At 37.0% G+C, this 72,089-nt stretch overlaps 1 protein-coding gene and 1 pseudogene across 1 annotated transcript; one reads left to right on the top strand and one right to left on the bottom strand.

The window, feature by feature from the left end:
* The first annotated feature begins 26,892 nt into the window (after positions 1 to 26,892).
* LOC149552119 (uncharacterized) lies at positions 26,893 to 48,094 on the top strand. Its single transcript, XM_089787604.1, has 8 exons — positions 26,893 to 27,859; positions 27,983 to 28,085; positions 45,897 to 46,238; positions 46,351 to 46,602; positions 46,715 to 46,876; positions 46,992 to 47,210; positions 47,337 to 47,546; positions 47,672 to 48,094. The coding sequence occupies exons 1-8, from the start codon at positions 27,234 to 27,236 to the stop codon at positions 47,717 to 47,719; spliced, it is 1,962 nt and encodes a 653-aa protein (XP_089643730.1). The 5' UTR covers positions 26,893 to 27,233; the 3' UTR covers positions 47,720 to 48,094.
* A 561-nt stretch (positions 48,095 to 48,655) lies between these two features.
* On the bottom strand, positions 48,656 to 50,782 carry LOC149552118 (zinc finger protein WIP5 pseudogene; annotated as a pseudogene).
* Between the last annotated feature and the right edge of the window lie 21,307 nt (positions 50,783 to 72,089).

Below are 72,089 nucleotides of genomic sequence, written 5' to 3'. Positions count from 1 at the left end.
GGGGGAGATTGTTGGAAGATTGGGGAGATTGTTAGAAGATTGGTTGCAAGCATGAATGCTAATGATATTCCTATGGAGGAGTATTACAAATATGTTACTATATTGATATGTTACATTCATGACCGAGTTTGTCATTGATGTCAACATAGCAGTTTTCTATGGTATCTGATAGAAGAACAACAGAAAGATCAAGTTGGTATGGACATCTAGTTGAGTATTCTAATTATCCAAAGTTATGGGAGATACTTCTAAGTATCTAGTTAATGCAATTAACATTTAAAGAAGAAAGGATAAGTCTAGAAGAAGTTATGCAAGTTTTGGTGATGTTTTTTCTAAGATAGAGTTTACAGAGGCATGTTCTGGTAAACTTGTTATAGCTCTTAGTAGAGTTGTTATTTTGAGAATTGAGGTTGAGGACATGAAGAAGACATGTTGGTGATGATTTGGCTAAGCTTGCTTGTCATAATATTGTATGTACAAAAAGTTATTCAAGTTGCAAGGTAGAAGATTTATGTTATCGCTAAGTGTAATGTGTTCTTAATGTGGTCCTATAATAATTAATTGAGAAGGTCTAACAACCAAATCAAAGAATTATTTTATGGACTTGGTATAAAGGAAGGACATTTTCCTTTATCATGAGAAGTATGGAATTTATGTGGATGATATTTGTAAGCAGTAGAGAGTGCAGAATACGAAGTTGAGTATAGCAGTGTGAAAGTGAAGGAAACTTCATTGCTGAGGTTTTTCTAAGTGATCTAAGGTTTGTGACCTAGTCTACAAGGTCTGACAGTGATTGGTCTGGTTGATAGGATAAAGGAAAGGGGAAGATAATAGTAAATTACTTGTTTGAGTAGTGAGCTATTCTTGTGGTTGAAATTGCATGTTTGGGCGGTGGGCTCATCTTGCATACATTATACTACAACTCCTAATAGGGTTGGCACAACTCCTAATAGGGTCAGAATTTCCTAATAGGGATTCAAAGTCTCCTAATAGGGACTCATTGTTAAATTTTTTAATAGACTCCTAATAGGGTCCATCCTCTAACAAGGAATATTTATATTAGTACATCATCTCATGGGTATCATTCCCATCGGGGTTTTCCCTCTAATTAAGGGTTTCCTAGTCAACATATCTCGTGTAATTGTCTATGTGCATTTTATTATGGTTTTTGTTTACTTTGGTTGAATGGTTAAGTTTGGTTAAAGAAGATAAATGTTTTAATTGTTGGATAATTGATTCACCCCCCCACCCCTCTCGGTTATCTTGGTGGACTATTGTTTCTAACATACAATGAATTGGAGAATATGGTGAATGATTTGAAGAATCCTAAGGCTAAAATAATAGAAATTGAGCAAAGAATAAGCACAATTTATGACATGTTAAGGTCTATTAAGCTAAATAGAGATAGAATCTTGAAGAGATTCTCACTATTTAGAGAGCACCTAACTTTGAAGATTGACATTGTTCAAAGGAAATTGGATACATGTGTAGAGGCAAAAGAATCATATGCAAAATTTTCCTACTTTGACATCAATGCAACATAAGTTGCAACTTATGGGTTATGTACCTCAACCAATGTGGCAGATGTAGTAAATGAATCTAGGGACAAAGAGTTTGGTAGCCTAAAGGAATAATTTGGTGATGCAAGACACTTATTGTCACCCATCTAGCTTGATGAAACAAGGTGGAACCACAATTTTGATTTGTATATACATTTTTTAGACTTTGTCATTGATGTCAAAGGGGGAGAGTAATACTATGAAAATTTGTAAATTATATATTGCAAAGGGAGATATTAGATAGGGGAAGTACAATATATATGTATGAAAAAGACTACATTTACAAGATGGTAAAACAAAAATAAATAGAGATTATCCAAAAAATTTGAATTTTGATGGCCATGTGAAATACTTCCCAAATTTTGAAGTTTTATAATTTTAAATACTTAGGCAAATTTTCCCATATGTTTCCATCAATGCAAAAGGGGGAGATTTTTGGAAATTTGGCTAAGGAAATATGTTAGGGTTTCTATTTATGGAAACATATAACTTACTCTAAGAAGGAAAATAAAAGGATAGGTCTAAAGGCATGATAATTCATAAAATTGTCGAAGGATATATTAGCAAAACCATGTATGATTATCTTATTTTGTTTAGCATAGTTCATTAGAGGCACTTGGATTTATGCACACTTATTAGAAGGAAGAACGCAATATATATGACACATGGTTAATAACATGTAGAGTTTGTTTGTGTATAGGTGAAGTTACTATAATTTTACAAGTTGTAGTTTACTAGGACAAAATAGAGTTAAAGGTAGAATAAAGGCATTTTGGTTAAGGAATTATTTTGGTTTGGTTAAGGAACTATTTTGGTTTACCAAAATAATTTACTTGATAGTGTTGGTTCGACATCCTAGATGTTAACCCACATGTTGAAAAGATTTAGCAAAGTATCAAGCAAATATGATGAAAGATTTCAGTATAAAGGAAGAACATTTTGGTTTAGCAATGTGTGTCATTGTATTATAATGATATAATGCTTGAATGCATACTTTTTGTGATCAATATAGATGCAAATTTGATGCTATTGTAGAGAAGAAACTTTGTATGATCAATTGTGAAGAAGGAACCAAAAGGACATATTAGATATTGAAGATATCATCACTATGTAAATTTTTTTGTATCTATCTCAATTGATAGCATTATAAAGTTGTATTTTCATGTTTGTGTAGTGGACTCATCTTGCACACTTTTGTATTGTAATATCAACTCCTAATAGGGTTGAGGATTCTAATAATTTCTAGTCCTCTAACAAGGACATATATACTAAACAAATGTAATAGAATCCTAACATGGTCAATATCTTTGACAACATACTTTTGATTAGTGGATCATTTTGTGGGTACCATCTCCATTGGGGTTTTACCTTGGCCAAGGTTTCCCTAGTTAACAAATAATGGTGTTATCTATTACACTATGTTATGGTTCTGTATACTTTTTATATTGATTATTTATTTCAAGTTTACATATTGTTAATAATATCCATAGTTGGGAAAAAGTTTGTGGAACACTAATTCACTCCACCCTCTTAGTATTCCCTATTTCTAATAGAATATATCCTTCTTGGGTCACCAAAAGTTTGTAGTAGACCCTCTGCAAAGGTCTTGCAAAAAGGTGACCTAATCAAATCCACAAGATATCCCAAACCTATCTCAACCATGGATAACAATCTTGTTTGTGAGGGACATGAACCCATCAATAAATCTTATGATCTCAAAGATAATCTCACAACTTTGAGTGTGTGATCATCCCTTCTATCCCACCCCTACTCCTCCTTTTCGAATAGATGTCCCCCCTCCCAGAAGTCTTACCTCTACCATTAGAGTCATATATCTAAAGGAGAGGTGAGATATAAATTTAGAGATTTATTGTGGGGAGGATGAGAGAACCCTAAGCCCTTGTGACAAAGATAATGAAGGTAATTTCTTTATTTTTAATGCATAAAAGAAAACCAAAAACCAAAATGTATAATTGAGAAAGTTAAAGATGGTCCCATACATATGAGGTTGCTAGAGAGGATGATGTACAATCCCACAATAGAAAATGTGGAAAAACCCTTAATTATGTTATCTCCATTAATCCACCCAAGGTTCCTAAAGGGAAGTTTCCCAAATGCTTCAAAAATTTCATAGATCTAATGGAAATTAGACCCTAAACACTTCTTATGATGATGGCTAAATATGCATCTTGGAATTTTAGAGGCTTGGAGACATCGAACAAGAAATATATAATTAAGAGATTCCTTAGAAACAATAGATACATTGACTTTTTGTTGCTCCAAGAAATCAAGTAAACTGGATTACAACTAGATGTGGCTCATAAATGCATTTGGAAAGATGTCAAAATTTTATTCACAAACCACACTTGAGGAAAAGGAGTAAAAAATATCCTCATTAGCCCTAAATGGAAGAATTCCATAGTTATATGGGGAACATCGCTCTCTAACGAAGTGGTATGGATTACCCTGAATGTTAATAGCAAGGAAGTTGGATTTTTTTTTCAATTTATGCTCCCAATGATTATAGTAGGATGATCTCTCTATAGAATTGGATGTTTCAATTGAAGGACATCCCTTTGATTATTGTAAAATACTTTAATATGATAGAGAAACAACATGATAAAATTGGAGGATCAAGATTTGAGTAAAAGGGAGAAGATATGATCTACTAGTCCAAACTTACCAACAAGTTCAAAATCTATAATCCATTAGTAGGAGATAAGAGTGATCATAGGGGAATTCAGTACAAATGGACTAATTTCTAGAAAAGATCCAAAATAATCTATAGTAGTTTGTGTTAGAAAGGAAAGTCCACCAATATAACTAAGACGGGGGGTGAATCTTTTATCTAGCTATTATAACATTTATCAAACATATTAATCCTTAACCATGTGAGCAATATAACCAATACCTAATAACACTAGATATGTTAACTAGGGAAACCCTTGATCAGAGGGAAAACCCTAGCAAGGATGGTGCCCACAAAATGATGTACTAATAAAAATGTTCCTTGTAAGAGGATGGACTTTATTAGGAGCCAATATACATTCAGTACATATTAGTCCCTATTAGGGGAATTTAAATCCCTATTAAGAGATTCCAACCCTATTATGAGCTGTAGAAGGTAGATGGGCCTACTGTCCAAACAACTTCAGGAGCAAAACAACTGAACTCATTGTCCAATTGATCTTTGTATTATTACTTGTAGAATAATAGAAATATATAGCTCCTTCTCTATCCTCTGACAAAAATTCTCCTCTTCTGATCTCGATACCAGATCACCAACTTCACATCCAATAATTTCTTTGATCTCTTACTTGCATTTACCAAACACTTCACATATCACACTTGAATTACACACTAATTGCATACCTCACAATAATGAAAATAACCTTCCTTTAAACCATATCCTCAAAATAATTCCTTGATTCATCCTTGAGGTTTTCCCAATTAATTATAATAGGACCTCATTAGGATAATTAATTATTTTACAATTACACAACACTATTGGCTCACAATCTTTACAACTTCTCACACGTGTGACCTTTGACCTTAAGCACTTGCTAACATCATCATCGGGCTGCCTATTGCCACTGTCCAACTTCGCACATCGATCTCTATTAGGAGATACAATCTAAACATCAAAAAATACTTCTCAGATACTATGTTTGTATATTGTCCTTTGTAAAGTGAGAATATCTCCTTCATGTCTTTGACTCTTTGTATGTGCTCTTGTCCACTTCATCAAAACATAGTTGTAGACGCTTCAAATTGTCCCAAACACTATATTAATTTATTTAAGATTTCTTTGGACATTATAGTTATTTATTAATTAATTAATTATATTTTTTCATATTCTTCTACTTATTTAATTAAATTTATTAAATTAAATAGGTTCATTTTCCTAATCTATTTAAATTTAACTTAAATGCATCCCCTCTAATGTATTAAATTTACTTAATATATAGTGCTCCACAAATCCTCTTTTAAATAAATTGTAATTTATTTAATTTCCTCGATTCCATTAAATTCGTTAATCCTATGATTAAGTTAAATCTTATTTAATTTAATCACAATCTCATCCTAAAACCTAATCTTCACCCATCACTCTCATCTTTCTAAGCCTACCCACTACATAATCCCACTTTATTATCCTAAACACCTTTCTAATCACCTTTTAGCTCCTAAGTGTTTGCTCACATATGTGTGAGAAGCTCATGATCCAATAAAGCTACTATTTCATTTACACCTCTTACCCTTCTCCCAAGGTTGCTCACACATGTGTGAGAAAACCTTGAGCCTCTCCATCATAAAGGCTAGTTTTGACTTTTGCATGGCCTTTTCCTTTAACCCATATGTCTCCCTTGTGGCACCTATGTGCATGCCACATAGATGCCACCTCCCCAAGGCCTCTCTCAAATCTATAAATAGAGCCCTTGTCTCAAGCATTTCTCCATCTCCCTCATTTTCATTGTTATCATGCTAGTTTAGCTTTTGAGTTTTCTTGAGATTTTATGGATAGAGCTAAACTTTGGTAGTTGTTTGCATTGTTTGAATTTCTAAACTTTGCATTAGTTTCATGGTAGTATGATATTGCTAGGTTTCTTTCTTCATTGCATTCTAGTCACATTCACATCTTAGAATCCTTTGAGGATTGGCTCACTCATAGCCATTTCTTGAAGGTATTCTCCATTCATTTAGTCTAGATCCACTCATTTCATTTTGCACATCATTTATCAATCAAGGGATTCGATAGTTGTGTTTGGGGAGAGCACATCCACATTCCTCCAATTTAAAGCACACCACCAAGGCCTCGCATGGATGCCCCTTGTTGAGCTACTTTAAGGTTGCATGAGGACTCTAACATTTCAGTTGCATAATTTTAAAAACTCAAGTATAATTAGTAGTTTTCCAATCTTATTTGAATCTTTGATATGCACATGCTACTAATGTTTGCTTTTTAATTTTTGTGTATACATTTTGGCATGCCTAGTGGGACCCACGTCCCTTTTTCATATTCAAAATGGGTCAAAAATTTGGATTTTTCTGTAGAAACTATGCATTGTCGTCTTCATTTGGACATAGTGTCATCTACGAAGATGCTTCATCATCTACATAGATCAATGTCTCTATGTTTTAGCATCTCTGCCTATCACTTTTAAAAAAACCATTTCATTCTGTAGACCACAATTATTTTGTTGTCTCCACTCCATTCTGTCAGCTCTATAGTTTATACTATTTTTTGTAGTATTTTGCTTGATTTTTTATCTACGTTGTGGGTAGCCAAAAACTAGTGATTTTTTTAAATTGTTGTCTCTACTGTTTTCCTAGTTCGTAGTCTCTGTTGCAAGCAACTAAAAATCTATAATTTTTTTGGCTGTTGTCTCCAAAACTTGGTGTTCATTCATCTATGTAGTTTGGTGTCTACGACCCTATTATGTCATCTATGACTATCAACTATTAGTAAAAAGAAACTGTACATCTTTGAATTCTATCGTCTACGTGTTTTGGCATCTGTGTAGTTCTATTGTTTATGCATTTTGGCATTTATGTAGTTTTGACATCTGCGCCTGGTGTCTATCATCTCCATATTTTGACAAATTGACTTAAATTTTTAATGCTTAACTCATTGATTGATTGATCTACAAGGATTTCTTATTGGGTTTTTATTGCAGGAGACAAACTTTTGGAAATTTGTAGTGATTTTAATCACTTAAAGACTTTATGGTGATTTTAATCACTTAAAGACTTTATAGTGCTTTTAATCACTTGGGGAATTTGTAGTGATTTATATCACTTGTTGGAATTAAATGGAAAATGAACTTGTATGAATTAATCACTTTCCTTGGAATGCATGTTGCAATTAATATCTAAAGGTCAAACACACTCTTGAATGCATTAAGGTAAAACATTACACACTCCTAAATGATCTAAGGAAATTTACACACACTTCATTGGAATGAATGATGCTAAAAAAAACTCTTGAATGCCTTAATGAATGAACAAGTTTTCATTGGAACGCATGTGTAGATTAATCAAACTCAATTTTGAGTATCTTAAGGAAATTGGCATGCTTTCAGTGGAATGAATGGTTAAATAGTAAACACACTCTTGAATGCCTAAGGTCAAAGAAGAATGCGATGAAACATTTTGATTTTGGGTTTAAAAAACTCTCACGCAATCTTGAATGACTAAGGGTCAAAGAAGCTTGCTATGAAATATTTGGATTTGGTGCTTAAAATGAATTCACTCAATCTTCAATGAATTAAGTGAATTGGTTTATTTTCAACATTTTTCTTATGTTGAAGACGATCGATTTACTTTATGTTGACGAATGCTCACTTTTTATTATGTTGACAACATTGTCAAGTTGGAAAGAACAATGCATGTTTAAACACGAGTGTCTTCAAGAGTAGATCACAAAACCTAAACCTCCATTGGGCAAGAACAAGAGTCTTTTAAACCCTAAGGCCACTTATGTATTCTCTCCTCTCGCACCTTCGGTTGATCTTGAGTGCAAAAGAAATAAGTGGTCTTGTTTATATTTTTGTAGGAGGCCTGCTTATGGATTTCATCACCCCTTGGGATGACCTCACCTCCAGTGCTCTAGAAGAGTATAAGAATTGGGGGTGAATTGAAAGACACCTCTCTTGGAAGCAACATTTTGTCACTCTTGGCTAAGCCCCAAAGAACTTTATACCTTTGGGAAGTGAAGGCAAAGATTTGGGTTACCGTCTCCCCCCGGTTGTGTGGCACTATTTTTTCTTTCATCTACAAATTTGGGCATCACATACCTTGCATATATTGAGGACGCCCTCTAGATAATCTTGTACATCCTAGTGGTAGCCTTATTAGGATTGTTGATGTGTTCAACGTGCTTGATTGTTTAAACATCCAAAACCAATACTAAACATCAAACAAGTTCAAAAATGAGTGAAATGGTTGTAAGTGGGTTCTCTTGACCTATGGTCAATTTCATACTTCATGTACCATTTGAAACTCATTGGGTCTTTTAGTCACAAGCTTATTTGTAAAACTTTCTTGCTTGGTTTTGTAACTAGGTTGGTTTTGTTCCTACCATGACCAAAAAAGTCAAACCTAAGAAGTTGAAATTATCCAAGCCATTTTCTTACAAGGAAAGGAAAAACCTAGCACACAGTGATAAACAATTCTGATACACTATCAAAGACGTCAAGAAAGAGGAAGTTGAAGAAGATCATTATGATAGATTTTATACAATGGTAAACTTTGAAATTTGTCTTCTTTCCCTAGAGTCAACCTAAGGATTTTGTTCCTAGTGAGAGAAGATCGAGTTATCCACATAGTGACCATATCGTCCTCATTTTCCACATCAACCCATTTCCAAAATTTCTAGTCTTCCATTCGCAAAATTTCCTCCAGAGAGCGTGATCATTTGAACCTTAATCTTTTGGGCATAAGAACATCTTAGTTACAAAAATTCTAAGATCACAACAATAGACCTTTATCCATAATAAAATACTTATCATAGTTACACTCACTCATTTGGGATCGCAAGTCCATCTTCAAATAGTGGGTAATCAATTCAGTGTCCTATCTTGCCTAAAGATCACTTATCCATCTCTGGTAGGAGAAAGATACTTTTATCCTATATCACACTTGGTTTTCCAAATCAACAAGGTCTTTTGTCTACATTTAGGTTGTTGGCCCTTTTATCATATAAGGTTCAGTTGCTCTCTTACATTTTCTTCCCTTTCTTCCACAATCTTCCACCCGTTTGTTCGGTCACAATTGTATGGTACAAACACAATCCAACAGATTCACATTTGACCCTATGTCTCATTTGTTGGAATTAATAAGACAACAAGAGATGGAGAATCCTTTTCCTCCAAAATTAACCTCATTGGGGAATACATTTCCTCCTAGTACGAACTTTGGTATGCTTAGCTCAACACCCACACAAGAACTAGAGAATCCTTTTCGCAATACAACTCTAGGAAGTAATTCACATGATGAAAAAGAAGTATACCAAGATGAAGATCCAATTGAAAACAACAATATCCCTAGTTATTTTCAAACATTTCTTGCAGATCCATACAACTTAGAAATGTTGGAAAAATCCATTAGGGAAGACAAGACGGACATCTTCCTAAACCTGGTTAAAGATGGTGTTAATGTCCCTACGAGTTTTGATGAGAGCACTTTATTTAGACAAATTACCAAGTGCTCCCGTGTTGACAACTTCACACATAGCCCAAACATCTGACAAGGGCAAAGAACCTATGGTGAGAACTAGTTCCATACCTACATCAAGTGTTTTGACATAACCTACATTCTGATTAAGTGCATAACATATTCAACAAATCATTAGCTCTATGCCCAAAACTACTACACATGCTAACATTCCATAGTAAACCTTGACAGGTCCAACTGTAGGATGCTTAAACATTGGGCAAGTATCTACACAATAGATGGTGATTCCAACACAACCAATATATTCCTCTTATTTACAAATGCCAAAAAATATTATGAAAACATCTATGCGAATTCCAATGACTGCATATCAATACATTGGCCAAAGTGGAGCACTTCCACCACCTCATAATACGTTTGGGACTCTATACAACTTGGGAGGTGGGTTTATCAATTCCTGACAATAAAAAATGTAACCAAACCAAGATCTAGCCCAACGGTTGCATGAACTTCGAAGTTTGGTCCATACCATGAGCAACAAAAGGGTGAAGGATTTCTCTTTTGAGGAAATTTTCCCCTTTCCATTTGACAAATCCATTAACATGATATCATTTCCACCAAATGTTGAGATTCCTAAATTTGACAAATACACAGGAGAAACATGTCCTATCATACATCTCAAGGAATTTTTTGTCTTATGTCAAGAAGTAGCCTATAGTGAGGATTATATTAAGAGGCTCTTCACATGAAGTCTTGGAGGCCCCGCACTTGAGTGGATAATGAACTTATCCAAGGGTTCCATTACTTCCTTCAATGATTTAATGGGAAAATTTGTAGCACAATACTCTTACAACACTGAATATCATGCCTCATTGAGTGATTTGTGCAACATGAAACAATAAAATGTTGAAACATTTGCCAACTTTCTACAATGGTGGAGGCATCTTGCTAATTGCATGCCATAAAAAATTGAGGATTCCCACCTTGTGGATATATTTATCAAAAATTTGATACCAGAGATATCTTTCCACATGAAGATGGCTAGTCCTGAAGACTTTTCCACCTTAGTCAAGAAAGGCAAGAACATTGAAAATGAACTCCTAGATAAGGGTTCCATTAAAGATTACAACTCTTCATCCTTGAAAAATGATACGAACAACAACAAAAAACCCAAATTTTGGTCCCAAAATAAAGGTGTTACCCATGATGGTGTCATTGATGTTAAAAGTGTACAAAACCTCCAAGGTGGAAACAACAACAACAACTATCGTAATCGAAACAACAACAATTCAAACCATGATAATCAGAATAAAAAATCAATCAAAACAACCATCAAACACAATTTTTTCCTCACAACAACAATTACAACCATGAATATGATCGAAATAGGAAGTTCACTAACTTTCATGAACCCTTGGATGCCATATTCCAAAAACTAGTGGATCACAATTTGATGGTGTTTCCCAACACATTATCCTTTGATGAAAATCAACCCAAATCAAAATGGTATAGGGAAAATGAATATTACAAATACCATCACATCAAAGGACATGACAAAAACAAGTGTATGAGACTCAAGGTCTTCATTCAAAATCTTGTTGATGATGGAGAAATTGAGGTAGAAGAGGGACCAACCTCTAAAAATGCTAAACTAAAGATATTTCAAAAGTCATTTCTTGACCACAATAATGATAATAACAACAATGGAAACAACAATACAAACAATGTAAATCAAGCTTCCACATCCAATGTGTTATACTATGACTATTCTACTAACCACATATTAGGATTGACTCCTTGTGTGGTAAAATAGAAACAAACGATATATGTGGTTTTGATTCCATGTGTGGTCGAATTAAAGAGGTAGAAACTCATGCGAATACCGTTGTCCTACAAGCAGCTAATTATGATGTAAGCACTCAATGGGGAAGAATTACTTTGTAAGCTACCACTCCCAACCCCACTAATCCATCAATTACATATGCGCTTGCAATGTTATCTGCTTCATAAAGACCCACCTCTTGCTATGATGTATTATCCTAGTTAGGGAAGACCCTTGCACATATATCCATTCTAGAGCTTCTTACCACCTCACCTATCCACAAAGAGATTTTGGAGACTACTCTTTTAGAGTCTCATGTGCCTGAAAACATTAATGCGTCCCAATTCACCACCATGATTGGAAATCTTTTCGCACAACAACACCTCATCTTCACAAACAAAGATTTCCAAGGTCCTAATCAGTACCACAATTGTCGCTCCACATTGAATTCCTTATACAGCGACATAAAATAAAATGAGTCCTTATAGATAATGGATCCAGTTTGAATCTGTGTACATTAAAGATGATCCGTTTCTTGGCACTTCTAGAAGACCTCCTAGATATCAATAAAAGGATCACAATCAAAGCATATGATGAAAGTGAAAGAGAATCAAAAGGGGTTATCATGCTATCGCTAAAGGTTGGGTTAGTTGTAATAAATATTGAGCGTCATGTCCTAGATTTGGACTTAGCATATAGCATCTTGCTTGGTCAACCCTGGATACATACACTAAAAGCAGTCCCATCTACATATCATTAGTGCTTGAAATTTCCTCACCAAGGAAGAGAGGTCATGATTCCAAGTGATCCTTTGCCTTTTTCTTTTTGCAAGATATTAGAAAGTGACCCAACAAACTTTTGTCCAATCAGTGAGTTTGCCAAGTTATACCTAGATCTCTCACCATAATAGAATCACCTTCTACAATAATGTTAGAGTTATCTAATATTGATTCCAGTTCCCATAAAGGGGAAGAGAAGGTTGAAGATATTAAGGTCAATACTATAGTGAAGAAGGTTACTTTTGCTGACTAAGGAATGGGAGAGTATAGGTTTGAAGATGGCTTGTGTGTTGGACAACTACCACTCTCCCCCTAATCCTTTGGAAAACCTTCCCAAATACCACCTTCTACAAATAAGGATACTATGCATGTTAATAAAACAACCTTTGAACATTAGGGTTCACTTAGTGATGAGCACATGGAATCTAATATATTAGATTGGCTATATTTTGATGGAAAAGATGAACCTATGCAATTCCCTAAAGATAAGTATGTTAAGGCTCCTCCCATCATTAAAAACATGGGATATCATGGTATCGGCCTTAGACCTAAAGAAGATGGAATCCAAAAACCCCTTGAGGCTAATAGCTATCCTAAAGGATGTGGTTTGCGCTCCATTAAACCCAAGGTGTCCTTTGTTAACAACTATTATATGGTTGAACCTAATTTTGAGACTAAAGAGGAGGAATTCTTTGAAGTACCCTTCCAATACATTGAGGATGACCTAGATAACCATGTCCATGCCATTGCCATAGCTAACCTTTCATCCACCCACCTACCTCTCACCAACCCTGACATGATAGATTGGGACATCCAAGACACACCACCATCTCTTGATACTTGTAACTCTGATGAAGCAGTGATGACACTCTGTGGCCTTAAGAATCTCCAAAATTACAAACATGAGATCCAATACAATGAGGAAGCCTACTTTGGTAGCCAAGTCAACTCTCTTAGTTGCAAAAGTGAAAAATAAAATAAAAATAGAAAAATAGAAGGAACATCCTCTAGTGAAAACTCTTTTGGAGCACTTCTAGATGAAGAAAAAGACAAAATAAAGGACACATCTTCTAGTGAAAACCTTTTAGAGGTGGCAAAAGAGGGAGAGGATTTTCCATTCAGATCTTTACCACCAAAAAAGTCATCTATATTGAATGAGGACACAATTCCAGTTAATTTGGGCATAATAGATAATCCACAAATCACCTACATGGCTGCCACCTTAAGTCCCGAGGAACAAAAAGTGATGACTGAGTTCCTACAAAAAGGCAAAATCAGTTTTGCATGGACATACAAAGGCATGCCTAGTTTAGACACAGATTTGGTTGTGCATCACTTAGCAGTAGATCTAAAGATTAAACCTGTGAAATAAAAGTTGCACAAGATGCATCCTAAGGTAGCACTTTTAGTCAAAGCAGAACTGTAAAAAATGCTAGAGGAAAAATTCATCTGCCCTATTGATTATCTTGAGTGGCTTTCCAAAATTGTTCCTATAGGGAAAGCACCTGGGGGCATCCACATCTGTTTAGATTTTCAAGATTTAAATCTCACATGTCCTAAGGATTATTTTCCACTTCCTAACATAGACATCATAGTGGATTTGACCACTGGACATGAAATGTTGTCTTTAATGGATGGTTTCTCTGGTTACAATCAAATCAAAATTGTAGAAGAAGATCAACATAAAATGACATTTACTACCCCATGGGGGATCTTTTGCTACCAAGTCATGCCTTTTGGCTTAAAGAATGTCAGTGCCACCTATCACTACATAATGACTACAATCTTCCATGATCTTCTACATGTCATAATGGAGGACTATGTTGATGACATTCTAAGAAAGTCTAAGACATGTGATTCCCACATTGATGTGCTCACCACCATTTTTAAAAGGTTGGAGAAATATAAATTGTGCCTTAATCCAAAGAAGTGTGTTTTTGGGGTCAAATCAGGCAAATTGTTAGGCTACATAGTGTCAAAAAGAGGCATTGAGGTAGATCCTACCAAAGCGAAAGCCATCATGGAAATGCCTCCACCTACCAGATGGAAACAACTCCATAGTTTTTAGGGAAGGTTATAGTTCATTAGACGGTTTGTGTCCCAGTTAGCAAATAAGGTCCATCCACTTCAACATTTTCTTCGAAAAGACACTAAGTTTTAATGGGATTGCCTATGTCAGAAAGAATTTGAACAAGTTAAGGTATACTTGGCTAATCCACCAACTCTAGTCCTTTTAATTGCAAGACAACCATTGATTCTATACATTTCTTCCACTTCAGTTGTCTTAGGTGCTCTTTTGTCACAACTAGATGACAAAGGCAATGAGCAAGCGATATACTATCTTAGTTGAACATTAGTTGGCTATGAGTTGAACTACACTGCTATTAAGTGAGCTTGTTTAGCAGTAGTTTTTTGCATGCAAAAACTACACCATTATATGCTTAATCACATTACACATCTCATTGCCAAGATAGATCCACTCAAATACTTACTATCAAAATCCTCCCTCACTATTTGAGCTGCAAAATGGATCTTGATTTTAAATGAATTCGACATTGTCTATAAGGATCTCAAGGCAATTAAGGTACAAGCAATTGTAGACCAGCTTGTTGAAGCTCCTCTTCAAGGAGACCATCCTATTATAGCAGATTTTCCATATGACACAATTATGATGGTTACCCCTAGTATACAATGGAAGCTATTTTTTGATGGTTCCTTCACACAAAAGGGATCAAGGATAGGAATTTTTTTTTTACACCACAAGGAGACCTCATTCCTAAGTCTTATAAAACTTCATTCCCTTGCACAAACAACATAGTTGAGTATGAAGGATTAGTCAAAGGGCTCCGTCAAGCTATTAGATGGAATATCCAAAGCCTTCTAGTATTTGGAGACTCTCAATTGGTCATTAAACAAGTCATAGATGAATACCAAACAAAGGATGAAAATTTGTTGCCATATCACCGGATAGTTGAAGATCTTAAACAACACTTTACTTAGATAGTTTTTTAGCAGTTACCAAGGACTAATAACAAAGCAACAGATGCTATGGCCACCATTGCCTCCATGATCACCATGCCTAAGTATAGTCCTAAGTGTGAGTTTCTTGTTGAGAATCTTTTTCTTCCTACTTATGAGCAACCCAATTTAGAGCTAGTGTGTAAGATTGTCAGTCCTGAGTCTCCATGGTATGCTAACATTTTTTCTTATCTTCATCACAAAATGATCCCCATAGCTCTCTCCTCAAATCAAAGCAAAACCTTCATTTGTTGCACTACCCAATATACTATCCTAGGTGATACACTTTTCTAAAAACACTTCAATGGAACCCTCCTCCAATGTCTCAATTTAGATGAAGCTAGAATGGCATTAGAAGAGGTCCACCAAGGAATTTGTGGTGCCCATTCTAGTGGTCTTACTCTAGCGAAAAAGCTCCTCAATTTGGGTTACTATTAGCCTAATATGGAGGTGGATGCCTATCATTTTGTGAAAAGATGTGTTCCTTGTCAATATCATGGTGATTTGATACATGCCCCCACCCAAGACCTTCAACCCACCATCACACCATGGCCCTTTTCTTGCTAGGGAATTGATGTTGTTGGTCAAATATATCCAAACTCTGCAAATGGTCACAAGTATATTATTACCGCTACTAAGTACTTCACAAAGTGGGTCAAGGCTATCCCATTGACCTACACCACCAACAAATAGGTTTCAAAGTTCATCTTGAACTACATTATCTGTCATTTCGATATACCTCAAGACATCATGACTGATAATGGAACTCCTTTCAAAAACCAAGAAGTTGCCACATTGTGTAGGAAATTCAGAATCACCCAACATTTTTCCACCAAATACTTCCCCCAAGATAATGGCCAAGCTGAAGCTACTAATAAAACAATTTTGAAAATCCTAAAGAAAATAGTTGATGTAGTTGGCCATGACTGGCACCTCCAAATTACTCTTGCCCTTTGGGCCTACCACACCTCCATCCGTACTCCCGATAGGAGCCATGCCATTTTCCCTTGTTTATGGTTCTAAAGTTGTCTTACCCATTAAAATTGAGCTCCCTTCCCTCATAATCTCTCTCAAGAATCTAATGTCCAAAGAAGAATACTGAGTTGCTCCCTTGAAAGAGCTACAACTCCTCAATGAGAGATGTCTCAATTCCCTAAGCCACCTCTGCATGTATCAAAATCACCTTCAACTTTAGTTTCACAAAAAGGTTAGGCCTTGGGAATTTGAGGCGGGTGACTTAGTTTTGCAGCATAACATAAGGAACCTCCAAAACCATGAAAAGAAAGGAAAACTTGTACCTAATTGGCTTGGTCTATTTATCATTATAGCCAAATATGGTTATGGGGCATATCAGATTGCCACTTTAGAGGGAGATCCACTCCCTAAACCTATAAATATCTAACACCTCAAATAGTTATATGCTTGAGTCTTGCAATTCCTATACAGTGTTGTTATAGTTCCACAAAAATGTAAATTCAAAAAAAAAAACTCCAAAAACATTTGTAAAATGTTCCTAAAAAAAAGACTAAAAAGCAAAAAAAGTTCCTAAAAAATTATTTTGGTTCATTATCTATAGGGCTCATCTCACTTCACTCCATTCCCCCATTTCATCCCATCCTTATGCAGAAGTCTCATCTGACTCATGCTTTTCACGCATCTAATAAAAGACCTTGTTTGTGAGGCATCACTTCGCTTCCATCTTTTCAAAGACCTCTAGTCTACGAGGCATTTTTCCTGTCAAGTGTTTGTCCTAATCCCATTACACTAAGCTTTTTTCCCACAAGCAATGACTACAATAGAACCTAAACAACATCACCATTGAAACTTAAATGATTTGAGAAAATTATTCTTTTCACATCCCTTGCCAACAAACATCAAACAAACACATAGGATGAATTCTTCCTACACGTGGTACAACAACCTTCACTTTTCAGACCTAACATTCTTAGCAGGAACTATGGACTGAATGACTACTTGGTCATGCAGTCTCTTTTGGTTGATTTCATTTTGTGTGTTAGTAGTAGCCTTTTACAATGTGCCTTGATCTTCCATTTTTTTTATCACCTAAATGGCTCCAACTTACTACATGTGTCATTTGCAGTATGATATGTTTTTGATACTTTAATACATGTATCTCAGTTTTGAGTTATGGTTATGCATTGTTCACTGGGGGCAATGGGTTAGCACATGTTTCACCAAAGATCCCTAAAAAGACTTTGGGTGTGCCTAGACCTCTCCAAGGTGTATATGACATTTTTTCCATCATGACTATGCAAACTACATCCATCATCCTAAAGTATCTATTTTGTGGAGAGTCTAGTCCACGCAAAGGAACTTTGTCATCTATGCTTCTATAGAATATGGTGCATAACTCCTTTTGCAAAATCAAACTAGGGTGTGCTATCCCATATAAATACAACTGAATCCCTCAGTATTATGTAGCTAGGATTTCATTATGCCCTACTTGAGACAATTGTTATGTTTATTCCCCTCCTCCTATGCTAAGCTCCTTGAAACCTACATGTGACAAGTTTGACACATGCCCATTCATTAGTTTCATTGATATTACATTTGCATATCTCATATTTCCACTTTAAATTAGCACCATTTCACTTTACATTCATAATAAGGGTCAGTTTCTTTTACTGACATTTTTCATTTATGTTACATTCATTTTCATATTAAGTACATTCATTGCATTAGACATTTCATTCATTATTTTAATCTATCTATTTTTCCCATCACATGTTGTAACATATACATCATGACACATTTCATAAAGCATATAGTAAATCCATACATCTACAAAAAACAAAATGCATACATCTCATATATCGCCCTAGAACCTACACATTAGTCATCATATAGGCATCATAGAAATCATAACATCACACACATCCTGCATCACAATGTCAGTACCAACATCATAGAAATCACATGCATAAGCAATAATCATCCATATCCATGTCAACTCATAAAATCATGTCATATATATTTATCAAAGAATAAGTGTTTGTGTATAGTCTGTATACAATAGAATCATGTAGTATATCGTGCATAATGCATCATCAAAAAATCAATACATCTACATCACTGTGTCAAAACTACTCATTGTAGAGAATCATGGAGCTGGCTATGAGGGCCCAACCCCTCCTGTACCCTCTCCTCGTGGAGATCTACCCCATCCAACTGACTACTTTGACCTCTCGTGGCCCCCTATGGTCCATGAACTAGATGCCTCTCAAAAATTTGGTTGTCGATGCTCTATCGGCATGACATCATGATATAAAGACCTATAGTAGACTGCCTCTCACATGGCTCATGCCTCATGTCAATGAGTAATCATAGCCTCCTACATCACATCCATTGCCACCCCAGGCTATACCATCTATTGGGCCATATCACGCTATCTATGAAACTCATCCACATGTCTCTGGTGCATCTCCCTCTTTGTTTGTAGAGTGGCCACCTCCTATTGTAGAGTATCTATCTTAGCCAGTTCATCCATCTTGGCCTACATAGTAAAGTTTTTGAACTCCCCTATATCTATCCTAGCCTATAGTGCTTCCAAGGCCTCCCGGGCACTGTCTACCCTCACTCACTGCACTTGTAGCTTAGCCTATAATGTTGCCAAGGCCTATTGGACACTATTTTCCCTTGCCCACTCCACCTATGCCTCACCTTGTAGATATGCAACCTTAATATGGAGGCTATCACGCTCAACCCCAACTACATATGCATCCTTTAGCTAAGGTGGCCTCTGTACCTATGGCCCCTATGGTGGCCCTACTAGTGCTGGTACCCTCCTTTAGCATACTCTACGCCCTTGAAGACCCTGCTATGCTCCCTACCCTAGTGGTGGCACCACTGCTACCTACCCCCCATCCCCAACTCCATCCCCCTCACCCTATGCCTACTCTACCACTGGTGGCACTCCTAGTACTATGAGTTACACTGCCTGATGGGCTGCCCACCACTATGTATGTGTAGGTGTCATCCCCACATCTCCCTAGTCTTGTCCATGCATCCAAGGCACTAACTGCATCCCTCACCATGAGATCCGAGCTATTTTCAATGTGATCCCAAAACCCCATAATCTTCCATACTCATGGGATACCACTGGATATACAAATCTATCTGGCATAACATCGTGCACCCATCCAAACTATCATTGCACCCTAGAGGGCATTTATCTCATAACCACATGCACTTCTTGAATGATGAACCAATAGTTTGTCTGAGTGTAAGGAAGGTAGAGTTGATCCTCACTATCATCCTCTCCTCCTACCACTAAGGTCACCCCCCATCATTCCATGTCGTCATAAGGTGTACAATCAAACATAATAATCTCATCCAAACATCTCTAGAAGTCGACTGACTCGATTGAGGTATACTGGATAGGTGGCCTGTATCGACATGCAAATGGCTCTCTAGGCTGCCGAGTCTCACACCTCATAATGGGACGTGTCACCCCTATATGCTCCCTGACCACACCATGGGTAATGTCAATCCTGGGCCAAGAGTCTACTGTGTCTTATAAGCACACATGTGTAGATCATGGTACAACTCAGCCAAGATAGTTTGACCCCAACAAAAGACCGCACCATCCTCTTGTAATAAAGTGCTTAGCACTTGTGTCTAGCCAATTGGGAACCCATGCCCAACATTGTCCGGCACCATCCTCCATATCAATGATGCTAGACAAAGGGGAAGATGTGACAACCCCTACTCTCATGCCTCTCTCCATCCCAACCACGATCTCTGGATTGGTAGCCTCTATCATCGGTGTCCGAAGCACTCCCGTAGGAAAGGATCTGCACTCTCTAGAACATACTCTGGATACCTTCCACAGATTGGCACTCAAAGAATTCCCCACACATCCAGTAAGGTGATTGTCACCTCTCTCGTAGGTAGATGGAAACTCGAAGTCAGTGCATGCCACCGCTTTATAAGTGCTGATAGCTGCGCTGAGTGTGCTCTTAGATTGGGTCACTCATGAACATGCTCCAAACCAAAAAGTCTCATGTGATCCCACTCTACATCAATCAATATATCCCCTAAAACCATCATTGCTAGGTAATGCTCCCATGACCGAAATGTCACCATCGCCATTTGTAACATAGACATGTAATGGTTAGTATATCATCCCTCTTAGGCTCTACATGGGGCATCCTACTATGTTCACCCCCAGTCATCCCTGTCTCCTAATTTTGCCAACTCGTCCCAATCTGTGAAGACACTAATCAGTGTAGACATCTATCTGCATAGATGTTGATCCACACAAATGTGGATCAACAGAGACGACAAATCGCAGAGATGCTAGTATGACATCTTCAGCAACTGTGCAAACGCAGGTTTCCTATCGATGGCTAGCAGGAATATCATTTATGGAGACAACGACATAGAGATCATCATCTCTAACCTAGCTCTAGTCCCCCTTTTCCCCCCTTTGGCATCTATGAAGATAGTGGGATGCATCCTGTCATCTTCGTATAGCCCTAAACCCCAGTTTTTCATCTATGAAGACAACAAAGCGGAGAACTATCATCTTCGCCCCCCCCCCCCAAACCGAGTTTTGACCCCATTTAATGTGCCATAAATGTTGAAATTAAGTGCATAATAATTTTTTTGACAAGGCAAGATAGTCAACATATTGGTGGGCCCATCTCAGCTGACCTTTGGTGCTCCCAAACGCACTCTCCAAGCTGTAATATCTCGATCGAATCCATCTTTCGCTCTAGTTCTCTACTCTCTAGGTGTGCAAATGACTCTTCATTGACCCCTTTGGAGGCTTATATAGGCCCTCCAAGGTCCCTTTTCGAGCTTGTACCCTTTCCTTGGCCATGTCGACCCTTGTTTATCTCCAAGTCATGCAAAATGTTCGTCTATGCCTTTTTCCTACCTTTTCTTTTCTTCTAAAAACCTTTTTGCAAAAATTGCCCAAAACTTATTTTTTGCTCTATTTTCATAAGGGGGCACCCTCCTCCCCTGTCGTCACTTCGACAAAACTTCTAGGACTCCTACCCTCTCTAGGGCAACCTATATCTTCTTTTCTTTGATATAATGTCGTTCCAACATCACATCAAAGAGGGACAAAATGTAGATGCTTAAAATCATCCCAAATGCCATATTAACTTATTTAATATTTCCTTTGACATTATAGTTAATTATTTATTAATTAATTATATTTTGTCATATTCTTCTACTTATTTAATTAAATTTGTTCATTTTCCTAATGTATTTAAATTTAATTTAAATGCATCCCCTCTAATGTATTAAATTTATTTAATACACAGTGCTCCATAAATCCTCTTTTAAATAAATTCTAATTTATTTAATTCCCTTCATTCCATTAGATTCTTTAATCCTATGATAAAGTCAAATCTTATTTAATTTAATCCTAATCTCATTCTAAAACCTAGTCTACACCCATCACTCTCATCCTTCTAAGCCTACCCACTACTTAATCCCACTTTATTATCCTAAACACCTTTCTAATCACCTTTTAGCTCCTAAGTGTTTGCCCACACATGTGTGAGAAGCTTATGATCCAATAAAGCTTCCACTTCATTTACACCTCTTACACCTTTGTCCCCCCAATCCCTCCCCCAAGGTTGCTCACACATGTGTGAGCAAACCTTGAGCCTCTCAATTATAAAGGTTAGTTTTAACTTTTGCATAGCTTTTTCCTTTAACCCATGTGTCTCCCTTGTGGCACCTATGTGGATGCCCCATAGATGCCACCTCCATAAGGCCTCTCTCAAACCTATAAATAGAGCCCTTGTCTAAAGCATTTCTACATTTCCCTCATTTGCATTGTTATCATGCTAGTTTAGCTTTTGAGTTTTCTAAAGATTTTATGCTTAGAACTAACCTTTGGTAGTTGTTTACATTGTTTGAATTTCTAGACTTTGCATTAGTTTCATGGTAGGATGATATTGCTAGGTTTCTTTCTTCATTGCATTCCATTCACATTCACATCTTAGAATCCTTTGAGGATTGGCTCACTCATAGCCATTTCTTGAAGGTATTTTCCATTCATTTAGTCTATATCCACTCATTTCATTTTGCAAATCATTTATCAGTCAAGGGATTCAATAGTTGTGTTTGGGAAGAGCACATTCACATCCCTCCACTCTAAAGCACACCAACAAGGCCTCTCATGGGTGCCCCTTGTTGAGCTGCTTTGAGGTTGCATGAGGACTCTAACATTTTGGTTGCATAGTTTTAAAACTCAAGTAGAATTAGTAGTTTTTCAATCTTATTTGAATCTTTGATATGCACATGCTAGTAATGTTTGCTTGTTTACGCGTGCTCCCAATAGGCTAGGTTTTTGTGTATACAATAGTGTAGACAATGTACTTAACCGCGCTTGACCTGATCATCAATGTACACTATGAGCTCATTCTCTATCTGCTACTCTACCAATCTTTATAGATACCATACTAGGTTGACATCAATGACAAACAAAGTCATGGATGCAACATGTCCATCATGCTAACAATCTCCCAAGTGCTCTAGCAATGCTTAGGATACTTCCCCAAAGGAATACCATCGATATTCATACTAATAGATTGGACATATTCTATGTTAACAAAGATACTTTCAATTTTAGGAAAAGTTGGGATGGATCAAGTGTACAACTATACCCCTTCACCCTCTCTGATCATCATCCCATTATTGCCACTATCTTCATGTTGAATCAAGATAAACAATTAAGATCTAAATTAGAAGGATTTTCTCTCATTTCTTCCCTACTCCAAGATGAGGACATCAATTTTTCTATTATAATTATTAGATGGTATAACTATAAAATTACTAGACATTTTAATGCCATTAAGAGATGGGAAATTATGATGGATAGTTGGAAAAGACTATTTCAAATAGTGGGTAGAAAGAAAGACAAGGATGCCAAGAAAAAAGAATGTACACTACATACAAATCACTATTGGAAGTTGAGAGGATCATGCAATTCGACCTTTCCAATAGGGAGGCCCTATGAACCCATTATGTCAACCAGAGGTCCCTTCAGGAAACTCCAAAATAGAAGAATACAAGGAGAAAAGACCAAAGCTAGAATTTATTGTCTCGAACATGGGGATAAAGGATCCACGTACTTCTTTCAGTTGCTGAAATGAAAAGAGGAAAGATATAAAATTGAGATGATATCCAAAGATGGGAGAGAAATTTATCACCAAAAGGAGACCTTGAATGTATTTGCTAAGTTGTATTCTAAACTATTCACCACAACAGAAAATGGTACAAAAATGGAGGAAGATCAAAAGCCTCATTACCAAGAAGGTTTCATTAGAGGATAGACTGAAATTGGACCAACCCATCTCAAATGAGGAAATAGTTAATGCAATTTCTCAAATAAATAATGATAGAGCCTCGGGTCTAGATGGTATCCCAACAAAAATCTATAAAACACATATTGATTGGATCTGGTAGGGCCTACTATTACGTTACAAAGCTGTACAAACCAACCCACTAGGATTAATGATCAACGATGGACTAACAAAGCTAATCCCCAAGGACAAAGATAAATCATTGATAGAAAATTAGAGACCTATCATACTCCTTAATGTTTTATATAAAATCTTGGCTAAAATTCTATCTCTTAGGCTAAAGAAAACTCTCCCTAAGGTGATTTTCCATAAATAGATAATATTTGTGAAGGGGTGATATATTATGGAGAACCTTATCACATGCTTGAAGGCCATAGAGTGGGAAAAATATTCTGGGAAACATATTGCTATGTTTCTAATAGATTATGAAAAGGCCTACGACAAGGTTGAATGTAAATTTATCAATATGATGTTGGATACTCTTGGGTTTCCCAAATTCTTTAACTAAATGATGTTCACTCTTATGATGGATGCCATGGCCTCAGTAGAGATTAATGGTGCTAGATCCAAATATCTCTCTCTATCAAGATCTGTAAGATCAGGTTGCTCTCTAGCACCAACATTGTTTGTTATAGCTACAAACTACCTTCATTATATCTTGAGAGATAAGTCCCTATACCCAAGAGTCAAGGGGGTCACCCTTCCTATTCATGAGGAGATATATAATGTACAATTCGTAGATGATACCTCATTATTAATTGAATTATCAGAGAGGAAAACTAGAAATCTCATTGTCGAGCTTGATATGTTTTGCATAGCCATGGGCAACAAAATCTTGATGACTAAATCCATCAATCTTGGATGGGATGAACATCCCCCAAATTGGTATGGAAATTTTTCAATCTCATGGGGTGGTCCTAGTCATCCAGTTAAGTACTTGGGCATACCGTTGTCGGTCTCCCCTGACTTAAACACAATGTTGAACTTGGTCAAAAGTAAAATTGAAAAGAAACTTTTGAAATGGTATACTAGATACCTCTCCTAGGTAGGAAGGTTACACGTGTTAGAAAATTATGTTAGCTTATACCATCTACTACTCCTCTGCTTGGCTATTCAATCAATCCAATATTAACTATGTCCAAGAAATCATTTGAAAATTCCTTTGGGCAGATGAGAAAAGTAACAAGAAAAGACATGCAACCAAGTGGGAATGGTATGTTAGAAGGAAGGAAATTGGAGGACTGGGGCTAAAAGATCTTAGATCGAAAGGGATTGCACTAGTAGAAAAATGGGTGGCCAAAGCTACCCAAGGAAATGAACCATGGAAGAAGCTAATTCACAACGATATATTCAAAGGTGTTCCACAAATAGGAAAATCTTGGAAATGTTTGCATATACATGATCTTCTTTATGGAAATGGAAAATCAAAGTTGAAGGATCCTCAGCATTCCAATCAATCTGGAAAGGACGAGTGCAGGTCAGACACTAGGCATCAGGAACAGGATTGACGAATCAAAACTTTAGAATATGCAGGGAGAAGTCACCATGGTGGAATTTGGAAAGAAATGAGAAACCTTTGTCACTTCTCCAAGGATTTTGTGCTAAATATTGATCTAAATAGGGCATTACCAAATTTGGGATCTCATCTCCAATAGTAAATTGGTCAAATGGAATGAATTGGCTTCCAAATTTGATTTGTTTGTATCCCATAAAAGAACATTCTCTATGTTGAAAGAGGTTTGGAAATTCTAGAAATTACCTTTAGTCTATGGTGACACCATTGATAGACTTCCTCTGTTGAAGTGATCGAATGATTCCCTCTTATAAACTACGAAAGCCAAATATATCTATAGCTTGTTATAAGACTCTGTGGACATTATTATCACCTTAACACTAAATGGTCCACCAATCATGATTCCAAATATTGAACCAAAAGCCTTCACTATCTATGGCATCACCATGTTGAACCAAAAGTACATTGTTTCCTATGGCAAAATCTTTAACATATTGCCCCTATTTAAACATGATGGTGACCCTTATCCCTCTCTGTGTGCCAACAACCCAAATCAGTCCCTCATGTCTTTTTAGATTGCACTTTTGCCAAGGGGTGTGGAATACTTTTAGACTCACTCTGGATGGGGATATCTCTTTGTTTCATGCTATCTTTGATTTTATTCCTAGATTTCCTAAGCACCTCAATTACTTTTGGTCTATTTTTTCCTCTCATTTGCTTTGGTGTATTTGGATACTTAGGAATGAGGACATTTTCAAAGGTAGGCATAGAATTCTTACTGAGTCTATGTGGAGACTAATTCATCATCACATCTTTATGCAAGTTTCATTGAGCTTCTAGGTTAAGGAACAACACTTCGTAAAGATTGTTAGTGAGTGTACTAATGTGCTAGAAAATGAGAACATCCCATTTAAGATAAAGTCTAAAGGCTTGAATGACTTCAATAATGACTGCACATTGAAAGAGACGTTGGACTAAATCATCATAAGAAATAGATAATAGAGCTAAATGCAACCACAAGAGTTGCCCAACAAGTGGATGCTGGAATAACCAGTACCAATACACACAACTGAGGAATTAGGGAAATATTGGACAACATTGTACCTAATAATGGACCAACAAATGTTTTAGCGGTCTCACATAACACAACAAAGATTAGAGCGGGAAGACCCCCATGCATATTGATCAATATTATTCCTTGCCTCCCTACTCTATAATGAAATCATAGAAGAGGGCTTGAGACTCAAATAGGCAAATCGTTCCCTTCCTTAGACAACATGGTTCAAGGAAAACTAAATATAGTTTGATACTAAATTTTGAAATTTTTATGGCCCGATGATATGATTTGGTTGATATGCACTGATCAATTATCTTTTTAATTGAGTTTTATTTAACTTTGAGAATTAATAATTACCAATAAACTTTTAATACATATGCATGAGAGTGTTTAACTTATAATTAGTAGAAAAAAATATTAAAAAAGACAAAGACCCTTTAATCCATCTAAATCAACGCTCAAAGATTTGTTTTTGGAAACATAAATGTTACATGGGTGGATTCGACGGGGAGTCGGACCGTACGACATTATTTCGGGGATATCAGAATCCTTTCCAGGAATTTCCGTAAATTTTTTCACCATAAAATCGTCTATATTATTCACAACTAACGAAATCTGTAATCTACAATGTATGGTAGAAATGAGTTCTCGCCTGAAAGTCGGCTTCAATTTGGCAATATTTTCCATCGTTAGAAGCCATTTGTCCAAGCACTCCACGGAACATGGTTTATTGAGTACAGCGATGTTCATAGATTGAAGTCATGAAAAGCAGCTTGCATGATTGAAATGAGATTACGTATAGGATATCTGTGAATGGGGTAGATTGAGAATTGCCACACTCTTATCTGATTATCTCGTCCCACTGTCAGAGGTTGATTATCGAGCATTGCCTCCGAAAGTGAAGGTCTGTAAATGCTGAAGAGTGGACTGTGAATTGGTGGGTTGGAAAGTACAGGTGCAGGGGCATGGAAATCCTAAGTGCAAGCAGCGCAGTAACTGCAGTCTCATTTTTATCATGGCCGCAGAAGAGAGCAAGCTCCAAAATGGTTTCTACCATGTGCAATTTGAAAATCCGTTCCATTAAAAGACGTAAGTTGAATAAGGTTAGGGTGGAGAAATTGAGTCGGGTCGGCTTAGTTGGGAGTGGTTCAGTATGTACGCTGATGGCTTCTCTGATATGGGGACTTACAGAGAAAGCAGCCATTGCCCTTGAACCGCGTGGGGGCTTTGATATAGAAGGTCCAGTGAATGAGGTGGGTCTTTTCCTGGACAAGTACCCATTTGTTCCATTTGTAGTCTCATTTGTGATATTTTTTGTGGTTCCTCTGGCAAGTGATCTATACGAGAAATCCATCAAATGGACTACAGCAGAAGAGGCTTATTCCAAGCTGAGGGATGAAAAAGAATCCCAACTAGTAGATATTAGAACTGAGGACGAGATCGATGCTACAGGTTCGCCAGAAATTTCGAGTTTCAACAAAGAAGTTCTAAAGGTAACCTACGTAGGAGAAGAAGATGATGTTGAATTTTTGAGCGAGATGCTAAATAGATTCAAAGAGCCAGATAGAACCAAATTGTACATTCTTGACATGTAAGTTCCAATGTCATGTAGTTTTTTTTTGAACAACTGTAGATTTCAATTGTGAAGTAGAACATAAGTGTGATAATGGTGCCAGGGGGATTATACCTATGTGGGCAATGTGCTGTTATACAGGTATGGTGGAAAGTCGATGCAAGTAGCCCAGATGCTTACACGAAATGGTTTCAAAGCAGCATATGCAATCAGAGATGGATTCCAAGGAAGTAATGGTTGGCAGGTAAGTTATTGTTTTTTAAGTTGTTTCTTCTTTACTGAATTTAGAATTCAACTGTTTTCAGGTACGAGTTTCGCTGTTCCTGGTTTTGCTTGTGTAGCAAGTTGGCATCTGGTTCGGTTGTGACATAAAAACGATTCATATTGGAAAGAATTGAAGGAAAGCAACTGTTAATTCCATTTGGAACTAAGTTACTAATAATGACCGAAAACTTAGAAGCACTCTTTAGTTTATAAAATTGGGTTTGGATCTCCAGTAAGCTGAGTTATTTGCTGATTCAAAGAGTTAAACGATATTGTCTTTAACCAGACCTTTGGTTTGCAAATCAGTCAAACTATGCAAATTCAACGCCCAGACTTGAGATTGCATAACTTCTGAAGATCCACATTCTTTACTCTGCAATTTCTACACGTTTCTTTTCTCTTGGTATGATTTTGCAAGGCATTCTAATTAAATTAAACACCGTTATATGTTGAATACTCAATTTTATATCCATTCTGAATTTAATTACACCAGTTTATCCTTAAGTACAGTTTACCAAACCAATTTCCTTTTAGTCACCGAAGACATCAAATGCTCATAGTAAAAGCTTCAGTATCATTAAGAAGATTTATCTTCACTCTTCCTATGCCAACTATTCTAAGAACAGTCTTGTATACATGTCTGACAGGGTTCAAATGGATGCTTCCAATAGATATCCTTCTTGAAAGTCATATGTTTGGTTGCTCCTGTATCTATATCCACAAGAATTCCCTGCACATGCTACTACTATTGCCGTTTAAGTAAATTCATACTTTCAATCATTGACAAAATCTGAGTTGCGATCATTATCAGTTTCACCATATTGTGCATAGCCAACAGAATCTTGCTTCTTTGGGATATTATAAAAAATTGTGCAACATTCAATAGTGTAATGTTGACGTTTTCAGATTTCCACATTTATAATCAGTGATTTCTCTCTTGCTTCAGCTTCCTCTTCCTTTATCGTGTCTTCCTCTTCCAATAGAATAGTTATCTCCATCATGCCCCACATGATAATCACATGTATCTGCCACCTCAATCAAAGTGATGAAAACCTCAATCTCTTCTGTCGCTGTATGTGCTCTGCCTCTACCTCTGTATGAATTGCAATAACGTGTGATGAAAGTTTCTTCAGATTTATATGCTGAATTAATAAACCACAAAATGTGCCACATTTCCCTTTGCTCAATTTATTTGTTGGTTGCAATATTTATATGGATTTTCTATAAGAATGAGGAGACTATTCAATGAGACCATTTAGTTATATGAATATCATCTACTGCGTTAAAACCTGGTTTACCAATTTGTGAGTAGACTTTTTTTTGTTTTAGATAAATACTTGCTCGCTTCTCCTAATTTTAACAAATTTTTCATTATACAACCATAGCATTCGATTAATCTGCTTGTATTGAAGCTCCTGGTCATACAAATCAGTAAGAGTGTGCCATGGCTCACAACTATTGTTTTTTGAGCCCTTGTGAATGTCTCTAATGTGCAAAAACTGAACAATTAAGGTGCTTTCGATTTTTGAAACCAAATGCAACCTTCTCAGTAGCATCAAGAGTGATAGTAGGTCAATAGGAAAAGTAGCATCAATAGGAATAGTAACACACTTGTCATTCTATGTATTGTTTGCTACATGACTTGTTTGAGTTGATGAATGGTCATGAAATCCTGAATGTCATTAGAAGAGTAGATTAACCAAATGAAGACCCAAAACATCAATGACATCCTTTGAAAAATACTCAAAAAACCCATTTAATCCTTCAACAATCCCACCTTATAGCTCCTCAAAAATACATTCTTTTCAAACCTGAGGAAAGGAAATAGCAGGAATATTTCATATCCGAATTCCTTTCCTCTACCTATTTTCCTCATCAACAAATTGGAAAAGCAAACAAGACAATGATGAATGGGTGAGCAAAATAGAGACCACCATCATCAAGCAGTGGACACTCAAGCTTTTAATCAGCAGATTATCCATGCAGCCCTTTGGGAAGTCTTTCTTCCATATGGCTAATGCCTTTCAGCCATGAGGTTCCAATACCACATATAAAAAATAGAGATGGTGTCCCCAAGTACTATTTGGGCTGAGATGATTTTATTAATCTCGATAAAAAGGATTGTTAAGTTTGTGATGGATGCCCATATCCCATTCCATATTCATTCAAGCTCAAGAAAGGTGAAAAACTAAGGTAAGAAGAACAGTTGATTCTTCATGTTCCTTGTTCTCCAGAAATACATTAAAAGACGAAAATCAGTTGGACAAACTTTCAACTTCCATCCTTATGCACACACACAAAGTAAATTAAAATTGCATTATGTATTAAATCAACCTGTTATTGTTTTGATCAACATTCCTAATATGTACCTTAAGTCATATCTCATGGAAGCTACTAAGCTGCTTAAGCTAGATGTTCAACTGCTCAATTGATTTCAAGCGTCTGGTAGACCACTTTACTTCTTCAACTATGTGTCTGACTTTAATGATCTTTTTCAGAAATTGCCCTTACTGTCTCTTCTCCAGAGGTGCATGCATTTGTTAATAGATTAGCTAGAATTGAAGACTCCATTTTGGTTCTATCCTTGTTAGCTTAGGTTAGTTTTGCCTTTTAAATCCCCTTCCAAATAGCTCAAGCCTCTACTAAATTTGAGAATTAATTCCCATTCTTGACAAGAATCAAGCAGTGAGAGCTGCTGTCTCCTCTTCTGTATTAATGATCAATCTATCCTTGGGAGGATTTTCTCACCTTGGTGGCGTCTTCTACTTATCACTTAGCATTTGATTACAGGGTGCTCTTTCTCAGCTAAAAAATAGTCAAAACTTTACTATTCTTTCTGGTGAGGGTCTCTAGCACTCTGCCTTGGCTGAACATAGCTCTATTACCAATTTTATGATTCTTCTTTCAAACAGACCAGACCTTCATCATGGCATTCTGATATTCTGTTTCAGCAATATCTGCCAAACAACAATTCTTTGGCATATAAACTATGTCATACCTGGTCTTTAAGCATAACAAGTTGCTTTAAAAACAGCCTCAAGTAAATTTAAAGTTGATCAGAATCCTTCTTTCTTGATACTGAAGGTGTCAAATACCTGTTCCATATCTGAGTGTCAGTAGACTATTTAATAGAATCATGCTTTGATTTTTCTGCTCACAGCCATAGGTGACAAATTGGACCTGAACTTCCACTTTCTGAAGATTGCTGTAGGTCATTATTTTATTACCCGTTATAGAGAGCAAATCTCAGATTTCAGAGAGGCTCTTTTCCGTAAGAAATGTGAAAAACTAAGGAAAGAAAAAAGAGTTATTCTTCATGTTCCACTTCTTCTGAAATACAGTAAAAGACGAAAATCAGGTGGGCAAACTTTCAACTTCCATATTAAATATCAACCTATTTTTTTAAATTATTAATATTCCTAATATGTGCCTTAAGTCATATCCCATGGCAGCTACCAAGCTGCAAGGGTCTCGTAGACCACTTTACTTCTTCAACTATAGGTCTGATTTTAATGATGTTTTTCAGAAATCATCTCTAGTGTCTCTTCTCCACAGGTGCGTGCATTTTTTAATATATTAGATAGAATCGAAGACTCCGTTTTGGTTCTATCCTTTTCAGCTTCAGTTAGTTTTTCTTCCAAATCCCCTTATGAGGTGAAGTTATTTAATTATTATCGAACTCTTTCTCATTCTTGATAAGTTGATAGATACTAGATTATCGTCTGAGACGATCTGATAACTTCTGGTTTGTCTTCCCGACACCAACATCAACACATCCAATCTTCCTTTCTACCTCACCATTATTTAAGGGCAATTGCCATCGTGCCCTAAACTTGAAATAGGACGCTTCAATGGATTATTGATTTTTTCTCCTCTCTTTGAAATCTTAACCACTTCATAAGGAGTTACAATCGTCTCTTACCCATTGCCTTCCACTCAATGATTTTATCTAAAGTGGAAGATTTCTTCTGCTGAAAGTGGGCATATGTCTTCTTAGAAAATTGTCAATGGATATTAAGATGCATCTGGCACTTGCAACAAATGGATGATTCATTGAACACAGATAGAAAGGAACAAGCTGTACATGTGCCTTCTCAAGACATGCCTCACCCTGTTTAAAATTTTCTCAATAGTGTTTTCGGAAAGTAAACTCCTTGCATGTGCCTTTTGCAGGAGTAATAAAAGCAAGGCAGGAGCCATTTTTGTACAACCTATCAACTGCATACTTCAGAACTTTAGGTGACCCAATTGCCATTGTAAAGGAAGATATCATCTGCCTTGGCTGCAAGAGCCAATTGTCCTTGATTCTTTGTAACATCGTCAAATCTAAAGAAAACATGAGCAAATGGGCATATCCAATGCTTTCTCACTAACTCCCTGACGTTTTTTAGGTATTCTTCACAAAAATTCAATCAGGCTGAAATTTCAACCCATCCTTCTATATGATTTGATAAACAGAGTCCAGACAATAAATTAGAAGCTCAAGAACAGGATTATATCATTAACGAAGCCACTAGGCACTTTAATTGTTCCATGCACTGCACCAGCCAGTGTTGAATTGTCCATAAAATAAATTTTGTCATTTTCAGTTTTATCTGCCGATGCATGGAATTGCACATCCTTTACCATGTGATGAATGTTAAGAAGTAAAGTGTACACACAATTGAGAGGGGGGGTGACTCAGTTGTAAACAAATATAATTAACTCCAAACTTATAAATCTAATCTCCAATAATTTAAACAATGACGCCCAACAATAAGAAACCATACACCATAACACAATGATTTGTTAACTAGGGAAACCCTTGATCAGACGGAAAACCCCACGGGAATGGCATCCACAAGATAATTTACTGATATGTAAATTCCTTGTAAAAGGATGTGATCTTATTAGGAGTCAAATATAGCTCATTTAGTATGATAGTCCCTGTTAGAGGACAAATCCCCCTGTTAGGTGTTAAATTCATGGATCTTGGTCAATTGTTTACACTCCTATAGATGATCCTATTTGGGCAAATGATCTTTCTAAGTCCACAATCATTAACACTTCCTCTTGGACTTGGGGCAAGATCAGAAATGCCTTGAGTAAAATGTAGTCTCATGATGTAATCTTTATCCATGTGCATCTCATCAGTGATTCTATCCATGAGTTATCTTCAATGATGAACTTCCTCTCAAACAAAATAATCAGGTTTGTCTAAGATGATAGAATCATTGGTTCTTATTCCAAGGTTCCCTTTTATAGTGGATCAAACTTATTTTGAATGGGAGTTTCCTTTTAGTAGAGCGGCATTTGGCTTACTCACTGTAAATTCTCCAAATGTCTCCATATTTTATGATTAAAAAATAGACTCTCTCTGATTATGAGTCTTGACGGGTGCCAAGAAAACTTTCTAACTTGATGCCATCTCCCCTTATAGAAGAACACATAAGCAATTACTAGGAACTGACAAACAATTCCATATACTATTGATCACAGAATGGAATTCATCAATCAACCCGGTACGTCAATTAATCATTCGCTTTACCACTTATCTTCAATCATCCTCTTAATTTGGTTATGTTTTGTTGGTTTTTCTATGGGTGTCGATTAAATGAGACCATTCCCACAAGTCTCACCATTTCACATATCAAAAGTGGTTCTCCTCTTTGCTAGTTTAGCCCGACATATAGCATTCAATATTTTCCTTGATGGAAATGCCATGTTAGATGTTTGCCACATACGTTGCCAATTGGGAGTAGTTTTTCTTTGATTTGTTCGCAATCTGATATTATCTCCTCATATCATAGTCCTAATCTCAAGAACAAAGCACAATCGATCCAATTCTTTAGAAATAGCAATGCATACTTTGATCCACGCTACATTGCCATTGCTAAATTGGTATGCCCCGCTAGTTTGATCTATTTTTGTATTCCTTGTTGTGGTATCCACGTGGGATTCAAGCGCTTTATACATGGCGACACTTTCTTGTCCATGTGTCAATTCGACCATCACACATTCGGGAAGTTTGGTGTTATCCAATCTATATTCTAAACACAAATTGATGATCTCTCACATTAAAGTAATCGCAGATTTGTAAGGAGGCGACTTTCCTTAATGTAATCGCCACCTTTGATAAAATCGTTACAGGATAGTTGATATGAGTCATCTCTTGTTCTCAATTTTCATTTGATGTGTTACAGCAGGAGTATAGAAGTGTTGATTAAATTTGGTAGATAATCACTACATATTCCATGTTTTCATATCCCAATGCTCCTTCCTTGCAAAAGGCATGACCATTCATATCCTCTAATGGTGGCCTTCTATGCATGCGGATGTGAACTTGTCCAGACTGGCAAGCACATAACCATTTCTGATCATAACCATCTTGGATTAATAACTATTTTTTTTTTTGAATGTATATCTCCCTATATTCCTTTCTTTCATTTGCAGTTTTCAATCTTGACTCCTCAAACATATTCCATTATTACATAGCTTCTAGTGATGGATCTATATTCCAAACACAGCCACAGTTCCAAAGAACTCCACCCACGTGCCTCAATAATATTGACGCTGGTATTAGATAATGCTCACGCTAGAACTAGGATGTCCGCTGGTGCTGCTATGAATGTACTTGCACTCAATTCAACCTAGAATGTCAAGAAAGATCAGCAAACAAAATGAAGTCTGCCTTAATACGATCTAAAGGTTCTTGATTATCTGAGTAATGTTGCACGATTTCCAGCAGGAGTCTCTCATTTACTTCCCATGTCAATGCACAGACAACTATTCTCTTAAATGCAGCTCTATAGTGATGACACTTCTTGATACCAGGCAATCACAGATTCAAATAACAAAGTTGGATGACACTAATAATGATGTTTCAGGCAGACAACTAGCTGTCGTATTGAAGGAACACACTGCAAGTCGTAATGGCCAGCTATAACCCCAAATCGCAGTCTTGTTAGCAGGGTTTAATTGCCATCCAATCCTCCAACAATGCAGTGTCCAAGAAGCCAAGTAAATCACATCCAGATATAGGGTCTTTGCATGCTGAAAACAATATTACTTATGCATCTTTATCAGGGATTTGCAATGCCTGAAATCTACAATGTTGACCACCCAACTTTGAAAGATAATTATTATCAATCTACAGCTCAGAATATCATTGTAGTCCCACACAATGACAATCTCTTGAATTGCCAAATTCTTCATCAAGCAATAACTTCTCATCCACAGTAGAAACAGTACAAGTAGTCACAACAATCTTCAGAAACCTTAGATTAAACCCAATGAATTTGAATGGATCTACCTTCAAGCGGTTAAGCTTCCCATGAAGGAGCTAAGCTCTGATACCATGTTAAATTCATGGATCTTGGTCAATTGTTTACACTCCTATAGATGATCCTATTTGGGTAGATTGCTAGAAGAGCAGATTTATTAATTTCGGTGTGTCTTCTAATCTGCAATCTAGCCCTCCCTTATACCTAACTCAAGGGGCATGTTCATTGAATGAACATGTTCCTCTCTAGGTTGGCCTATTTAACAACATAATTGTTTCCTCAAGATTGGTGCCCATTCCAAGAGTTACTAATGGTGAGTAACTAACTAACCACATTAGTAAATAAGAAGGCTTATAAAAGCCATAAGGAAAATGCCGATCTGTTTAGATGGGACAATATATTCTAATGACCAATATTTAAGGGAACTCATGCATCCAGATCAGACTGATCTAAAAATCAGAACACTTGTCTTGTCAAAGTTACAAGCAATTAACATTAGGAGACCTTGAACCCTTGTTAGAAGGTTATAACTCTGTTAAAGGCTGATATGAACAAATAGACCCACTACCTAAATGCCCCAACAAGTTTGAAAGACTATACTTTAAAGATAACATATCCAATAACATGAACTGACTGATCTGCAACTTGCCAAAACAATTCTTTTGAAGTCCACCTTAATCAACCAATACCATCTCTGCTCTGCTCTGATCATCCAACATAAAAGCTCACGTCATATGTATCAAGACATACCACATATGTATAGCCAACCAAGGAAAACAACTTCTTTCCCAAAGTACAATTAATTACATAGGAGTCTAGGACTATGCCAAGGCATACACGACTTCATAAGCATCATTACAACCATTACATTATGTTTCCAACACATTAAAACAAAGTTATTACATCTACCAATGATAAATAACCCATTTGCTCAACATAGTTGACTACCAGTAAAATATACCACACGTTTTACACTAGTGTCCTTCCCAGAATAATCCAAATGCTTGTCTCTCTTGACATACACACACGAACAAGTCTTCTATCACCTTCTAAGCTCGACAAAGGTTAATTCCTTTTTGTAATCAAAATGCTTGCAACTGTCTCTGGCACTGTTTCCTGCACGCTGGTCTGCTACCAGTCTTCACTAATCAAACTGTAACTTAACCAAATCATCACATAAAACATAGTGAACATAGAAATGAATCATGACATCCATACTCATTTAGCTGCACACATGTAAGCTCAAATGAGTAATCTTGTCGCCAACTTCGTTGAACTGATAAATGACCTGTGATATACAAAATATATGTCTGTCATGAACATTAAAAACATATGTTGTCATCAATGACAAAAGTAGTCAGCAATACAACATCTTAGCAACTCATCCAAGTGCCAACAAAGACCTCAGTTCCTAACAATAAATACAATCCAAATCGACTATTCACCCCAATTAGAATTATGTTCATGCAAAGCCATAGAAGTGAAAGCAATCAGTGCATGACCAATACGACTGCATTTTCACAATGGCTCTCCGGTTTTTTCTTCTCAATGATGGGATCCTGCAACTTTTGGGGGAAGGTGTTCTCAGAATATTCCAATTCACCACAATAGCAGCATCATTTCTTCTTGTTTTCATTGTCGTTACTATTGTAGTTGCCTTTATCAATGCCTCAATAAGATTCCCTTTTTAAATCTTACCTCTGCTGGCATATTGGCACCCCATTGGATGCTCTTGTTGGCTTCATTGTATTTGGAGTTCTCTGATTTCCCATGAGTCACATTCCCCTGTTACTCGAGTTTTTGATAATTTGGTAACTCTGATGAGTTTTTTGTTTTTCTCCTGAATTAGAATTTTCCGCAGTTAGTCCAAAGTGACTTTTTAATTACCTTTCATAATCTCATTGGGATGAAATGAAGACAAATACATGATACAGATTTGTAATGTCCCCTTTTTTAGCATTCATAGCATGATGTTGTCGTTAGCCTATTTCCCCATGGTCCCGTAGGCTAACCAGGACATTAAAGGGACTTAGAGGCCATTTGGCCTAGATAGTTTCAGTTGCAGGTCTTTCTAAGGGGTTTTGAGACAACTTTGGGCATACTTACTATTTATAGTAAGTCATCTTGGATATGGTCGGACATCCAGTGGCAATGGTATGTCGATGGTAATTGTTTAAAATCGACAAGAAGACTTGTTTATCATTGATAAGATTTGTTATACATTGATAAAGCTATTTTATAAAGTTAAATTTACATATTTAACTTTATTAATGCATAGACTATAGTTTGTGGGAAATATTTAAATTAAAAGAGTCCCCTTTATTTTATAACACATTGGAGACATAAGTTACATAAAGGGAGTTATCTTTTATCCCACATTGAGAAAACGAAAGATGGAGCTCTTGTGAGAACACTATAAAAGAAATGGAAGAGCTTCTTTTTAGCATGGTTGGAAATATCAAAGAAATTGGAGAATTTTCTGGAGGTTATGTCTCAATAGTTTGAAGGACGAAATCCTTTCAAGCTGAAAATCTTGACGCCATTGAAAGATATGGTCTTGAGATTCAACAGGGTAGCAATTTGAAAAAGCAAAAACGAAAAAGCAGTCCAAAAAAGCGGAACCGAAAAGTAGGTGGAAAAAGCGGAATCGAAAAAGCAAGCGAAATAAACGGAACTGAAAAAGCAGGTGGAAAAAGAGAAATCGAAAAAGCAAGCGGAAAAAGCGGAACCGAAAAAGCAGGCCGAAAAAGCAGTTCGAAAAAGTAAAGCACAAGGGGCAGCATTGAAGGAAAATTATTACAGCCATCTACAACGAGGTTCCTTTATTAGTATTGTTTTTTTAGGGTGTTATAAGTTTCAGCTGTAAGTGTGCATTATACCAGCATTATCGTTTTGTAATCCATGCAAATGCCAAAGCCGTGGCCATATTTCATGAGCATTGTATTTTTTCATTGCAATTAAGAAGATAATAATTGCTGGTGTCATTTAAGCAATTTAATATCATTATTTATTAGCGAGTTAGTTTGCATACCAACTGTTTGTAAAAATGCCAGTTGGCTGTAGGTGTTCATTTCTCATGCTTAGATCATATATATGCACTGAATATTGTCAAAATTAGTAGCACACTCATGTTAGGTCATTGTGTAGTCCTTTATAGTCTTCTAGCACAAGATTCTCATTGATGCAAAATTGTAAAAAGAGTCATTTAAAGCCAGCTGAAATACTATATCAGTCATAGATCCCTTGCATGTGAATTGTTTGATGAAATTTCTTGAGCCTTCATCAGCATTTTTTGAGAGCAGATTTGAGGAGGGTTATTACAGTGGTATCAGAGCTTGCTTGCAAAGTGTTTGAGGAAATGTCAAACAACTGAAGTATAAAGATTTTTGGTGTTTGAATAAGTTATAACCTGTTGGGGTTATTACAGTGGTATCAGAGCGGTTTCCTGCCATCCTGTGGAGGTCTTACTGGGAATTTGGAATAGCCAGACAGAGAAAAAAATGTTTGACAAAATGAATGCCGGTCCAGATCAGGGAAAGGAAAGATTCTTACAATTATTAGACACCTTAGCACAGGGACAGCGATCAGCAGAGCAAAGAGCACAGGAACAGAGTCAGAGATTTGAGCTTATGATGCAAATGATGGCTCGTCAAATGGGGTTGAATGCTAATGTGGGTGGAGGAAATAATCAGAATGGTAATAATCAGAATGGTAATAATCAGGATGGGACACATAATGGAGGCGAACAAGTTGGGAACAATTTCGGTCATGCACCCCAGCAAACTAGGACAGTGAGTTTGCGGCCTGTACCAAAGCCCCAGATCACTGATATACAGGACTAGTTGAGGAGAGATTGGGAAGCCGGAGGTCCAGATTTTATTGCTGTAATTACCTTTAGGGAGTATATAGATGTGCGGATGAAGCATATGCCACGTGGACATGACAGGAACCAGAGCTATGAGCTACGGAAGAGAGTAGGGAAACTTCAGTTACCATATTATGATGGCTCGGGAAAGTCTACAGCAAGAGCTTGGGTTCAAAGGCTTGACACATACTTTCAAATGAACCCTATGCCTGAGGAAGAAGCTATTAAGTATGCAGCAATTCACCTAGATGGGTTAGCACACGAGTGGTGGCATCATGGTATGGTCACTATGGGTCATGCACACATTACCTCATATGTGGAGTTTAAGGAGAGATTGATTGAACGTTTTGATAGGCCTAAGGATCGTACCTTCCCTATGATCGGCAGAAACTTGTATGAGGAGTTTAATAGACATGCTGATTCGATACAGGGAGACATTAGCACATCTTCAAGTAATGGTTTATCTGCATCATCTTCACAGGCAGAAGGGGTTACAGATGTTGTGCAGGTTGAGCCAGTTGCATCAGAAGGTGATATCACAGGCACACCGGATTGTGTGATTGACACAGATAGTGATTCCAGTACAGTTGGGCTGGATGAAGTTACAGCAGTTGAGGATACTGTCATGTTTGAGGATAGTACAATTAATCAGAAAGTGAGCATTCAAGACTTTGCAGAAAGTGAGTATCAGGCACAGTTGGATGCTTCTTCACATGAGATAGAGACTAGTAGCTCTTTACTTGGTTTGGCAAGCCAGCTAAAGACAAGGAACACGAATATTGTCACGGCTTTATCCCATCATGATAGGATACATGGATTGATTGAGAATCACATTTGGATGATTCAACTACAAGAGAGACAGAAAGGAGTCACAATAGGTTCTTCTTGTGACGACTTACAACAGATCAAGGAAGGCATGGAGGCAATGAAGTTGGCTCTCCAGGATTTTGAGAGACATGTGGACGAGTGTTGTCTTGAGGTGAGTTCAGCTCGAGAGTTAGTGCGTATAGCAGGGACTCAGTTTTCTTTTACAGTCGGGTCACATGATGATGATATGAGTATGTCTAGCATTCACACTCCGGATTCAAAGATTGTAGACAGGTTCGTGAAGTCAGTTGGTATTGTTCACATTACTCAGGTGAGAAGTTTACTTGAATTGCCAGCTAGTTTCCGTTCATGGATTAGATGTTGGGATCCTTATCTTAGTACTTGGGATCGTTTTGACCAGAGATATCTATCATTCCTTGGTAGTAGCATCTATTGCACCATCATGGACTTGATTAGTAGTTTGCCAGGTGTAGTTCTCATCCATGCCAGCAACTTGTTTGATGCTGGAATTAGTTTTTACACACCTGTGTTGGGCATTGTTCATATATCCAGTCGACCATTCTTGTTGGAATGGGTTGATGATCTCTCAGATATGACAGAGTTTACAGAAGAGTCCCAAGATCTGAGTATTACAAATGATAGCTATTCTGAGGTTACTCCTTTGGACAGTGTACCAGGGATAGAGTATAGAAGTTCGACCAGTCGGCACAATCATGTGTCTAGTCAGCTGAGAGTTGGCGAGCGAGACATTTCTATCGCTTGCGAGCATTTCGATGCTGCTCGCCAGTTGTTAGCAGTTTATGGATGGGGTTCTCCTACTAGTGATGAGCAGGGAGGCAGTTATCTTTCCTTGACAGAGATCCACTCTTTATGGGAGGCTATTCGGATTTTGAGACAGAATTATATGCAGTTGGTAGCCAACAGAGATTATCTTATGGAGTGGGGCAGTACAGCATATGAAGCATTATTGGCCAAAGAAGATGAGGTGAGTGAGCTTACTCAACAGCTCGAGATGACTTCTGAGATTCTTGAGAGTACACAGTTAGCTTTCGAGGAGTTGCAATTTCATTTGGCTAAGGTGACCATGGAGTTAGAGTGACTGCAGTCTTTACCAGATTCTATACAGTCACAAGCTATGGTGTCTGGTGATCCGAGGATGTCCATGGTCGAGATTGTCAAAGACAATGGAGATGGGAATGCATCCATCCTTGATACTAACATTGGCATATCGGGTTCGTCCCCACTAGAGTCAGGATCAATTGAGTTGGGTGTTGCAACAGATTGTTGTGGTATGCCTGACATGGTGGTGGCCTCTAGTACTGATGGCACGGAGACTAGAGATGTTGTATCAAAGATCATGTGTGATATTGGTGAGCCGACAGTTGGCATGGTTCCTGCTAGTAATACTACTCCCTTGGTGATGTCTTCGGAGGTAGTAGTCAGTTCCAACATGGTTAATGATCGATTGCAGTCTGAGCCACTGACTAAGATTGGCGCATTCTATCAGCATTACACTGTGAGATATGCTCATCGATTTACCTTTGATGACCATGTTGATGAGATGATGATACAGAGATGTACTTTGGTTCCTAGTGCTTGTCATCAGTTATGGGACGGTTTGACGCCTCAGGATGAGAGTTGTGATGGGCATGACATGGTGATAGGTTCTGCGGTTGACAGCTTGATAATACATGACTTAGAGCAGGAGTTTGGGAGTGATTCTTCAGCGGTTGTTATTGATTCTACGCATGACATCTCCTGACTTAACTGGTGATCAGTCACAGTGGGTTGTATCACTTGTTCATGATGAGCTGTTGACTGAGGTTGGTTCTTTTTATCAGTATTATACTACAGGGTATGTACATCAGTTAGCATTTGATCCTTGTGTTGAGGAGTTGATGGCAGGCAAATTTGGTTTGGGTTCCATTTCTTGCTGTTTATCTTGTGATGTCTTTTCACCATCAGCGGTGCAGGGGAGTTATGGTTATGAGACAGTGGTCGGTGATCTGCAGAGTTGTGTTGACTGCAGGAGTTGTACAGTGTGTGGATTCTCCATACTTGGTACAGTTTCATTTGGGAGCGTTCACCATTATTGCAGAGTTGGATTATACATTCCGTATAGGCTAGTGGGATGTGTTGATGGTATTTACTATGTTGGCAGTTTGGGTTATCTACTCTACTTGGGTTCTGATATTTCAAGAGCTTGTTTCTCATGGGTTTCTGACTTTGGAGTTTGGGTGAGTTGTATTCGCCAACTTGATTATGGATTCCTCTTGGTTAATTTTCAAAGGTTGTTGCAGGAGCCTATGTTGACTGACAGTAGTATAGTTCATGACTACATTTGGGATCCAGGTGGATTGATTGGGTTGTTGTTCGACCATTGCTTGGGGACAAGCAATTTTGGGAAGGGCGGATTGTAATGTTCCCTTTTTTAGCATTCATAGCATGATGTTGTCGTTAGCCTATTTCCCCATGGTCCCGTAGGCTAACCAGGACATTAAAGGGACTTAGAGGCCATTTGGCCCAGATAGTTTCAGCTGCAGGTCTTTCTAAGGGGTTTTGAGGCAACTTTGGGCATACTTACTATTTATAGTAAGTCATCTTGGATATGGTCGGACATCCAGTGGTAGTGGTATGTCGATTGTAATTGTTTAAAATCGACAAGAAGACTTGTTTATCATTGATAAGATTTGTTATACATTGATAAAGCTATTTTATAAAGTTAAATTTAAATATTTAACTTTATTAATGCATAGACTATAGTTTGTGGGAAATATTTAAATTAAAAGAGTCCCCTTTATTTTATAACACATTGGAGACATAAGTTACATAAAAGGAGTTATCTTTTATCTCACATTGAGAAAACGAAAGATGGAGCTCTTGTGAGAACACTATAAAAGAAATGGAAGAGCTTCTTTTTAACATGGTTGGAAATATCAAAGAAATTGGAGAATTTTCTGGAGGTTATGTCTCAATAGTTTGAAGGACGAAATCCCTTCAAGCTGAAAATCTTGACGCCATTGAAAGATATGGTCTTGAGATTCAACAGGGTAGCAATCCGAAAAAGCAGTCCCAAAAAGCAGGTGGAAAAAGCGGAATCGAAAAAGCAAGCGAAAAAAGCGGTACTGAAAAAACAGGTGGAAAAAGCGGAATCGAAAAAGCAAGCGGAAAAAGCGGAACCGAAAAAGCAGGCCGAAAAAGCAGTTCGGAAAAGTAAAGCAGAAGGGGCAGCATTGAAGGAAAATTATTACAGCCATCTACAACGAGGTTTTTTTATTAGTATTGTTTTTTTAGGGTGTTATAAGTTTCAGCTTAAGTGTGCATTATACCAGCATTATCATTTTATAATCCATGCAAATGCCAAAGTCTTGGCCATATTTCATGAGCATTGTATTTTTTCATTGCAATTAAGAAGATAATAGTTGCTGGTGTCATTTAAGCAATTTAATATCATTATTTATTAGCGAGTTAGTTTGCATACCAACTGTTTGTAAAAATGCCAGTTGGCTGTAGGTGTTCATTTCTCATGCTTAGATCATATATATGCACTGAATATTGTCAAAATTAGTAGCACACTCATGTTAGGTCATTGTGTAGTCTTTTATAGTCTTCTAGCACAAGATTCTCATTGATGCAAAATTGTAAAAAGAGTCATTTAAAGTTAGCTGAAATACTATATCAGTCATACATCCCTTGCATGTGAATTGTTTGATGAAATTCCTTGAGCCTTCATCAGCATTTTTTGAGAGCAGATTTGAGGAGGGTTATTACAGTGGTATCAGAGCTTGCTTGCAAAGTGTTTGAGGAAATGTCAAACAATTGAAGTATAAAGATTTTTGGTGTTTGAAGAAGTTATAACCTGTTGGGGTTATTACAAGATTCTTCATTTTCAACAATAGTTTGCACCATTGTTGATTGGTTATCTTGTTTTCTGATCCACACTTAGCAATTTGGTGCTCAAGATCCTTTATCTGCATGATAATAGTTTATTTTCTCAAATTCTAAAAGTCCAAGCTTCACAATTTCCATAGTTCATCAAAGGTAGATGTTTCCTTGTTTTTCACAGTCTCACTGGGATGAACAAAGACACTAGATGGACCTTGTGCTTATCCTTTTTATATTGTGGTATCCTTTTAAACAAAGATTCTCGAGTACACTACATGAGGGATGAGGTTATATGAAGAATACATTTTTTTGCACAGTTCCTAGACTCACTGAGATTTGGCAATTTGCGAGCTGGCTGACCCTAGGTGACTTCAGGGGACTTGGACTCAGACTTGGCCTTGGAGACTTGCAAGGTCTGAGCAAGTTGTGATGCTAGTCTCAGCCAGACTCAAGTTCTTTTTGAAGTCTCAAAATTATAATGCTATTTGGGTTTATAACCCTAGATACATGAAATATAACAAATAACTCTTGATCTCTGTCTTCAAGTTAGTCTTATTCTCTTTAGTAGATTATATATATAAATTTATAAAACATAACATTTAAGTATAAGAAAGGAAAAATAGTATATGTTGTATTTCATTTATATATTGGCAGAATGTTTGAGAGTGGTTTCAGATCTCTAGAATTTATAATGCAAATTCTAGGTTTTAGAAGGTCTTATAAATTTCAAACTCATAGTCAAATTTCAGTAATTAGCAAGATTTATCAACATTCTCTGCCTTTCTCTACCACTCACTTTATCTGCCTTGAACTCTAGAGTCTAGACCTAGATCTCATCCTATCTCTCTTACTTTATCATCTTTCTCTACCTCTCTATCTCACTTTCTCCTCTCACCCCAAGACCTAGACCTATTTCTCTACCTCTTTCTCTCACCCTTAGACCCCCGTGAGGGGTGCTAATCTCAACCATGTTTTAGTGTTGCCACCAAACCCCCATCATGCTATAAGTCTAAGCAAGTAATAGGCCAATGATGAATCATGATAATACATATCTTTTGTTGCAAGCCTCTGCAAATTTATAGTTAAAAAATTATTATGGCTGCGAGATCATCTGGGACCTACCTTAGACACCTTCATAGGAAGGATGTAAGCTCTTCTGAGTGGCTGAACCATAGAATTGTAGTCATTGTTTTGATATTGTTTTGACACATTTGATGTCATGGATTTCATAATCCAAGAGTTTTGTAAACATTTGACAATATTTATATATCTAGTGTGCTATTTCCTTCAGCTACAAATCATGTTTATACTTGTGTATGCGATCAAATTAGCTTCTGTTTGATGATTTTATTGTGCTTTTAAGGTTTGTTTAATAGAGGGTGCATGAAGCAAGTTTTAAATATTTAAAATCTCTAAATTTCTTGAGTTTTTTACTTTGCCCAAGTCTGCCCAAAGATTTTTTGCCAAATCTTCAGTCCCAAGTCAAGTCGCCCTCGCCAAGTCTGTCTTGGAACTATGGTGCAAATCTCCTGTTTGACTACTACACAGTCACTTGGTGTGACTGATAAGATTTCATCCACTCTTTTTAACAAATCGTGCAGACAAAGAGTTGAAAGTTCATACTTCTGAAGAAACTGTTACAAAAGAATCATCTATTGCTTGGGATGATTATCCTCTTCTATTGTTTAATAGAAATTGTTGGGTAAAGCATAGATTTATTTTATGGGAAGGAATAAATTTTTTAGACGCATATTAAAAAAGTTTAGTTGTCAAAAGATGAATTGATATTTGCTTTCAAAGTGGAGGGATGCCATTGAAATACATGTGAGCTTTATCCCTATATAAAGAGTGCTAAGATTGTTTTATTTTTTGAACTTGTCGTGAATTTTCCCTAGCTAATTGGAACTTGTCAGGTTATGAGAAAATGAAGATTATGCATTGTGTTACGCAGGCATTTGAAGAAAAACTATTTACGGACAGTACACAATATGCGGCAACTGGTTCTCCAAATCCAAAAATCAATGCTTCTGCATCTTCGATGGTGAAACAAGGATCTCTAAAAGATCAAGGTACTGAATCCAAGACCATACTGTCGTCTGTGGACCCAGAAGTCAGAACTAATTTGGTACCTCAGTCTGCTCCAGTTATGCCAGATAAAAAAGTTGATGTCCCTACACCAGTTCCATCATCTTTCGACAGAGATGCTGGAGTCAATTCAACATCTCAGGCTACACCAGTGGAAGTTTCTTCTGAGGCAACTTCCTTGCCCAGGGCATTGTCACCATATCCGCAGGTACTTCATAGTTTGTTGATGCATCTGAAACTGCTTTTATAGTTGATGAGATGAAATTCTTTTTTTGCAATATACTCATCCTCTATTAGTAACTCATTGGTCTTCTCTGTAGTATACAGATTTGAAACCACCAACATCACCCACTCCATCTAAACCAATCAGCAAAACTATGGACTCAGAAGTCGGAACTAATTTGGCACCTCAACCTGCTCCAGTTATGACAGATAAAAAGGTCGATGTCTCTACACCAGTTCCATCATCTTTGGACAGAGATGATGTAGTCAATTCAGCATCTCAGGCTGCACCACTGGATGTTTCTTCTCAGGCTCCTTCCTTGCCCAGGGCATTGTCACCATATCCACAGGTACTTCATAGTTTGTTGATGTATCTGAAACTGCTTCGTACATTTGATGCAATGAAATTATTTTTTGCAATATGCTTATCCTCTATGATTAACTTATGGGTCTTTTTCGTAGTATCCAGATTTGAAACCACCAACATCACCCACTCCATCTAAACCGATCAGCAAAATTGTAGATGCTGCTACTGATAATGGTGCAGCTATGGCAGATGAGAAGTTGGTTGCCTGTGTTAGTGAGATCCCTTTCTTCTCCCAGGCGTTATCACCATATGCACGGGTATCATAGGGCGTTATCATTTCTTCCTATTTTGGTTCATCTAGATTCTTAACTACTTTGTATAACTGATGCAGATAATTGTTTTTTGATGTTATCCAATTGATATTGTTTGTAGTATCCAGATTTGAAACCCCCAACATCACCAATACCATCAAAGCCAACTGGAAAGGCTTTGGATTCTACTACAGACAATGGTCCACTGATTTCTGATCCAATTGTTGATGGTTCTCACCAAATTACTAAATCTGCAATGCTTTCATCTTCTGAGAAGCCACTAATTGAATCTGCTATTGGAACCCCTTGCTTCTCACAACCATTGTCTCCATATGCACAGGTAAAATATTCTAATCATTATTGGTATCTTTCTCGATGCATCTATGGTAGATAGTAGATTAGATGGAAATATGCTGTATTTAAAGCTTTACTTGTCATCTAGTCATCTGATTCATGTTTTCTGCAGTATCCAGATCTGAAACCCCCAACATCACCAACTCCATTGAAACCAAGTCTGGCTAAAGCTGTAATAGAATCTGCTCCAACAATCAAACCTGCATCAGTCTCAGCATCTTTGAATAGGGAAAGTGGAGTCAATTCAGCCTCTCAGCCTGCAACAATTGAACCTTCTTTTGAGGCCTCTTGCCAATACAATACATCATCACCATACTCGATGGTATTGTATGGTTTAGAATGACATTATTTTCTTTATTTCTACATACAAAGAAGCTTGCATATATATGGAAGATTGGTTTTCAAGGCATGCTTATACTCTAGTTGTCTGGCTGATTTTGTGTGCAGTATCCAGATTTGAAACCACCCACATCACCAACTCCATCAAGGCCTTGAGGAGGTTTCCATAATTGGTCTTGTTCATAGTTTGAAATGAACATATCAACTTCCATCTTACTGGTAGATGGTTGGAATTTTCCATTCGTAAATTGATATTTTACCTCGTGGGAAGTTGGTCACATTCAATAATCTATTTCACAATTCTATATGGAAGTATCTTACCATTGTAAGTTGTGAGCCAGTGAGGATAAATTGCCTTGTTGATTAGGAAAATTTTCTTGAGGGCTTTTTGTGGTAAAGAAAATTGTTGTAAAATTGCAACTCAGAGTGTTTATGTTCTTAGGATAGCAAGTGTTGAACAGCCTTGTATTCTGTCACCTTTTTTGTAATTCTTCTTCAATCAGTATATTGATAAATGATTTGACCATGAAACACATTTTTAAAAACTGTTAAGACTCTTGTTTGTTTGTTCACGAGTCATGAAATAGGTATCTTAAAGAACTTGTGTATATAGGAAGTGATGTAAATCCCTATGATGTAGTTTCATTCAACTTATTACATTTTATTTAAGGCAAAAGTGGATGAGCTGCTATATATTTATAAAATATAATATAAAACTGGATTGAAAGGCTCATTTAGGAAAAGAATCTGGAAAGAAAACCCTAAATCATTGCCGATACAGAATTAGTACAATAAAAGTTTATCCATTTGAGCAGGTCCACATGGATGAAAATATAAAGTGTCCATCTGTTCAATGTGAAATGGAAAAAATTCATCTTCGAACTCCTAATATTTCACAAAATGAAGGCCAAGTCTTCAAAATCCATCAAACTTTGCAGTTCTGTCCAATGCTAGCACCAGCACTGTCCTTCATGCATCAACCTACAACCTCAGAAGAACCAGCAGATACTTAAACTCAAAATGTTCGACATCTGACAGTACCCAGCAATGAGCAAAGTCCACTCCACAGTTGCTATATCATGAAACCAGAATCAATCACTAGAAACAAAAAGTAAAGCTTAAATGCTTGATAGAACCAAGCAATGCAATTTGGTGAAAACATATTCAGTGAGCATCTTTGGCGTTCATGGCATCCAAATCTCGGTCGAGCTCAATGCGAGCCTGAACAAGAGCATCATAGAACTCATTGGCATCATCAGCCCATGACTTTGCACTGTACATTAGCAGATCATTAGACTTGCTCACTGGTCTCTCTGTAGGTAGCTCTTTCTTCACCCGTGGTGCCTTCCCTTTTCTTTTTCTCTACCACAGGAGCTGCTGTTGAACGTCCTGCCTTGGAATCGAAACTTGGGCCAAAATGAAAAAATGACTTTGTTTGTTAATGGAATCCAAGAGCAATGACTTATTCATATCCAGACCCCAAATCTAAATCATCCTTCTCGTCTTCTAAGTTAGAGATATCTGGTGTTACAGGAACATGGCCCTCCCCAAAGGCTCAGATGTGATCTTTCAATGAATGTTTGTGCTTGAAATATGATCCACAGCTGCAATACCAAAGCTTCCCACAATTCTTTCCATGGGTTCTCTAGTCCCTCTCACAGAAAATGCTTTGCTACATTTGGAGCACAGGAAAGGTTTGCTGCCATGCTTCCTCTTGTAGTGTGTCTGCAATGTGTGGAAGTTCTTCAATGGCTTTGCCAAGTGATGGTGAATGTTGTTTCTGCATCCCTTGGCATAGCAGTAGCATGGAAGCTTCAGCATTGCAGCAGGCTGTATTCCCCTATGTGATTCAGGCTCATTCCTGTACTGTGATCCATGTCCCCACATAAGCATCTACATGTTGTTATAGCGGTTGAAGGTCTCGGTACAGACTGGGCAAGAGAATTGTGTGGGTCCAAGCATAATCTGTGATGCTGTGGGTATACAGCACTCAGGGGCACTGCCTGCTGAAAGTGATGATCTGGATCTACAGTCTTCATATGAATCATGGATGCTCCTTAATTTAGGCTTCTCAGAGCATGAACTGTTGGGAGACCCTATATGCAAGGCCACTGTCACAATCTAACTCAATTCCTCTGAATCGGATTTCAATTTCTCTTCTTCTTCCTCTTCTCTTGGAGGGCTTAGGCAAGGTGGTTCTGCAAATGATGAAAAAGGAAAGGATTACTAATTTGACTTTTCCTGCTCATCAACTCATCAAAGAAATTGAATCTGTTTGTAGGCTGGCTGAGAAATTAGATTGACCCAAAAATGGATCCATGCTAGGAGTTGCTCTGCTACTATATGATGATGATACTGCGACTGTTGATGGCTGCCATGAAAAAGGATGAGCTGCTGCTGCTGCTCTAATGCTTCCATACTTACACTTCCTCATGTTACATATTGTACGGACTGCAAAATTTGTATTGCTACATCTGAGACAGACCCAAGCACCATCAGATTACCCATCCTCTCTTCACTTGTGAGAACCGTTTTTATCAGGTACAGCTCCAATCTCATACCCAGAGCACCACAGCCAAGAGGCATTTCCATGCCATATTCCTCCAGAAGGAGTGCAGCACCATACCCAGGACCTGAACCAATAACAGCTCCATGACCATATTATGTGGGTATATGAACAGGTTTATAAGGCCCACTTTATTTAACATGTGAACTATAATCATAATGTAATCCAGAGGCTCCAGAAAATGGCAAATCATAATGCAGTCAAGACGCTGCCCCAAAGGAAATATATGAATCATATGCAGATGGCAATCCTTGACCATCAAGATACAGCTTGCTGTTCTCTTGCATTACTTTCAGCCATTACTATCCACACATTGATTAAAATACAAACAAATTTTATACCATAATTGGATGCAACTACAACCTTGGCTGCAAACAATTATAAATTTCCCTTTTGATGATGAACCAAGGTCACTGAGAGATGGGGAGACGGGGGTACTTGGAGATGACAATTTTGTTTTAATAGTTTGAAGAGTCTAATACTAAATACAAAATAGTAATACTGTAAAACTAAAAGAGTAAAGTAATGCCAATAATATAGAGTCGAATATTTCAAAACTCACATAATCACATTATAGTATCTCATAGTCATTATTTGTTTCCGAATATTGCATATGATCATCATCATATTGGATTGCTGAGATTATCATTACATATTCAAATTTTAAATTTAAAAAAAAAAAATAGTTTGATGCTAAATTGTCGATATGCAAACAAAAATGAACGAACATAGTACAGTAAAAAAAACCAGAAGTCTATCTAGTAGTAGTACTAGTGTGTTGATGGTACTATAATCTATTCCACAAGGTTGTGATTTAATCATTTAAATTGTCATTGGTTTTAATTTTTGCAATAAAAAATATTAAAATGAGGACTAGAATACATTATATAATTGAATATTATATTTTACATTTATTTTTTATCAGGCGACTTTGGGGAGACTTCACCTTTTGGATTAGGAGACTTGGAGACTTAAGGGGATGGAGGTCTCCACAGACGCAAAAAGTCTTTGAGATGCATCTCTGTCTCCGAGATGTGTCTTTTAGAGGGGAGACGGTTCTTCCGGTAGCCATGAGTATATGGTTAAATTTTGAGCGATTGTGCAACGTTATATTTACTTAGGTTTCTAGTTTAGGTTCGAGGAGTGGGTTGGATGGTTTGGCTAGTTTGGCTATTTTTTGGTGGGGTTTGGGTTCATTAGTACAAAAAAAGTTAAAAACATGTAAAAATCATGTACACACAGACGAACTAGTATGTTTTACCTGCTTTAATAAACAGTGATCAGTGTGAATTATAAATTTGTTATACCAAGACCGAATAAATGAACAAATCTTGTCATACCTCGTCAAGAAACCCTATAAGCCAATCATACTCCAACTACACAGTCAAAAATTTATTGTTATTGTTGTTTATCAATACACCAACTGATCTTCACTATCTTTATTCAATCATATAGATTTTATCAGCTGGCCTTTGAATCATATAACAAGGATAAGATTCATTACTGAATATTTATAACTGATCTTCACTATCTTTCATATAGATTTTATCAGTTGGCCTTTGAATCATCCAACTGGGGGATAAATCTCCACAAAAACCTCCAAGGGTTCAATGGCTCCAACCCAAAATTCCAGAACAAATGAGCATGTTTAGCCTCAGAGATGTGAACGAGGACACCTAAGAACCACCTGGGGAGCATGCCAAAGGATCCCGGGCCCCACAAACTAGCTCACGATTCTCACTGGGCGGAGACGCCGAAGGCAAGCACAGGTGCCATCTTGTGCAAGGATCAATCCACAACTCACAGACGTTGATTTACTGGGCTGAGATGTCCCAGTATAGAGAGGTGGCAAACAAATTGCAAGCATGCATGACGAAGGAACATTCATACATTCATTAACATAACTAGCAATGACATCTATTGTTCTATTTTCGATAGCAAATGATTTAACAAGTAACTTAATGATAGATTTGAGGATATGACATTTTTATTTCAATTTTAAAACTATAAAATTTTACATATATATAAAAGTTTTCCCTTTCAAAGCGTAAAATTTATGCCTTAAGCTCTTTCCAGTTTTGTAAACTGCAAATGGAAACCACATTATAAATATTTTTTGATTTTTTTAAAAAATATTTTTAAAAATATATCATTAGTACAAAGAATAATACTAAAAAGAACCAATTTAAATCACTTACCACAATAGGTTTATGTAGTGATCATTTTTATTTATTTATTTTCAAAATGACTGAAATTTGTTTGATCATCTTTCATTCCCTTCCATAAATAAAATTTGGGTTAAGCATTAAATTTATCATGACCTCTTTAATGTAAACACAAGGAACACAATAAATATCCTTAGCGTAAGACTTTGAATATCTTTCTCCATGAAAGTAATGAAAACTATGACTAGCACTTTGCCCGAGATCCACTAGTTTGTCAAATGACATCCTATTATGATATTGCTAATGAGATTTAACTATGTGGTTTTTGTGTCAAACTCATTGACTCATAAACATGAGTCAATGAGTTTGACGCAAAAACTACACAATTATATCTTCATAGCAATATCATAATTTGACTTGCTCTGAAAAATATGTCCTACTTACCAAATGACATCTTTCCCCTTTACTAGCTTTGTCTTCCCTATTTGTCATGTCCCATTTTGTGACTTTCGTCGACTTGGTTATTAGATGCTTATGTGGCGATCGAGTTAGGGTTTGACCGGTCAACCCCTTTTTGTTTTGTCAATAATTATGAGATAATTGAACTAAATTCCTAAGTTTCGTAATTTAATTTGCTTATGGAGATGGATCAATAATGGATATATGATATGTGATGTCATACTTCATTTCTCCTTATGTGATTTCGCTATATGATTCATCTTATGTCATTCATGAGTATGTTTAATATTTTATATTTAATCATGTTAAGTGGAATACTGACTCTTTGTTTATTACGAGTGTCTGAGTGGATGCAGGATCGATGGGACGAGAGTGTGGTTGAGGTAGAGGGGGTTAGCCTCTCGGAAGGGGATGAATCGGATGACCCTTGCAACCACACACATACACATTTAGTTTTTATGATGTTTTGATCTAATGCGACATGCTATTTTTTGTTTGAATCTTCCTTATAATATGATCAAATAGAAGTAATTTCTAATTACTTTGATTTTTGAAATGGTATATGAGGAATGTGCTTGTTTTAGGTATTCTCCTTTGTTATATGATGTTTAGTAAAATAAACATTAGGAAACAAAACAAGTAAAACAGGTAATTATTTTTGTATTCTCCTCTCTTTAAGTGCCATGATTTTTTTATGATCATTTAATTCCTTACCGGGAAGGTCCCTACTAACGGATTGGGAGAAGTGGAAGGACGAAATTTAAGAAGGTTTTGGAAGCAGTTGCGGAAGGGGGTTGGAAAAAAATTAATTATACATTAATATAGAACCTAAATCTGGGGATACTATAATCTTGTGCCAAGAGCAAAACCACAATCAAAGGTTCCCTACCACATGACTTCCATAGAGATGTATGAGCTGAATACTTAGCTACAGGAACTCTTGTAAAAGGTTTCATTCGACCTAGTGTATCACCATGGGGAGCTCCTGTAATCTTCGTCAAGAAGAAGGATGTCACCGTAAGGTTGTGCATTGATTATCGCATGCTAAATAAGGTGACCATAAAGAATCAATATCCTCTCCCAAGAATTGATGAACTATTTGATCAGATGAAGGGAGCAACCTTATTCTCTAAAATTGATTTGAGATTCGGATATCACCAACTTTAGATTCGGGATAAAGACATACCTAAGACGACATTTAGAATGAGGTATGGGGATTATGAGTTTGTAGTCTTACCTTTTGCACTGACAAGTGCACCTGCTGATTTCATGAACCTGATGAATAGTGTTTTTAGAGATTGTCTTGATAAATTCATGGAGATATTTATAGATGATGTGTTGATATGCTCCAAGAATTTAGAAGAGCATGAAGAACGCTTGCACATAAATATGCAGCGTCTGTGAGAGAGGAAGTTGTAGGGTAAACTCTCCAAGTGTTCATTTTATCAAAAAGAGATCCACTACCTGGGGCATATTTTATTAGCTGATGGCATAGTAGTGAACCCTACAAAGATTAAAGCCATCCTTGAATGGCCAACTCCGCAGAATGTAAGTGCAGTTAGGAGTTTTATGGGTCTTGCTGGGTATTATAGGAAATTTGTTGAGGGATTTTCTAGCATAGCAACACCGATCACATCTCTTCAGTGAAGGGGTAGAAGATTTAAGTGGAAAGAAGCATGTGAGAAAGTATTTCAATTGCTTAAGCAAAGGCTTACTACCGCTTCTATCTTGGTTATACCAAATCGTAATAGACACTTTGTTGTCAGCACATATGCTCAGGAGATGGGTTTGGGGGTGTACTAATGCAAGACTATAAGGTTGTTTCCTATGAGTCTAAGAAGCTCAAATTAAATGAAGTGAATTATGCTCCTCATGATTTAGAATTGGCTGCGATAGTACATGCCCTTGCAGATGTGGCAGCATTACTTATTGGGAAAGCCATTTGAGCTTAAGACTAATCATATGGGGTTGAGATATATTTTCACTCAACCTAATCTAAATGCTAGACAAAGGCGGTGGCTTGAATTCCATAGTGAGTATGATTTTGGCATAGAGTATATTAAAGGCAAAGAGAATAGGGTAGTGGATGCACTTAGTCATAGAAGACACATTAATACTATCTCTACATTTCAAACTCACATGAGAGAGTATATTCTCCAGTACCTTCTTGGAGATACCCATTATGAATGGGTGAAGTCAATTTTGAACACTGATGCCTTTGATTCACAATTTGATGACTATTCTTTTGATGATGATGGTGTGCTTAAATACTAGAATAAGTTTTATGTTCCCAACCATGAAGGGTTGCAAAAAGTTGTTCTTGAGAAGATGCATTGCACTCCATTTTTAGGGCACCCAAGGGTAAACAAGATAATGGCTGATTTGAGGCCTTTATACTTTTGGTTGGGACTCAAATGGGATGTGACAGAGTATGTGGGCTAGTGTTTGGAATGTCAGTGTGTCAAGGCTAAGCATGTCCATCCGGTAGGACTTTTGTACCCACATGAGATTCCTCTATATAAATGGGATGTTATTAGCATGGATTTTGTTTAAGGTTTATCCATGACTTGACACAAGCATGATGTCATCTTGGTCATAGTCAACAAACTAACCAAAGTTGCCCACTTCATTCCTGGCAATTTGAAGGATAGATCTCCAGTTTTCACGAGAAAGTTTGTCCAAGAGATTTTTCAACTATGTGGTATTCTAGAAACTGTCATCTTTGACAAGGATACTCAAATGACTTCAAGGTTTTGGACAACCTTGAACTTTGCTTTGGGTATACATCTAAACTTCAGCACAACTTACCACCTTGAGACTGATGGGTAGACTAAGAGGGTGAACCAGGTGCTCAAAGATTTGTTGCACATGTACTACATGGATCAATAGTACAAATGGGAGGAGTACCTTCCATTGGTGGAGTTTTCCTATAACAACTCCTATCATTCTTCTTTGGGTATGGCTTCATTTGAGGTTCTTTACGGACAAAAGTGTCATACTCCTCTCAGCTGGGATCGGGTAGAGGATAGGGTTATTGTGGGCCCTGAGATGCTAAAAGAGATGGAAGAGTAGGTGATCTTAATCCACAGTCAGCTAAAAGAGGCAGCAGATCGACATAAGATTTATGCTGACAAGAAACACACTTTCCGTTAGTTTCAGACTGGGGATAAGGTGTTTCTATGAGTTAGACTGCATAAGAGTTCAATCTCGTTTGATAAGAGCTCAAATCTTGTGCCGAGATTTGTTGGCCTATTCAAGGTTTTAGAAGTTATCAACCCAGTTGCTTATCGACTTGCTCTATCACCTGCTTTAGCCTGCATTCATAATGTATTCCATGTTTCTTTGCTTAAGCTATATCATTATGAGATATCTCATGTGCTTGACTAGCATGCGTTGTAGGTGCAAGATCCAAGGGTAATGACAGTTCAACCCACATGACTCATTGAGTAGCGTACCATCAGGGTATGAGATAGGGACATCCTCTAGTACAAGGTCTAATGGGACCAATTTGGTGTGGATAGTGCCACTTGGGAGGATGCGAAGGATTTACAAAAATCCTTTTCGCATCTTTTTGTATAGCTTGCTTCATTTAAGTTATATCTCAGTTTTGGGTGTGTGTGATCTTTTTTTTGTTGTTATTGACATTGAGACAATGCCTCTTCCTAGAGGGGAGGGATGCCACATCCCATTTTGCGACTTTTGTTGACTTTCTTATTAGATGCTTATGTGGCAATCGAGTTAGAGTTTGACTGATCAACCCCTTTTTGTTTTGTCAATTATTATGAGATAATTGAACTAAATTCCTAAGTTTTGTAATTTAATTTTCTTATGAAGATGGATCAATAGTGGATATATGATATGTGATATCGTACTTCATTTCTTCTTATGTGATTTCTCTAAATGATTCATCTTCTGTCATTCATTAGTATGTTTAATGTTTTATATTTAATCATGTTAAGTGGATTACTGACTCTTTGTTTATTGCGGGTGTCTGAGTGGATGCAAGATCGATGAGATGAGAGTGTGGTTGAGGTAGAGGGGGTTAGCCTCTCGGAAGGGGATGAATCAGATGACCCTTGCAGTGACACACACATACAAATTTAGTTTTTATGATATTTTGGTCTAATGTGACATGCTATTTTTTGTTTGAATCTTCCTTATAATATGATCAAATAGAAGTAATTTCTAACTACTTTGATTTTTGAAACGGTATATGAGGAATGTGCTTGTTTTAGGTATTCTTTTTTGTTATATGATGTTTAGTAAAATAAACATTAGGAAACAAAACAAGTAAAGCAAGTAATTATTTTTGTATTCTCCTTTCTTTAAGCGCCATGATTTTTTTATGATCATTTAATTCCTTACCAAGAAGGTCCCAACTAATGGATAGGGAGAAGTGGAAGGAGGGAATTTAAGAAGGTTTTGGAGGCAGTTGTGAAAGGGAGTTGAAAAAAATTAATTATACATTAATATGCAACTTGAATTCAGGGATACCATAGTCTTGTGCCAGGAGCAGAACCAAAATCAAATGTTCCCTACCACATGACTTCCATAGAGATGTATGAGTTGAACACTAAGCTACAGGAACTCTTGGATAAAGGTTTCATTTGACCTAGTGTATCACCGTGGGGAACTCCTATAATCTTTGTCAAGAAGAAGGATGGTACGTTAAGGTTGTGCATTGATTATCACATGCTAAATAAATTGACCATAAAGAATTGGTATCCTCTCCCAAGAATTGATGAACTATTTGATCAAATGAAGGGAGCAACTGTATTCTGTAAAATTGATTTGAGATCCGGATATCACCAACTTCGGATTCAGGATGAAGACATACCTAAGACAATATTTAGAATAGGGTACGAACATTATGAGTTTGTAGTCTTACCTTTTGGAATGAAAAATGCATATGTTGCTTTCATGAACCTAATGAACAATGTTTTCAGATATTGTCTTGATAAATTTGTGGAGATATTTATAGATGATATATTGATATACTCCAAGAATTTAGAAGAGCATGAAGAGCACTTGCACATAGTTCTGCAGCATCTGAGAGAGAGAAAGTTGTATGGTAAACTTTCCAAGTGCTCATTTTATTAGAAAGAGATCCACTACATAGGGCATATTTTATCAGCTAATGGCATAGCAGTGGACCCTGCAAAGATTAAAGCCATCCTTGAATGGCCAACTCCATAGAACATAAATGTAGTTAGGAGTTTTATGGGTCTTGCTGGGTATTATAGGAAATTCATTGAGAGATTTTCCAGCATAGCAGCACTGATCACATCTCTTCAGTGAAAGGGTAGAATATTTGAGTGGAAAGGAGCATGTGAGAAAGTATTTCAGTTGCTTAAGCAAAGGCTTAATACTGCTTCTATCTTAGTTATACCAAATCATAATAAACATTTTGTTGTCACCACAAAAACTTCAGGAAATGGGCTTGGGGGTGTACTAATGCAGGACTATAAGGTTGTTCCCTACAAGTCTATGAAGCTCAAATTATATGAAGTGAATTATGCTCCTCATGATTTAGAATTGGCTGCGATAGTACATGCCCTTGCAGATGTGGCAGCATTACTTATTGGGAAAGCCATTTGTGTGTAAGACTGATCATATGGGGTTGAGATATATTTTCACTCAACCTAATCTAACTGATAGAAAAAGGTAGTGGCTTGAATTCCCCAGTGAGTACGATTTTAGCATAGAGTATATTTAAGACAAAGAGAATAGGGTAGCAGATGCACTTAGTTGTAGAAGACACATTATTTCTATCTCTACATCTTGAACTCATATGAGAGAGTATATTCTCCAGTACCTTTCTGGAGATACCCATTATGAATGGGTGAAGTTAGTTTTGAACACTAATGCCTTTGATTCACAATTTGATGACTATTCTTTTGATGATGATGGTGTGCTTCAATACCAAAATAGGATTCATGTTCCCAACCGCGAAGGGTTGTGAAAATTTGTTCTTGAGGAGATGCATTGCACTCTATTTTTAGGGCACCTAGGGGTAAACAAGATGATGGCTGATTTGAGGCCTTTATACTTTGGGCCAGGACTCAAACAAGATGTGATAGAGTATATGGTCCAGTGTTTGGAATGTCAACGTGTCAAGGCTGAGCATGTCCATCCAGCGAGACTTCTGTACCCACATGAGATTCCACAGTATAAATGACAGGTTATTAGCATGGATTTTGTTTAGGGTTTATCCCATGACTCGATGCAAGCATGATGTCATGTTGGTCATAGTCGACAAACTAACCAAAGTTGCCCACTTGATTCCTAGCAATTTGAAGGATGAATCTCCAGTTTGGCAAGAAAATTTGTCTAATAGATCTTTTGATTGCATGGTATTCTAGAAATGATCATCTCTGATAGGGATACCCGAATGACTTCAAGGTTTTGGACAACCTTGAACTCCATTTTGGGTACACACCTGAACTTCAACACAACTTACCACACTGAGATTGATGGGCAGACTGAGAGGGTGAACTAGGTGCTTGAAGATTTGTTGTGTATGTATTGCATGGATAAACAGTACAAATGGGAGGAGTACCTTTCATTGGTGGAGTTTTCCTATAACAATTCCTATCATTCTTCTCTGGGTATGGCTCCATTTGAGGCTCTTTATGGATGAAAGTGTTGTACTCCTATCAGCTAGGATTGGGTAGAGGATAGGCTTATTGTGGGCCCTAAGATGCTAAAAGAGATGAAAGAGCAGGTGATCTTAATCTACAATCAGCTAAAAGAGGCAATAGATTGACATAAGAGTTATGTTGGCAAGAAACACACTTTACATCAGTTCCAGACTAGGGATAAGGTGTTTCTCAGAGTTATACCACATAAGAGTTCAATCTCATTTGGCAAGAGCTCAAAGCTTGCACCGATATTTGTTGGCCCATTCGAGATTTTAGAAGTTATCAACCTAGTTTCTTATCGGCTTTCTTTCTTGCCTGCTTTAGTCTGCATTCATAATGTATTCCATATTTTTCTGCTTAAGCTATATTGTCCTAAGATACCTCATGTGCTTGACTGGCATGCATTGCAAGTGCAGGATCTAAGGGTGATGGTAGTTCAACGCACCTGACTCATTGAGTAGCCTACCATCAGGGTATGAGAAAGGGACGTCCTCTAGTACAAGGTCCAATGGGATCAATTTGTTGTGGATAGTGTTACTTTGGAGGATGCAGAGGATTTACAAAATTCTTTTCCCCATCTTTTTGTATAGCTTTCTTTATTTCAGTTATATCTCAGTTTTGTGTGTGTGTGAGCTTCTTTTTTTGTGATTGACATCGGGACAATGCATCTTCCTAGAGGGGAGGGATGTCATGTCCCATTTTGTGACTTTTGTCAACTTTCTTATTAGATGCTTATGTGGCAATTGAGTCAGAGTTTGACCAGCCAACCCATTTTTGTTTTGTCAATAGTTATGAGATAATTGAACTAAATTCCTAATTTTCATAATTTAATTTTCTTATGAAGATGGATCAATAATGGATATATGATATGTGATGTCATACTTCATTTCTCCTTATGTGATTTCGCTATATGATTCGTCTTATGTCGTTCATGAGTATGTTTAATATTTTATATTTAATCATGTTAAGTGGATTACTGACTCTTTGTTTATTGCGAGTGTCTGAGTGGATGCAGGATTGATAGGAGGAGAGTGTGGTTGAGGTAGAGGGGGTTAGCCTCTTGGAATGGGATGAATTGGATGACCCTTGCAGCCACACACACATACACATTTAGTTTTTGTGATGTTTTGATCTAATTGGACATGCTTTTTTGTTTGAATCTTCCTTATAATATGATCATATAGAAGTAATTTCTAATTACTTTGATTTTTTAAATGGTATATGAGGAATGTGCTTGTTTTAGGTATTCTCATTTGTTATATGATGTTTAGTAAAATAAACATTAGGAAACAAAACAAGTAAAACAAGTAAAATAAGTAATTATTTTTATATTCTCCTTTCTTTAAGCCCCATGAATTTTTTTTACGATCATTTAATTCCTTACCATGAAGGTCCCAACTAACAGACAGGGAGAAGTGGAAGGAGGAAATTGAAGAAGGTTTTGGTGGTAGTTGCAGAAGGTATTTGGAAGAAAATTAATTATACATTAATATACAACCTAAATCCGGGGATACCATAATTTGGGGGTTTTTCTTTTCTACTCCAAAAAAATTGGGGAGAAGAATCATCAGGGTGTTTGTATCAGAGGGGTGAAGCAAGTAATAGAACCAAGGGAAGGAGGGTGGGCAGCTTCCAACAATTTTATTTTCTTGGATAGTGGCAACACGTCTATTGTAGACCATAGTAACGGGGAAAGCCTCAAAAATGAGAATATAAGCAAAAGGAGGAGATTTTGAGTATAGACGTGATTGCAAAGGACGGTTTCCCAACTATATAGGTTCCATTTTTTTTACAATTTCCCTTATTAATACCATTTCCTTAAGGTGTGAAATACAAGAAAATAGAAGAGTTTTGTTGTTTAAGACACCTATAATCCAACTGAATTTCTTCATGAATGAAGGACATCTATTTTTATGGGTGTATCTTATTGCTGTGGGTTTTGTTTTTGTCTTCTCTTTTACTCACTTTAAGACAACAACCATTTATTATTCCTTAAGAGAAATTTCTTTTTGTTTAAAAAAAAACTTAGGAAGGTAAAGGTTCATTTTATCCCTATATGTTTGTGGCCTTTACGAAGAGGTAATTTGCAAGAAAATTTTCTTTAATTCCTTCTATCTACACGTACAACCAGGTTGTTGCACATATTAAGAAGCCAGATCAAGATTACCATAGCCATCTTTTGATTTTCTTGTTGAATCAAAAGAATTATCACCATTTAAACATGAAATTAGAACTAGCGACAAGAACTGTAGTATTAATTCGAATTATGACTTATTGGTTCTAGTATCATTTTTTTCAAAAATCAATGGTTATGATTTTATGTATTTTTATACAGTTTTATTGTCTCTCTTTAAAAGATGTAGATTGCTAGATGTAATGTTTCTCATTCAGATTCATGATGAACTTTTGATCCTGTCAAATATTTTGGTTGACATCTGTGATTGTAAATTTTGTATATATATAAGTAATTGATATGAACTTCCTTAAAATTTTGTTGTTTCAGAACAAAACTTCCCTTGTAAATGAAGACTAATTTTCCTAAAAATCTTGTGAGTACCTGGTAGTTGGATGGTTATTAAGTGTAAACCTAGTTATAGATGATGTGAACCTAAAATCCACACATAAACTCTTAATATGGAACTCAACCACTTCCTTAGGAAGAAGCCTTAAGCTTAAATGATGTATTCCTTAGGAAGCATTAGTTCTACTAGTTCTGGTATAAAGACTTACTTGTATGGCTGATTCTTAACCTTAGTAAAGTAATTGTCATTTATGTTCTATCTAAATTGAACCACACAAATATTCTTTACTAGAACTACTACATTGAGCAAGTGTTCGGAACCTATTTAAAATTAAATGCATACAACCTGAGATTACACCAAAGACTCATTTCATGAGTGCTAGTTGTATACCATTTTTGGGTATGATTCATTATTGTTTAATACATTTCAAGTCGAGGGACACCTTATGTCGAACATGAACTCTGTTATTGATTACAAAATATGAACTCACAAATTCTGGGTTGAATGTTGTCTACTAATCTTATGAATAAACAACTGAGAATTGTTTGCTAATTAATTGATAAAGTCTTAAGTGCTAATATTATTTCACTACCATATGGAAGGGTGTAATGTGGTAGTAGGGAGGGTGGGGATGGATGTATTAAAATTTTACTTCTCTTAGCTTGTCAGGTTCTGAAGATTGGATTCTTTACGCTTTTGTCTCTCTTTTCAGTTACACTAATGAATTTTGTGCTTGGCCAAGCCATTATATTTTGCATTTAATAATGTTGTTATGACATGTAGCATATGTGCATGACTATGCTCAATTTATCTTGCATATGTGTAGATATATTTTTTTAAAAAGAAATATACATGTGGGAAGATATGTTACAGTTTTTTGTTCATTGCATATGAGTAGAATGTGTAGTGTTCTTTTCTTTTCCCTGCCACATTCCCTAATTAGGTTGTTAGGCACATGGTTTCATGTAGTATGTTTCACGGTTGCACTAGATCCATCTAATCCATCTTGTTCGGGGAAGCTAGGCTTCTTGTGCCAAGGTTGGGGTTGTATATGTGAAAATGTGGCCTATGCTAACACACACACTTCAACACGGTCATTGCATGCGGATTCATCTCGGAATGAACATTGGATTTTTCATCCAAAATTTTCCCTGCAAAGCAACTTGTTGCCTTCTATCTAAAGGGATTTTTCCTGTTAATATCTTCAGAATCGAGGTGCAGACAACCAGACCCTCTAAGAACGAAGGATTTGACAATGAAATTAAGCTAAGAACGAGAATGCAAATTAATCTAAAATGAAAGATGCAATGTAATCTAAGAACAAATAAAGAAAACTAGATTAAGCATATGCATGATTAAACTAAAATGAGATTAAACTAAGAATGAGAATGTATGCAAGAAATGTAAGCAAACGTGAGCATGAATTTCAGCAACGATTCGATGCAAATTCTCCAAATTCATCCTCCTCTAAAATGAAGAGATGAGGGTCTCTTAAATAGACTTTCCTGAAATCCATCAACGGTTGAGATCAATTCGGATCAACGGTCAAGATTGAAGATGAGGTTCAGTCATAAAGGGAGATTCCCAAATTAAAGCGAGTTAACTGATTTAATTTGAGTAAAGTAAGGAGTTAACTGATTTAATTTGAGTAAAGTAAGGAGTTAACTGATTTAATTCCTTTTTTATCCACAATGAATTGGGAATTTCCCTTTTTGAACTGAAGAGAGATTTTGTTGAGATATTTAATTTAATAAAATGAGATATGCTCTCATAATTACTTTTTCTATTTAATTAAATAATCTTTTAATTAATTAGAGACACTTTTCTTATTTAATTAAATAACTTCATTTAATTAATTAGGAATGGCTTCCCATTTAATTAAATAACTTTGTTTAATTAATTTAGAAGTAAGTTCTCCATTTAATTAAATAATTACGTTTAATTAATTAGAAATACCTTTCCCATTTAATTAAATAATTACATTTAATTAATCAAGATAGGTGTATTTATTAAATTAAATAAATTTAATTCCATAATACATTAGCCTTAGGATATAATTTAATTTAATTAAAGTATAAATACTTAATAATTAAATTAGAATTAAATCAAGTAGGTTTAATGCGACTAATATGAGTACGTACTATAGGAATTAAATAAGAAATATGATGAATGCAGATTAGGGTTTTCTGCATCTGACAATTAAGTCAAGTAGCGAATAGCAGAATGAGGATTGCCTATTAGAATAGGTCTTTAGGATTGATCAGAAATAGACGAAAATTGGTTGAGATGGTAATGAGCCAATTTTGGGGTATTACATTTTGCCCCTCTTTGAATGAATGTGCGAGCAATACGTTCAATTCAAAAAAAATCAGAAAGCATGATGCAAAGATGAGATTGGTTCCGAAGTTGATGACACGGAGACCAATTGATAAGCTTTTAAGGACTATCTCTAGAACAAAGCTTAATCCCAAGGAATCCAAGTAGAGCACCTAGATACCTAAGATTGAAAGCATTTAGAAGATTATCTCCAGAATGGAGCTTAACCTTCAAGGATCTAGATAGAACACCTAGATACCTAAGATTGAAAGCATTTAGAAGATTATCTCCAGAATAGAGCTTAACCTTCAAGGATCCAGATAGAACACCTAGATACCTGAGATTGATAAAAGATAACAAGGTCCAATCATGAGTGATAGAATCATCCCTAGAACGAGGCTTGATCCTCAGGAGTTGGGGTTTAGACTGTCTCAATACCTGTCCATCGAACTCTGAGAAGAGTTGTTATAAGGTTGATCAATTGATGAAAAGATAAGATAGATGGAAAAGATGCCAGATAGAAGGGAACAAGATGCCCCAAGTGATGAGATGCCCCAAGTGATAAGGACATAAGATGGGAACCAGATGCCCCAAGCAATAGGTATTTAATGATGTAATCATCCTGCCCCCTCGGGAGTGAATTTGAAAGATGACACACCAGAAATATGATTTGAAGCAGTATATCATGAGATATAGAAGAAATTTGAGATTTAGCAGAATGTAGAAGAGATCAGAATGATCAGAAGAAATATAAAGAGATCAGAACGATCTTGAAGAAATATGAAGAGATCAGAAAGATCTTGAAGAAATATGAAGAGATCAAAATGATCTGAAGAAATATGAAGAGATTAGAAGTGATTTCGAGATCCAAAAGACCAAGTTTGAGTTGAAAAGATTCCAAGAATTGCAAAGTATCAGAAAGATTTGGATTGCACAAAAAAATTTAAAATGCATTTTGAGCCACTTAAGTGTGTCAGATTTCAAATTTGATCTCGAAAAATGGGTTAAGAGCAACCAAAGTAGCCAAGAGGGTGATTAATCAATCATTTGTGCAGTTCATGAAAGAACATGATACTTTGAAGAGATCAACAATCCCTCATCAGAGAAGGTGAAAGTAGATTTGCAATTGAATCGCATGCTTATGCAAGTGAAGTATGCAATGCAAGACTATGTTAAATGCAACCCTAGGCTAGATGCAATCGTAAACTAGATGCAACCCTAGGTCTGGTTACCAAGCCTCAATATTTAATCATCACCAGATATAGAACAAAGCTTGTAGGTCATACAATTTCCACTGACATTGCAATCATGGAAATATGAATATAACATACGTTATTGGTTTGTCAGGATTAAATGTAAGCATTCGAGGCACAAGAAGCCAGAATGACCAGAACATTTGTCCCTTTTAATCTAGCAAGTTAACATAAGCATCAGAGCATAAATGCTAGGATGACCTGAATGTTGCTTGCATGATAGGCACACTAAACACACGGGAGATTCCTCTTATGCTAAGTATTCAGTATTCATTCTGTCCGCAACGACCCTTGCGTTCGTAACCTGAGACAGAAGTGTGCTAGATATACTCGTAGTGACCCGTATGTTCACTTAATAGGACGAGTATCAGTATGTACTATAGCATGAAGAGTTCACTCCAACAAAAAAGGAGAAAAACCAATGTTATTGGCATATTCATATAAAAGGAGTCGAGGTACACACGACCATCCAATACGAGATGGAGGCTCTTATAGTGGACACCCCTCTTATAGGAATAAATCAACTAATTGGAACTAAACCACAAACAGAAAGCAAAGAAAATGATCATGCCCCCAGTCATTACTTCTCTAGTCAAAGATGACATCATCAAGTTGCTCGAGGGGATATGATAAAGCAAAAAAAAAGAAAAAAAAAGAAAAGCTCAGCATATCCAAACAAGTATATCATTTTTTTTTTAGTTCAATGTTTTCGGGATTGATGTCAAGTTCTAATGTCCAAATCATATTCGAAAGAAATCTCTTTAGTAGGGTGACAACAATAGACAGACGTAGTTAGAATGACTGGTGACTGAGGTCAAAGAGGAATCTTCACGATGAAGAACCTAAGAAGGACTAAGCGACAGTAGACAGACACAGCCAGGATGACTGGTGACTGACGCAAAAGAGATCTTCCATAAAGGAATCTTGAGACATGACCTGAGCAACGGTATGTAGACATAGCTAAAAAAACTGGTAACCGTTGCAAAAGAGATTCTATGAGGAGAATCTCGAAAAGAGTGACACTAGCGACAGTAGGCAGACACAGTCAGAATGACTGGTGACTGTTGCGAAGGAGATTCTATGAGAAGAATCTCAAAAAGAGTGACACTGGCGACAGTAGGCAGACACAGTCAGAATGACTAGTCACTTTCATGAAGGAGATTCTATGAGGAGAATCTCGAAAAGAGTGACACTAAGGGGGAATGCCCCCGAGCTGTGACAAGACTCAATCCATGGATACATGAGCAAGAAGCAGGAAAGCAAAAGCATGAAAGTGACTGTACAGAATAGCCACAAGATGCACTGCAAGATGGAACATTGGGAACAAGAGGCACATGTTTACCAAGTTTTCACCTTCTTGGCAAGTTTTTCTTTTTTTTTGCTACCATGATGCCTATTTCTAGGTTTTCACCAATGGCACTATTTTTGTTTTTTTCACTTTTTTTGTATTTTTCTTTTTTTGATTTTTTTGTATTTTTTTTTGAGATCTTTCAATTTTTATTTTTATTTTTATTTATTTATTTTTAAATTTTTTTTTTTGGTGTAACGAAGGCACCTATTTCTAGGTTTTCACCAGGGTAACAATTTTTTTAGGACTTTTTCTGATTTTTAGGATTTTTTTTCAAGACATTTAGATATGTATAGAGAGCTTGCTGAGATTGAATCAACTGTAAAATCGCTTTAGGTGGAGAGTGTTCATAGGCTCTTTAAGCACTTCTCCTTCGGTTGTCGAAAGTTGATAGGTGCCAGATCCATATACTGCAGTAATGATGTAAACACCTAGCCAGTTTGGTTCAAACTTTCCCTTTTGCATTCGTTGTTGTTGATTCTTAGGATTCTCTCTCAGGATGAGATCACCCAGCTGGAAGTCACGTGGCCTAATTCTCCTATTGTAGCTTCATGCCATTCTTTGTTGATATGCTCGTAGATGATCACGGGCCACTTGTCGTCGTTCATCCAGCAAGACAAGCTCTTGCAGCTGGGCTATCCTATAGTCATCATCTGTGATAAGACCTTTCATAGAGATTCTCAAGGTAGGAATCTCGACCTCTATCAGAAGCACAACATCCGCCCCATATACCAACACAAAAGGAGTCGTCCCTGTTGGAGTTCTAATGCTTTTTCTATATGCCCACAGGGCTGGATTGATCTAGAGATGCCAGTCTCTCCCTGACTTACTAACTGTGCGACGAAGAATTTTGAGGATCGCCTTATTGGATGCCTCAGCTTGGCCATTACCCTGGGGGTAATAAATGGAAGACCAATGTTGTGTAATTTTGAATTTCTTGCATAGTTCCTTAAGGTTTTTATTTTTGAACTATCCTCCATTGTCAGTAATGATTGAGGATGGTATACCATATCTACAGATGATGTAGTTTGTGATAAAAAGCGCTACAGCTTTGCCATCAGTAATTGTGAGAGGGACTGCCTCTACCCATTTCGTGAAATAATCTGTAGCGGTGATAATGAACTTATGTCCATTAGAAGAGGTTGGGTGAATCTGCCCCACCAAGTCAAAGGCCCATTGTTGAAATGGCCATGTTGTAGTAGAGGGAATCAACTCTCTAGCTGGAGCGTGAATGAGATTCCCATGTAGCTGACACTGTTTACAGGACCTAGCATATTTAATAGCTTCTTGCTCCATTTTAGGCCAGTACTAACCAACACAAAGGAGTTTGCGAGCTAGCGTTAGGCCATTTGAATGAGATCCGCAAATGCCTTCATGAACGTCAATTAGTGCACATTTTGACTCGTCAGGTTCTAAACACCTAAGGAGTGTTCCGTCGAGACCTCTCCTATATAGATCGTCAGCAATAATGACATAATGTGAAGCGTTACGGATTAGGTAATGTTTCTCATTCTAGGTTAGACCTTCCAAAATGGTTTGATTACAAAGGTAGGAATAGATGTGATGGTAGCGGGATGATTCTTGTCCTATAATAGAATAGATCATCTTGGAATCAGGTGTGTCATAGGCTGGGTAGTGTAACGCTTCCACCAAGAACTCGTGTCATAGATCATTTTCTGGCATTTGTAGAAGAGAGGCCAGAGTGGCCATGGCGTCAGCCACTTTATTATCTGTGCGTGGAACTTGTTGGAAGGTGATGTGTTTAAAATATTTTGTCAAGTCATCAACCATGCATTTGTAAGGAATTAGTTTTTCATCCTTTGTTTGATACACATCATTTACTTGGTTGATGACAAGCTGAGAGTCACCGAAGATATCCAACTAATCTACTCTCCATTTAGCTGCAATTTTCATACCATTGATCAAAGCTTCATATTCGACAATGTTATTTGTACGAGGAAACATAATCTTGTACGCTTTGGGCAATGAGTATTTCTGTGGTGTGATGAAAAGTAATCTAGCACCTGATCCTTGTTGTGTGAAGGATCCATCGAAGAACATAACCCATGTATGGTGAGTGAGTGTTAGAATTGACTCATCTAGAAAATCAATGTTTATTGGTAGAAAACTCTATATGGGTGCCTCGGCCAATTGGTCTGCACTTGCCTGTCCCTTTATAGCTTTGCGTTCAACATATTGGATGTCAAACTCACTTATTATCATGACCCATTTAGCCAATCTTCCTATGAGAGCTGCCTTACTGAGCAAATACTTTAATGGATCTATTTTAGCCACAAGCTGTGTAGTGTGGGCAAGCATGTAGTGTCTCAACTTTTGGGAAGCAAAGACAACTGCCAAGCAAGCTTTCTCAATAATGCTATAATTTTTTTCATAAGAGACCAATGTTCGACTCAAGTAATAAATAGCTCTTTCTTTGTTATCATTATCTTCTTGAGCCAACATGATCCCCAAAGATGTTTCAGTGGCTGAAATGTATAAAAGAAAAGGCTTACCATGCATACGAGGCATCAGGATTGGTGGATTGACAAGATATTTTTTAATCTGTGTTAAGCTTTGCTCACAATCCTGGCTCCAATTGAATTTCACACCCTTATGTAAGGTCTTTGTGAAGGGTTGTGATTTATCCGCCAATTGTGAAATAAACCTACGAATAGATTGAAGCCTTCCCTGTAGTCCTCTCATCTGACTGATGTTTCGAGGTGGTGGCATGTCCATTATTGCTTGTACTTTTTCTGAATCTACTTCAATTCCCTTTGCAAAAACAATATATCCTAACAGTTTTCCTGATGTGACACCAAATGCACACTTCTTAGGATTGAGCCAAAGACTAAACTTTTCCATACGATCTAGAATTGGTCCCAAATTGTGTAAATGAGTATTGCGTTTAGTGCTTTTGACCAAAGTGTCATCAACATAGTCCTCCATAGTTCTATGCATCATGTCATGGAAAATTGTAGTAACAACTCGCTGATATGTAGCTCTAGCATTCTTTAAACCAAATGGCATCACATTCCAACAAAAGGTTCCCCATGCACATGTGAAGGCTGTTTTCTCTTGATCTTCTGGTGTAATTTTTATCTGATTGTATCCAGAAAAACCATCCATAAGTGAGTACATCTCATAGCTAGCTGTCATGTCCACAATCATATCAATATTAGGGAGTGGAAAGTTGTCTTTAGGACATGCCAAGTTAAGATCATGGAAATCTGTACAAACTCTGATAGACTTATCATGTTTGAACACAGGGACAATATTGGATATCCATTCAACATAATCAATTGCACGAATGAAACCAGCCTTCAAAAGTTTCTCCAATTCGGCTTTGACTAGCAATGCAACACGAGGATGCATTTTTTGAAGCTTCTATTTAATTGGTTTTATGCCTAGTGTTATGGACAAGTGATGCATAATAAGATCAGGATCCAATCCTAGCATGTCAGAATATGTCCAGGAAAAATTTATTTTCTTTTCCTTGAAAAAGGCAATGAATTTTTCTTTCTCTTCAGGTGATAATGATTGGGCCAGATGTATCACATGAGGATGTTCTTCTGTGCCCAGGTTATTCAGCTGTGTCGGCTCTATTAACATTGATGATCTCTCCTGAAAGTGACTGGGAAGGATATCAAATATCTCATCCGCGGGCACCTCAGAGAGGTTTTCACCCTTGGATATGTCTTTTGTTTTTACTTTTTTTGGATCTAACACTGCCACAATGTGGTTTTCACCATCGAACCTCTTGCATTTTTTCTTTTTAATCTTGTGACTGAGATATTTGATGTCGGCCTCAGTCATGTTGATGCTCTGCTCATTGGTGGAAGACGTCATAGGTTCGATAGCATTTAAGTAACAGGCAAGAGCATAGTCATTCTGGAATGTGGGGACTTCGTTAGGTGCATTGGGGTTCCAGTCTATAAGCTCGGGATGTGCAAGTGAGAGAGTATTGGCTGGTTCAATTGTGTTCACAGTATAGTCATTAAATGCGTGGACCAGCAATTTGAGACCTATGAAGACCTCACCCACAGGTGTATTCAAATGCCTTAGAGTACAAACGTTAGTAATTGATGACTCTAAGACACTAATTGGATCAGACCCCTGTGACCTATCCCTAGACGTTTCAATCACTTCGATTTGATTTTCATAGACATGCACTTGGTCAATGTCTTTATCAGTAGTCACTTCTGAAAGATTGTCAAATTCATATTCATGAGAATCGATGCTACATGGTGAGAGGCTATAGAACTCCCCAATAGTGATAGGGACATACTCTCCTTTAGCCTCTGGATTCTTACACAAATACTCAATATGGCATGACTGACTAGATTCTCCCTTTTCTGAATGATATTTGAGTTGCTCAGCATTGTCCTCAGAAGAATCACTAGTATCATTCACAGTGCTAACACGTGGCACAAAGTCATCTAGCTCAACAAAGAATTTAGCAAGATCATAAGGAATAGGATGAGGGTAAGAATCCTCATAATCAGATTCTTCCTCTCGAGGTCCTGACTCAGATTGTGACTCATTTTCAGATGAACTCTCAGGTACGAGTATGAATTTATTGGATCCCAAATGGAAAGGGACCTTCTTGAACCCTAGGCCAGTTGTGTCACTGTTGCTTCGAGCTATTGCTTTGATAGGATCTATTAAACCATTGTTATTGCACCCAATAGGGTCGGTTCCCTTGTAGCCAAAACGCTTCATAAGCTTAAGACCAGGTCCACACTTCTTAGGAGTGATTTCTCGAGCTTGTTCAGTTAGGTCTACTGGAGACTCTTCTTTGTAAAGCCATGCATCAATGGCTCTGTTTTCGCTTTCATCTTCTAAGGGAACTGTAGCTTTGACAAAAGAGCCATTAAACTTGGTCTGAGGTGTCAACACGAATGGCTTCCTTTTTACTAAGGGTCTCCCAAAATGTTGAGGGGACTCTGGAATAGATGTTAATGACAGTACTAGTTCCATGTGGTACTTTCCCATACTAGTTTCTTTCAATTTAAATGACTGCTCAATTTGTTTCAGCTTATTGTTGTGACAATCAGTAGACTCACGGTTAGCAGGGACGAAAGAATCAGCAACTTTGAGCATATTGCAAGTGTAGCTAGTAGTGGCAGGAATAGTAACTTTAGAGCCATGAAATGGGAATTCAATGCATTGGTGGTATGTGGATGGCACAACGCGCATCTCATGTATCCATGGCTGTCCCAACAGAATGTTGTAGGCTAAGGGAATGTCAAGCACTTG

This window comes from Cupressus sempervirens, chromosome 6 (genome assembly GCF_028749045.1).
Source record: "Cupressus sempervirens isolate cs-2001-9-10 chromosome 6, ASM2874904v1, whole genome shotgun sequence".
Classification (NCBI taxonomy): Eukaryota; Viridiplantae; Streptophyta; class Pinopsida; order Cupressales; family Cupressaceae; genus Cupressus; species Cupressus sempervirens.
This window is presented reverse-complemented; position numbering and strand designations above follow the sequence as displayed.

Excerpts from the sequence above, each read along its gene's own strand:
- LOC149552119 (XM_089787604.1), top strand. The coding sequence starts at position 27,234 with ATGGAAATCCTAAGTGCAAGCAGCGCAGTAACTGCAGTCTCATTTTTA. Across the intron at positions 27,860-27,982 it reads AAATTGTACATTCTTGACAT|GTATGGTGGAAAGTCGATGC; the intron begins GTAAGTTCCAAT and ends GCTGTTATACAG. Across the intron at positions 47,211-47,336 it reads CATTGTCTCCATATGCACAG|TATCCAGATCTGAAACCCCC; the intron begins GTAAAATATTCT and ends TGTTTTCTGCAG.